At 43.2% G+C, this 59,228-nt stretch overlaps 4 protein-coding genes and 1 pseudogene across 4 annotated transcripts; 2 read left to right on the top strand and 3 right to left on the bottom strand.

The window, feature by feature from the left end:
- Positions 1-7,893: 7,893 nt before the first annotated feature.
- Positions 7,894-8,919, bottom strand: LOC122700912 (heterogeneous nuclear ribonucleoproteins A2/B1-like). Its single transcript, XM_043913944.1, has one exon. The coding sequence runs from the start codon at positions 8,917-8,919 to the stop codon at positions 7,894-7,896; it is 1,026 nt and encodes a 341-aa protein (XP_043769879.1).
- A 6,724-nt stretch (positions 8,920-15,643) lies between these two features.
- On the top strand, positions 15,644-18,819 carry LOC122700913 (annotated as a pseudogene).
- A 13,090-nt stretch (positions 18,820-31,909) lies between these two features.
- Positions 31,910-32,935, bottom strand: LOC122700910 (heterogeneous nuclear ribonucleoproteins A2/B1-like). Its single transcript, XM_043913943.1, has one exon. It carries the CDS (start codon positions 32,933-32,935, stop codon positions 31,910-31,912), a length of 1,026 nt encoding a protein of 341 aa, XP_043769878.1.
- Positions 32,936-44,261: 11,326 nt separating this feature from the next.
- Positions 44,262-45,203, bottom strand: LOC122699664 (olfactory receptor 2Z1). The gene has a single exon (XM_043911896.1). It carries the CDS (start codon positions 45,201-45,203, stop codon positions 44,262-44,264), a length of 942 nt encoding a protein of 313 aa, XP_043767831.1.
- Positions 45,204-57,385: 12,182 nt separating this feature from the next.
- ACTL9 (actin like 9) lies at positions 57,386-58,809 on the top strand. The gene has a single exon (XM_043910651.1). The coding sequence runs from the start codon at positions 57,483-57,485 to the stop codon at positions 58,731-58,733; it is 1,251 nt and encodes a 416-aa protein (XP_043766586.1). The 5' UTR covers positions 57,386-57,482; the 3' UTR covers positions 58,734-58,809.
- The last annotated feature ends 419 nt before the right edge of the window (positions 58,810-59,228 follow it).

Here is a 59,228-nt window from a genome sequence, read left to right as displayed (position 1 = left end):
AATCCACCTAAAATTTCAGCTTTTGAAATAATTCTTGAGTATCTTTCAATTTTCATCATAATACCATTTCCACAGAGTGAATTTTTCCATTTTTAAATCTTATGTATTATTATTTTGTGCATGTGTAGATTTTCTTATTAAGTTGGATACTCAATAATGAGATGAATAATGGGAACTTTAATGTTTAATACTTATTTGCTTTGCTCTTTGAAGGTGCTCAGATATCTTTTTTGAAAGAAATTCTGCAAACTCAACTTAAAAAAAAATTTCTAAAGTTTTCAAATAAATTTACCCAACTACAAGCATAAGATGACATAATCTCTTTTGTGGTAACTGTAATAAATTGTCACTAAGATTTTAAACTCTTTATGCCTATAATCCATTTTAAGACTCTATTCACAATAATCTTTTTAAACTGTAAACCTAATAAGTGCACAGTTCCTTACAAATCTCTCATTTCTTGTCCTCAGAAGATTTTTTAAGGAAAAACAAGTCTCATTTCATCCTTTTTGTCATGCCATAATTATTAATACTACCCCTTTCATAATTATTAATACTGAGTCAAAATGTCCCAGTTTGATGGGGAGATTACTGCTGCTGCCTCTGCCGCTGTTTGGTCACTAAGTCGTGTCTGACTCTTCGTGACCCATAGACTGTAACCTGCCACGCTCCTCTGTCCATGGGGTTTTCCAAGCAAGAATACTGGAGTAGGTTTCCATTTCTTATGCCAGAAGATTTTCCTGACCCAGGGATTGAACCCATGTCTGCTGCTTGACAGACGGAATCTTAACTACTGAGCCACTGGGAAGCCCAGGGAAATTACTAGATCCTCCGATTTATAGAGTACTTACTATATATATCGAGCTGTGTATTCAAACTCCTGACTCAGAATTTCAAACAATTTTACTTCTCTAGTTTATTTTAACCCTGGTAAGAGGAAAAAATTAATAGAGTAATGAGTGTTTAATGCAGTGTTGGGTATAATTTGGTGCTGTGATCAACAATAAGACCAACTTAAGGGACAGAGAGAAAAAGCAGATGGGGTGGAGGAAGAGAGGTCAGAAGGAATAAATAGAGAAAGAAATTAACTGTAGTGATGAATGATGAGATTAGAGAATTAAGGACATATTTGAGCAAAGAATTGAATTTTAAAAAAAGAAGAAAAGACCTAATACATTATGCATAAAAAATTTTCCAGAGGAGAGAACAGTTTAAACACTCTAAAGTCAAAAGGTATTTCCACTTCCTAGTGACTTTGGTCAAAAAGGAAAATACATTTTGTCTATTACTCTATGAAAACCTTATATACAAAAATATACAAAATCTTAAATATGTCTTAACAAACATTAACCCCTGGGAAATAACCTTCAAAAAATATCTTCTTGTGTTAACAATTACCATTTGCTAACTTAACGTGATTTTACAAAAGGAAAAGAAAGATACAAATGGCCACTTTTGACATCAATATGGACTTCTTACTCACCAGAAGAGGCTGGCTTGGAACACTCATTGGTGTGGCTTCTCCCATCTTCGGAATTTGTCTTCCGACCCACTACTCAGATGCAGGCAGTCTGTGATTTGCTGGAAAACTTAAGCTTCTGACCCCCCTTTTATGGAGTGAGTGAGTAATCCAATCAGTGGATAATCCAAAGAAGATATCCTATCTCACATCATTGGGATTGGAGAGATTTTTAAATCACAATACACTAAAAAGATCATACACCATTATAAACTGAGACTTATTCTGAAGATGCAAGCCATTCACAAATCATTCAATGCGATCTGCCACATTATCAAAACAAATGATAAAAAATCACATGATTCACCTCAATAGATGCAGAAAAGTATTTGATGAAATTTAACACCCATAGAGACCATTATATCAGCTCCTTAAAAAAATCTAAGCATAGAACCACCACATGACCTAGCAATCCCACTCCTGGGTGTATAACCTGAGAAAATCGTAATTCAAAAAGACACATGTATCCCAATGTTCACTGCATCACTATTTACAATAGCCAGGACATGGAAGCAGCCTAAATGTCCATCAACAGGTGAGTGGATAAAGACAATGTGGCACAATGGAATATTACTGAGACATAAAAAGGAACAAAACTGGGTCACATGTAGCAATGTAGATGGGGACGACAGAGAATGAGATGCTTAGATGGCATCACCAACTCAATGGACATGAGTTTGAGTAAACTCCGGGAGTTGGTGATGAACAGGGAGGCCTGGCATGCTGCAGTCCATGGGGTCGCAAAGTGTCGGACACGACTGAGCGACTGAACTGAACTGAACTGAGATGGACCTAGAGTGTCATACTGAGTGAAGAAAGAGAAAGACAAATGTGTCAGAAAGAGAAAAACAAATATATATTAATGAATATATGTGGAATCTAGAAAAACGTCACGGATTTGCCGTGCTCAGTCACTCAGTGTTGTCTGATTTGCAGAGCAGGAATAGAGACGCAGACAGAGAGAATGGACATGTGAACACAGTGGGAGAAGGATGAAGGGGAGAGTGAGAAGCTGGGATAGTAGAAATGACACATACACTATCGTGTGTCAAATAGATAGCGAGTAGGAAGCTGCTGTGGCTTCCCTGGTAACTCAGCTGGTAAAGAATCCGCCTGCAATGCGGTAGACCCTGGTTCGATTCCTGGGTTGGGAAGATCCCCTGGAGGAGTGCATGACAACCCACTCCAGTATTCTTGCCTGGAGAATCCCCATGGACAGAGGAGCCTGGCGGGCGGCAGAGCACGGGGTCGCAAAGGGTCGGACAACACTGAGTGATTAAGCTCGGCAGAGGAAGCTGCTGTGGAGCACGGGGAGCTCAGCTGGTGCTCTGTGGTGACTTAGATGGGGGAGGGACACGCAAGAGGGCGAGGAGATATGTATGTATATAGCTGACTCACTTCACTGTACAGAAGACATTAATTCAACATTGTAAAGCAATTATACTCCAATTTTTTTTAAGTTTGTAAAGAAAGATGTGCATGCAGGCTCAGTCGTGTCCAACTCTTTGTGACCCCACGGACTGCAGTGAACCAGGCTTCCCTGTGCATGGGATTTCCCAAGGCAAGAATACTGGAGTGGGTCGCCATTCCCTTCTCCAGGGGATCTTCCCAACCCAGGAATCGAACCTGAGTCTCTTATGTCTCCCACATTGGTCGGCAGGTTCTTTACCACTAGCGCTATCTGGGAAGCCCTTGTAAAGAAAGAGAACAAAAAAAGAAAGTATGTCCTTAAAAAAATATTTTGAGAACATTTTTGATGAAACATGGTAGGGGGAGAAAAAGATATAGGAAATGTGGGATAAAGAACAAAGTTCTTTTTCATTGTGACACATTAAAACATTTAATGCTGAGTGCTTGACACCGGAATTATAAACAAACAGAGCACAGAACATCAGGCTGAGTGCCTGCATGCTAAGCCACTTCAGTTGTGTCTGATTGTTTGCAACCCCATGGACTGTAGCCTGCCAGCCTTCTCTGTCCATGGGATTCTTCAGGCAAGAAAACTGGAGTGGGTTGCCTCCTCTCCAGGGGATCTTCTCCACCCTGGAAAGAAACATGTAAAAAAGAAAAAGACACAACATTCTAATCTAAATCACAACCTAGAGACCTTAAAAGTAGTTGTTACATGATATAGAAACTTGAAGACTTCTGTATCACAAAAAAACATAAAATATAAAGTATAGAAGAGTTATAGTGCTTTTATTTGATAAAATATAAACAATATTTAATGACTTGAATTCTTCCATCAACACTGCACAATGCCAATCATCTTAACAGTAGGATTCATTAGGTTTCCATCATTTAGCAGATAAATAAGTAGGTATGAATAAGCTAACTTTAAAAAAAAACTTCTCTTGCTCATGAACATACTGAAGGATTTGCAACATCAAAGTAGTGTTTAAAACAAGAGAGAAATAAAGAACATGGGACTTGAGAACCCACAATAAAACATACATGTGTTGTGGGTACCAAGCTTGTCTCTGAAAGGACAGAGGGAGAGAGAGTCCAGAAGCAGTTTTTGGTTCTAAGAAGAGAGAATGGATACCTGGGGAAATAAATTCACAGGATTAAGAATCCACATCCTTGGTGACATCACTGAGCCAGCCTAGACCCACCATATGCTAAAGATTCAGGCTCCAGGCTGACTGTATCTTGTCTTACCTGTAGCTGAAAGCATTCTTCCTATGTTTTGAGTACAGAGTCTTAATCGTGTACCTGAGTATTACATCATAGGCAGTCTGTCTACACAGTGACAAAGGTGATCATGTTAAAAACAGGCCAAAAATGAAGAATTTCTGAAACTAAAACACCAAGTCTTTGCTTTTTCCCCAGATGCAGAGCAGCCTAAGGCTCTGTATCCAGCGCCCAGCCTAAGAGCATCCAAACAGTGAGAGAAATCACTGCCTCCCTCCCCAAAGACTTGACCTTCCTGAGCTTTGATGATTCTCTGGGGATGTCACTGACTTGTTTATCTCCCTCCTCCTGTGCATCCTCTGCTCCTTACTCTTCATCAGTCATCCTCACACAGCCACCTGCGTCCTCCGACAGATCACATTTGGAGCTGTGTTCACTGTGGCTGTGGCCACTGTTTTGGCCAAAACCCTGGCTGTGATCCAGGCATTCAAGGCCGGGAAACCAGGAAGAACCATGAGGTGACTGCTGGTAACAGGAGCTGCTATGCCTTTCCCATGTGCTCCATGATCCAGGTGATTATCTGTGGAGTCTGGCTGGGAACCTCTCCCCCTTTCCTTGAGATGGACACACTCTGAGTCCAAGGAGCTCCTCACCATGTGCAACAAGGGCTCAGTCACTGCCTACTACTGTGTCCTGGGCCACCCGGGCTCCTTAGCCCTGGGGACCTTCTCCTTGGCTTTCCTGGCCAGGAACCTGCCTGACACCTTCAGTGAAGCCAATTTCCTGACCTTCAGCATGCTGGTGCTCCTCAGTGTCTGGGTCACCTTCCTTCCCCTCTGCCACAGCATCAAGGGCAAGGTCATGGTGGCCGTGGAGATTGTCTCCATCTTGGCCTCGGGTGCTGGGCTCCTAGGCTGCATCTTTGCCCCAAAGTGCTACATTGTTCTTATAAGAACTGATAAAAACTCTTTGAAAAGTTTAAAGAATAAGTTGAGTTCCAAGGGAAATAAACATTTTTAGGTTTTCTCTCATGAGTTTCTATCACATTTTTAGGATCTTGAACAACAAAATGTTTAAATATTATATATAATTTATAATACCTGAGTGCATTACATCAAAGTTACTATTATATCAAATGTTCATTCATATATCAAAAAACAACCAAAATTGCTTTTACCTCTATTTATCAGTGATTCTACTCTCTCTTTTTCAGAGTGTTTGTATATAACTGCACTGTCATCAAGACTCACACATAGGTTTTCTGTCTCAGACTAATAGCAAAAGCTGTTGAATCTAACCATTTCTTCCATCATTAAATATGCACAGCCTCTGCTTTTCCAGCCTCTCCTCTATCGTAGTAAAAGGTATCTCATAACTAAGAACTTTTCAGGGCAGTCTTTGTTGTATCTCCTCCTATTACTCCCTTTTTCCGGAAGAACACAGTGCCCAAAATTTCTTTCATGTACCTTGTAAGAAATATCTGTATATCTAAGGCGGAACAAACCCTCAGGCTCCTCAGGCCACCCAAATGGTGCGGGTCAAGGATGGGGGAGACAAGGATGGGGGAGAGGTTCACCACTACCTCAAGGCCTGGGCCAAGGTCAGTGGGAGGCCTTGCTGAGGGCTCTGGAGCCCTGCAGGACACAGCCCCTAGCCTGATCCCTGGGCACCCCCACCCCCAGCTCAAAAGGCTGGGTGAGCTGGAGGGCCCCTGGGAGAAGGCCAAGCTCTGCCTATTACCTCACTCCCCACCTCATCACCACCACTCCAACAGCCCTTGGCTGAATGGGCCAAGTAAGAGTCACCCACTGACTTCCGTTTGCTCGGGGGAGGGGCCCACTGCGGCGCCAACCAATGACTGAGCAGGACTACTAATGGTCCCACCTTAACCGTTGCTTGGTAACAGGGTGGGGCAAGTAATGGCAGTGAGCCGCAGCTCCAGGCTAAAGGCTGCACTCGGCGGCTCTAATACAGTCTGGAGATGCAGGGGTACCTCTCCCCATCCCCATGGCCTCTGTGACCTACTGGCGGCAGCAGTCTGCATGGGTTGCAGGCCAGGGGACATGGCCCCTACTGTGTGGGAGGACCAAGGAACCCGAGGGCCAGCTGGGTCCTGGGTGACTGGCTCCTTCAGTATGATGGCTGGGCAGCGTCTAGGGACTTGGCCCTGAGGAAGCTGCCAGCAGAGATCTTCCTCTTCAGTCTGGCCTGGGTACTGGTGGGAGGACCCATACTGGGTGCTGGACAAAGGTTCTTGGGAGGGGTAACCGGCCCCTGCAGGGAACCCCTCCTCTTAGCCAGGACGTGAACCTCGGAGGGTGAAAGCTGTGACTTGGGACCTTATCCTTTCTTGTCAGAACAGACAATAACGTTTGTTTGGTGGCGATTTACAAGAAACCCTGGAGAAGGGAATAGCTACCCACTCCAGTATTCTTACCTGGAGAATTCCATGGATAGAGGAGCCTGGTAGGCTACACTCCATGGGGTCACAAAGAGGCAGACACGACTGAGTGACTAACACTTTCACTTTACAAGAACATCATTACCTTTAATGTGACCCTGATGTTACGATCTGACACCAAGAAGTTTGCAACAACTTACCATGTCCCTCCCTCACCTTTCCTAGAAAAGGGCTTTGCTGAAAGGTTTCAGGGAGTTTGGGGGGGGGGGGGGTTTAAGGCATGAGCCACCTATCTCCTGGCATGCCCCTGCAATCAATCTTTCTCTGCTACAAACTCCCACATTTTGGTATTATTTGGCTTCATTGTGCTTAGAGCACATGGACTTGTGGTCAGTACAGTTAGCACTGCTGTTGATATCTAGGAAGGATGTTCAGAGAGTAATCTTAAGAATTTCATCACACACACAAAAATCTTTTTTTCTTTATCTTTTTAAAACTATTTGAGATGATAGATGTTAAATAATATTATTGTGGTAATCACTGCATGATCTAGATGTCTTATCATTATGCTACACACTTGCAAAATATATAGTACTGTACATCAATATCTCTTGAAAGTAGAAAAAAAATCACAAAGACAAAAATTTAAAATACAAAATGCTATAAATGAAAACAGACAAACTACAATTATTTTTCTTTTAGAATTATTTTATTTAAAAAAATCTACAATTGCTTCATACCTCTATACTCTAAAATTTAATGAATAACATTATTTCTTATTATAACATACTCCTGGCTAACAGCTTTTCAAAACTTGAGTAAAATCTTTAAAAAGTTTTCACAAGTCACCTGAAACTTGCAAATTTAACGTTATCAAAGAAAGAATGCTTCTACAATCTCACAAAGACCACTACAACAAAGAAATAGGAAGAAGCTGAGAAACTATCTCCAAGACATTTTTTTCTTGGTAGAAAACCTTCTAAGTTTAAATATAATTTCATTATATGATATAGAATTATCTTCTTTTACCCCTCCACGAAAAGGACAAGTAACTTGTCTTTTACTAAAAAAAAAAAAAAAAATCTATTTCATCAAAGTTTTCAAATTCACTTGCATAAAATTCTTCCCAAGTGTCTTTTTATACAGCCTTCTGATCCACCAAAAGAATGGCTCTCTGGACCTGTTCTACAGTCTTCTGCCACATCACTACCTATTTATTCATGACTGAGATAAGAGTTTCCTTAACGTACTTATTTCAAAACCTGAAGCTGTTCTGTTATGTCTGGGCTCTCATTCTCTGCTATTCAGACTGTGAAGCCCAGGGCAAACAGGAAGTAGCTCAATATCCACTTCTCCCTCCATAACCCCCACATTTTCCACTGCCTCCTGGGCCATCATTTCCTCCACCGTATGGGGCGACCTTGTTCCTGCCAACTCCAAAGCTTCCATTTCTCATTGGACCATAGTTAGGAGGTTGCTGGTCATAATTTCTAAAATTATTGCCATGACCACCTCCAGAGAACTCCCACTGGTTGCCATACCCAGGACCTTGACCACTGTATTCTCCACCTCCTCCTCCATAACAAGGGTAACCTACAAAATTGCCACCTCCCGGTCCTCCTCCATACCCATGATAGCCACCCCTAGATCCAGGACCATTTCCATATCCATCAGCTTCTCTTCTAAATTTAGTTCCTGGTCCTCGTCTAAAATTTCCACCCCCACTAGAAGAATCACTAAAATCAAAAGGGTCTCCTTTTCTACTTCTAGAACCGTTGACTTGCTGCATTTCCCATATTGACAAAGCTTTCCTGACTTCTGCATGATGACCATTGATGGCATGGTATTTCTGCAACACTATCTTATCCACGGGATCATAGTCATCAAAAGTCACAAATCCAAAGCCTCTTTTCTTGCCTGACTGCCTATCAGTAATGATCTCAAGGGCATCGATTTTTCCATATTTCTCAAAGTACTCTCTAAGATGATGCTCCTCAGTATCTTCCTTAATTCCACCAACGAACAGCTTCTTCACGGTCCAGTGGGCCCCCCGCTGTCCAGATGCCTCTCTTGGGACCGCACGTCTGGGTTCAAGCACTCTGCCGTCAATGGAATGGGGTCTGGCTGCCATGGCAGCATCCACCTCAGTCATGGATGAAAAGGTGACAAAACCACATCCTCTTGATCTTTGACTGGCAAAGTCCCTCAGGACCACACAGTCTGTGAGTTCTCCCCACTGCTGGTAGTACTTCCTCAGACTTTCTTCTGTGGTTTGAAAGCTCAAGCCACCAATGAAGAGTTTACGGATTTGTTCCACCTCTTTCTTTTGCCTTTTCGTAGGAACAGATTTCCAGGTTTGCTCCATCACGGACTCGGTTGTTTCAGCCTGATTTCCCATAGCAGAGGGAGATGAGAGAGATCTCAGGGATGAATGCAGACCAGATATGTCCTGGCTCTGTGGTGAGAACTTCTGCTACCCCAGGAAAAAGCCTCTAGGAGCACCTCCACGGGGACCCAGCGATGCTGCTATGGCCTCTAGGCACGTTTCCGTCTTCCTGCAAAACACCATTTCCAAGAGTAACCTTTCTAGACCCAGTCATCAAATTAACAATGCATTTTCTCTATTCGTTTCCCAATTTTGAAATGCATATTTTATCAGCTCTTCATTTTGTGTTGATTTTCTCACTAAGTTGGATACTCAATGGTTTACAATGGCATACTCACTTAGTCACTTTGCTCTTAGAAGGAACTCGAATATATTTTTTTGAAAGAAACTATTCAAACTCCCAAAAACAGCCTCTGAAGTTTTCTCAGAAAATCAACTTCAGTTGTACAGTGATATCATCTCTATTGTTATCAATCAACTTTCAGTAGGATTTCAACTCCTTTCTCTTTTAATCCATGTAAGAATCTGATCACCATAATCTACTTAAAATGTAAACCTAATCAGGGTATCCTTTCTTTTACACCTAACAGTTCTTTCCTCAGAAGATACTTTTAAAGGAGAAAATACAAATATCATTTCATTTCTGTAGGCCCACCATAATTATTAATATTACCCCTCTCAACATCTAAGATGCCACAGTTTGGAGGAAAAAAGCACTTGATCCTCCCATTTACAAAGCATCTATTATATGCCAAGTTGTGGACTAAAATTCACGATTCAGAATTTCGCTTAACAAAGTCATTGCCCCAGTTTATTTGAATCTTGATGAGAGAAAAGGGATCATAGACTAAAGAATGTTTACTACAGTGTTAGGTACAGTAAAGTGCTGTGATAATAAGGACAACACAGTAACAGAGAGAGAAAGAGGGAGATATGGAGGAAGAGAAATAAGAAAGAAAAAATATTAATGACAGTTATTAATGATGAAGAGATTGGGAAAGGTCAAACTGATGACATGTGAAGCAGAGAAGTGAAGTTTTGAAGAGAAAAAGACCAAATACCTTGTGGGTAAAACATTGTTTCAGAGAGAACTATTTAAACAGAATCTAGGTAAACACTACATCTACCTCATACAGAAAGATTTTACAAAAGACAAAAGTAGACAGACAGACACTCTCTTGCCATCACTCACCAGAAGAGGCCAACTTGAAAATCTGGTCAATGCAGGTTCCTCCAGTTCCAGGAGTTGTCCTCTGACCACTCGTGAGATGTAGTCAGGCTGTGGCTCCCTGGAAAGTCCACTGACTTCTGCCTCTGACTCTCCTTTTATGGGGGAAGAGAGTGAATAACCCAATCAGTAGACAACCCAATCAGTAGACAACCCAATCCAGAGGACACGGTCTCTCTCAAATCCAAGGTATTAGAGAGATTCCTAAATCTATACTCTCAAGCACAAGAATTTGAGACTACTGACACCATCAGATACTATTATAAATGGAAAACCTCAGGGCCCAGACAAACACCAATGCCACTTCATAGTGATCTTAGTTTTTAAAAATTAGCTTATTATCCCCAAGAAAACTTCATACACATAAATACACAAAACTTGTAATATTTCTTAATACTAACACCAAAGAGTATAACTTTCAATCAGGTGACATCTTGTCTTAAGGGCTACTGTTTGCTAAATTAAAGAGATTTTACAAAAGGCAAAAGTAGGTACACAAATACTCTCTTGCCTTCAATATGGATTCCACACTCACCAGAAGAGGCTAGCTTGGAAATCTGGTCAGTACAAGATCCTCTATCTTCTAAGAGCTGTCCTCTGACCACTCCTGAGATGCAGACATCTTGTGACTTGCTGGAATGTCCACTGACTCCTGCCTCCTGCCTCCGATTATCCTTTTACAGGGGAAGAGAGTGGACAACCCAGTCCAGAGGACACACTCTCTCTCAGAAGGCAGGCACTGGACAGATTCCTAAATCTGTACTCACAAACACAAGAATTCAAGGTTACTGTCACCGTCAGATACTACTGTAGATGAAAAAACTCAATATGTTTGGAGGGGTGGTATTTGCAGTCTCTACCAACATGAAATGTTTTTCTTTCACTCAGTAGCCAATATTTTATGTGAATAACCTTTTAAAAGGCATTTTTATATTTCCTTCACAATAAGGTGTGTGTGTGTGTGTGTGTGTGTGTGTGTGTGTGTATTCAGTTGCTCAGTCATGTCCAACTCTTTGCAACCCTATGGACCAGTGACAGACTTTATTTTCTTGGGCTCCAAAATCACTGCAGATGGTGGCTGCAGCCATGAAATTAAAAGACACTTACTCCTTAGAAGAAAAGCTATGACAAACCTAGACAGCATATTAAAAAGCAGAGACATTACTTTGCCAACAAAGGTCCATATAGTCAAAGCTATGGTTTTTTTCCAGTAGTCATGTATGGATGCAAGAGCTGGACCATAAAGAAGGCTGAATGCTGAAGAATTGATGCTTTTGAACTGTGGTATTGGAGAAGACTCTTGAGAGTCCCTAGGACTGCAAAGAGATCAAATCAGTCAATCCTAAAGGAAATCAACCCTGACTATTCATTGGAAGGACTGATGCTGAAGCTGAAGCTCCAGTACTTTGGCCACCTGATGTGAAGAGCCGAATCCTTAGAAAAGACTCTGATGCTGGGAAAGATTTGAGGCAGGAGGAGAAGGGGACAACAGAGAACAAGGTGGTTGGATGGCATCATTGACTCAGTGGACATGAATTTGAGCAAGTTCTGGGAGATGGTGATGGACAGCGAAGCCTGGCATGCTGCAGTCCATGGGGTCACAAAGAGTCAGACATGATTGAGCAACTAAACAACAACAATGGACCATAGCCTACCATGCTCCTCTGTCCATGGGATCTCCCATGCAAAATACTGGAGTGAGTTGCCATTTCCTACACCAGGGGATCTGCCTGAACCAAGGATCAAACTCGAGTCTCTGTACTGGTAGATGAATGAGTCACCTCATTCATCGAAGTCACCTGGGAAGCCCCCACAGTAAGGTAATGTTCTTAAATAAGTTGATGGATTCACAAAATGACTCTCTGCACCTGCTCTGGTGAATTAGGTAGATAGGTGTTTGTTACAAGGTATAGTAAGGAAATTTCAGGCACAGTGTTCTTTCAGGGAAAGGAAGGTCCACCCTGTTACTAAGGCAGCTTGTGAGTTGTAAAGCAGACCTGGAGCCCTGGTCCTTCTAAAGCTATTACGAAGTGCAGAAAGCAACTTCCATTCTTATTTTTGTAGAATGTATCCCAGCCAAGGGAAAGAAAACATTACAATATTGGTAGACATTGCAAATGCCTACCCAGGCACAAATGTTTGTTTTGTTTTTTTTTCCATCTACAACAGTATCTTATGGTGTTAATGGCCTCAGAATCTTGTGTTTATGGGTATAGATTTAGGAATCTCTCCAATGCCTTGGATCTGAGAGAGAGCGTGTCCTCTAGATTGTGTTGTCCACTCTCTCCCCCTATAAAAGGAGAGGCAGAGGCAGAAGTCAGTAGACTTTCCAGGGAGTCACAGGCTGTCTGCAACTCAGGCAGAGAACAGAGGACAGCTCTTGGAACTGGGGAAAACTGCATAGACGTATTTCCAAGCTGGCCTCTTCTGATGAGCTTGGAATCCATATTGATGGCAAAAGAGTGCCCATTTATCTACCCTTGTCCTATGTAAAATCTCTTTAATTTAGCAAATGGTTGCCCTTAAGACAAAAAGTTACCTTGTTGAAAGTTTTTTCTGTGGTGTTAGTATTAACAAAGATTCAAGGGTTCCTATATCTGTATGTATGAAGTTTCCTTGGGGTAAGAGGCCAGATTTTTTTTAAACAAAATCACTATGAAGTAGAAGTAGTATTTGCCCGGCCTCTGTTTAAATATTTCTCTCTGAAAAATGTTTTACCCACAAGTTTCTTGGCTTTTTTCCCGCAATTTATTTTAATTGGAGCTAATTACTTTACAATATTGTGGGGTTTGCCATACATTGACATGAATCAGCCATGGTGTTCCCCTGTCCATGTGTCCCCCCTGTCCCAAACCCCCTCCCACCGCCCTCCACATCCCATCCCTCTGGGTCGTCCCAGTGCACTGGCTTTGAGTGCCCTGTTTCATGCATCAAACTTGGACTGGTCATCTATTTCACACATGGTAATACACGTTTCAATGTTATTCTCTCAAATCATCCCGCCCTCACCTTCTCCCACAGAGTCCAGAAGTCTGTTCTTTATATCTTTGTCTCTTTTGCTGTCATGCACATAGCACTGTCGTTATCATCTTTCTACATTTCATATATATGTGTTAATATACTGTGTTGGTGTTTTTCTTTCTGACTTACTTCACTCTGTACAGTAGGCTCCAGTTTCATCCACTTGTTAGAACTGACTCAAATGCATTCTTTTTTATAGCTGAGTAATAGTCCATTGTGTGTATGTACCACAACTTCCTTATCCATTTGTCTGCCGATGGCTATCTAGGTTGCTTCCATGTCCAAGCTATTGTAAACAGTGCTGCAATGAACACAGGGGTACATGTGTCTCTTTTGACTCTGGTTTCCTCAGTGTGTATGCCCAGCAGTGGGATTTCTGGGTCATATGGCAGTTCTATTTCCAGTTTTTTTAAGGAATCTCCACTGTTCTCCACAGTGGCTGTACTAGTTTGAATTCCCACCAAAAGTGTAAGAGGGTTCCCTTTTCTCCACACCCTCTCCAACATTTGTTTGTAGACTTTTTGATGGCAGCCATTCTGACCAGCATGACATGGTACCTCATTGTGGTTTTGATTTGCATTTTTCTGATAATGAGCGATGTTGACCATCTTTTCATGTGTTTGCTAGCCATCTGTATGTCTTCTTTGGAGAAATGTCTGTTTAGTTCTTTGGCCCATTTTTTTGATCTGGTCGTTTATTTTTCTGGTATTTTCTTTCTTTTTTTCTTTCTTTTTAATTCAGCTCTCTGCTGCTCCATCCCAGGGTCTCTGATTCATCACTTCTGGGAGCAAGGCCTGAGACTCTGCATTTCTAGTAATTCCCCAGGTGCTGCTGCTGCTTATGGTCCAAGGATTCATTTTCTACCTCAGAAAACCACTGGTCTAGCCTGGTGAGGTGGGGAAGCTTTCTGAGACTTGAGGGTCCTTATTACAGATAGAGGCCTGGGTTGACCCTGTAGCAGAAATGCATAGACACTACCCCAGACTCTGCCATACTGGGTTTCAAATCTCTTTCTCTTCCTATTAATAGTGCTTACAATGTGGGCTGAGGGGGCAGTGCTCCCATGAAAGGCAGTGCTGAACTAAATGACACTACAAAGCCCAGATTATCCCATTTTTAAGCTGGAAGAAGACAGAATGTTCCCGCCATCTGCCTGGTACATCAGTACAGGGTCTGCCTCTTGTGGTTTAGTTTCCCCTATGGTGGCCCTGAGCTGCAATGAAGACAGTACAGATTGGACGTGCATGGGCCCTGGGGGTGACAAGGCGGTGAGGTGCTACGACTTGTGGTAAGGGTTTTGTCTGTGACTTGCCTATATCACTCACACCAGGGTCAAGGTGACTTTTAAGTTATTTTACAGTGTCTTTTCTTTTTTCTCACTCTTTGATTTCTCTACCTGAGATATCCTCTGAGGCGATGTCGAACTTTACCTCATTTCTCTTCCAAATTAATCCAGTACCTTTGTGTATTTTGATGTTTCTGTGAAGCTTTGTTTAATGTCTACTGCTTCCCAGGTGGCACTAGAACCTGTTCCCAGGGGGGAAAGAACCTGTTTGCCAATGCAGGAGATGAAAGAGACTCCAGTTCAATCCCTGGGTCTGGAAGATCCCCTGAAGTGGCGGAATAGTAAACCACTCCAGTGTTCTTCCCTGGAGAATCCCATGGACAGAGAAGCCTGGAGGGTTACAGTCCATAGGGTCGCAAAGAGTCGGACACAACTGAAGCAGCTTAGCACGCACGCAACGTCTACTGCATTGCAAGCAGATTTTTAGTGTCTGAGCCACCAGGGAAGCCCTCTTTGTACATTTAACATTGTCTAAAACAACCTGGGGAGAAGGCAATGGCAACCCACGCCCAGTACTCTTGCCTGGAGAATCCCATGGACGGAAGAGCCTGGTAGGCTACAGTCCATGGGGTCGCTAAGAGTCGGACACGACTGAGTGACTTCACTTTCACTTTTCACTTTCATGCATTGGAGAAGGAAATGGCGACCCACTCCAGTATTCTTGCCTGGAGAATCCCAGGGACAGAGGAGCCTGTTGGGCTGCTGTCTATGGGGTCGCACAGAGTCGGACACGACTGACGCGACTTAGCAGCAGCAGCAGCAGCAAAACAACCTGGAACCTGCTTCAATGTTGGGCTAAAATAATCTAGTATGTCACTGGCTCTTATATTTCCGGGAACATTTATCAAACAATTGAATGTTTTTAAAAATTCAGCTCTCTGATACATATGCGTCATCAGTTTGCCCTTCTCCAATCTCTCTATCATCGATAATTGTCATTAATATTTTTTTCTTTCTTCTTGCTTCTCTTCCTCCATATCTCCCTCTTTCTCTGCCTCTGTGATGGCCTTATTAATGATCACAGCACTCTATCGTACCTAACACTATAGGAAACATCTTTTAATCTATTAACCCCTTTCTCTCTTGAGGCTGAGGAGCGCGGAGGCGAGATGACTCCGTCTCCCATCCCACGCAAAGAGCGCTCTGAGGAGCAGTCCGCGGATCGCTGTAAAGATACAGGCACTACCCAGCAGTCCGGCGTGAAGGGCCCCGGCAGGGATAAAGCTCGGAAGCGGCGCAGGGCCTCGGGGGGGTAGCAACAGCTCGGAGGCTCGGTCCCGCGCGGGCTCCAGCCGCGGCTCCAGCTCGCCCTCAGCATCTGGCCGCTCGGGACGCTCCAGTGGGTCCCGCAGCTCCAGCCCCAGCAGCTCCCCCAGCTCTCCAAGGCCTTGGCGCCCCCGAGACCACAGGCGGCAGCCCAGTTCCAAACCCAAACCACCCAGACTAGACGAGAAGGAAAGCAGAAGGCGCAGCCCCCCCCCCCCCCGCAAGCCCACCAAAGTGCACGTCGCGAGGCTCACCCGGAAGATGACCAGGGAGCACATCCGGGAGCACATCAGGGAGCACTCCACCTTCAGGAGAGTTAGAGAGATCGACCTGCCCAGAGAAAGGATGTGCGCGCATCCGTCTCAAGGCCATGCCTACGTGGAGTTCAAGAATCCGGAAGAGGCGGCGAAGGCGCTCAAGCACGTGGACGGAGGGCCAATCGACGGCCGGCAGATCACGGCCACAGCCGTGCTGGCCCCCCGGCCTCAGCCACCCCGCAGGCGACTGAGCCCTCCCCGGAGAATGCTGCCACCGCTCTCCACGTGGCGCAGGCTGAGGAGGAGCAGGTCGTGTTCCCCTTGGGGCAGATCCCCCGAGCTCCGGTGAACCTGCTTCCCCTGCCGCCCCTACCACTGGAGCGGCTCCAGGTCCAGCTCCTTCCGAAGGTGAGGGCAGCAGTTGACACGTGTCCCCGAGCAGTTAGAGCTCCGGCTGCAGGGGTGTTGCCGGTTTAGGGTTGTGCTTATGAAGATGCCCTCCAGTGTTATGGCTGGAAAACTTCCCAGTTTCTATAGTTCCTGGGAGTCATGTAGCTGGCAAAGCCAGCAGGGGTGAGCCAGGGGGCTCCAGGTGGAGGGACATCCCCAGCCTGAGAACACGTTTTCCCGTATCCCAAATGAGCTGGGCTTATCTGGTGACCTAGTCCTGCCGTGATGCCATTCCTGCTATCCTAGCCCTGCTCCCCTGCTAGGGTCCTCTTGTGACCTCTAGGGTCAAATGCCCCATATTATCTGCCCCAAATAATTCTTTGCATATGTGTACACACACACACACACACACACACTCCCCTCCCTTTCTCTGAAATTGGCAAGTTGCGAGCCAGATCTGCCAGGTCATCACAGAACCAGCCCTACCGGGGGCAGTTGTATTGCTATTCATGGTCCTACAGGCTACCTTGGCAATGTGTACATTGCTTTTTTGGTTTTTATTGTACAGTCAGTACTATTTATTTTCTGTTTTGAGTTTTGTAACTTTGTGGCATTTTAGATGATGTTGTGGTGGTTCTTTGTCGTGTAGAGTTAAATAAACCCAGGATTAGAGTAAAAAAAAATCTTTTCTGTCATGAAGATTCAAATAAATTGGGGCAACGACTTTGTTCAGTGAAATTTTGAATCATGGATCTTAGTCCACAACTTGGCATGTAATAGGTGTGAACTCTGTAAACGTGAGGATCACATGATTTTCTTTCCAAGCTGGGAAATACTGGGTGTTGAAAGGAATTGTGTTAACGCCAGTCAGGATGGCTGCTATCCAAAAGTCTACAAGCAATAAATGCTGGAGAGGGTGTGGAGAAAAGGGAACCCTCTTACACTGTTGGTGGGAATGCAAACTAGTACAGCCACTATGGAAAACAGTGTGGAGATTTCTTAAAAAACTGGAAATAGAACTGCCATATGACCCAGCAATACCACTTCTGGGCATACACACCGAAGAAACCAGATCCGAAAGAGACACGTGCACCCCAATGTTCATCGCAGCACTGTTTATAATAGCCAGGACATGGAAGCAACCTAGATGTCCATCAGCAGATGATTGGATAAGGAAGCTGTGGTACATATACACCATGGAATATTACTCAGCCATTAAAAAGAATTCATTTGAATCAGTTCTAATGAGATGAATGAAACTGGAGCCCATTATACAGAGTGAAGTAAGCCAGAAAGATAAAGAACATTACAGCATCCTAACACACATATATGGAATTTAGAAAGGTGGTAATGATAACCCTATATGCAAAACAGAAAAAGAGACACAGAAGTACAGAACAGACTTTTGGACTCTGTGGGAGAAGGCAAGGGTGGGATGTTTCGAAAGAACAGCATGTATATTATCTATAGTGAAACAGATCACCAGCCCAGGTGGGATGCATGAGACAAGTGCTCGGGCCTAGGGCACTGGGAAGACCCAGAGGAATCAGGTGGAGAGGGAGGTGGGAGGGGGGATCAGGATGGGGAATACATGTAACTCCATGGCTGATTCATGTCAATGTATGACAAAACCCACTGCAATGTTGTGAAGTAATTAGCCTCCAACTAATAAAAATAAATGGAAAAAAAATAAAATAAAATCTTTTTCTTAAAAAAAAAAGGAAGAAAGGGATTGTGTTAATAATTATGGCAGGACAACAGGATTAAAATATTTTTATTTTCTCCCTCTAAAAACATCCTCTGAACACAGAAGTGATGGGTTGTAAAAGAAAGGGTGCACTAATTAGGTTTACATTTTAAGTAGATTATTATGATTAGAGTCTTAAATGGATTAAGAGAGAAAGGATGTTAAAATCATAGTGACAGTTGACTGCAGTCTCCCACCAAAGAGGTGGTATCATGGTATAACTGAGGTTGAGTGACTTTCAGAGAAAACTTTAGAAAGTGTTTCTGGAGATTGAATACTTTCTTTCAACAAAATATATCTGATCCCCTTCTAAAGGCAAAGTGAATAAGTAAGTATGAAGTATGTCAGTGTGAACCATTAAAGTCCACATTACTCTTCCCTTCATTGGGTATTCAACTAGGTGAGAAAATCAACATAAAAGGAAGAGATGATACATATGCAATTCACAATTTGAAAACTAATAGAGAAAATGGAATATTAATTTTGATGACTGAGTCTGGAAAGGTCACTCTCTTCAACTGATATGTTTTGCAGGAAGATGGAAAATCGCTCAGGATTGATTCAAGGGAGACAGGAGCTGAGAGGCCATAGCAGCATCACTGGGTCTTCGTGGAGATGCTCCTAGAGGTATTTTCCTGGAGCACCTTAGGTTCTCACCACAGAGCCAGGACAGTTCAGACCTGCATTCTTCACTGAGATCTCTCTCATCTCCTTCAGCTATGCGGAATTGAGCTGAAGCAACTGAGTCTGAAACCACAGAAGAAAGTCTGAGGAGCTACTGCCAGCAGTGGGGAAAACTTACAGACTGAAACTCTGGTCCAGGAGGCAGTGGAGGAAGTGGGGTCGGGAGGGTAAAGTTGATATTGAGCTTCTTCCTATTTGCCTTGGGCTTCCCTTGTGGCTCAGCTGGTAAAGAATCCACCTGCAATTCGGGAGACCTGGGTTCAATCCCTGGGTTGGGAAGATCCCCTGGAGAAGGGAAAGGCTACCCACTCCAGTATTCTGGCCTGGAGAATTCCATGGACTATATATTCCATGGGGTCGAAAAGAGTCAGACATGACTGAGCAACTTTCACTCACTGTCTAATAGCAGAGAGCCCAGAGGTAACAGGACAGCTTCAGGTGATGGAAACTCGTCTCAGTCATGAGTAAACATGCAGTGATGTGGCAGAAGACACCAGAGCAGCTGCAGAGAGCCATTGGTGAATGGAGTGGATTATTTTAAGAACATTACCTGCCTGCAGAGGAAAAACTATATAGAAAATGCCTTTGAGGCAGTTTCTTAGCTTAATTATTTTTTTTCTACTGGTCTTTGTCAGAGTGTAGAAGCATCCTTATTTTGATCATGTGAAAACTTTTGCAAGATTATTCTCAGATGTGGAAAAGCTGTTAGCCAAGAGTATGTTGTAATGAGGCATAACAATGGTCCTTAAATTTTAGAGTGTAGTTATGAAGCAGGTGTACATTTATGATTCAATACAACAATTCTGAAGAAAAACACAGTTGTTTGTCCTCTTTGATTTATACTTTTTTGTACTTTTAATTTTTTATAACAATTTTTTTTCTGATTTCATGAGATATCATTGACCACAATTGACATACAGTACTATATATGTTTGGGCTTCCCCCATGGCTCAGCAGTAAAGAATGTGCCTGCAATGCAGGAGTTGCAGGAGACGCTGGTTCAATCCTAAATCAGGAAGATCCCCTGGAGGATGGCAGGGCAACCCACTCCAGTATTCTTGCCTGGAGAATCCCATGAACAGAGGAGCCTGACAGGCTACAGTCCATAGGGCCACAAAGAGTCTGAAGCAACTTAGCACACACGCACACAGTATAGATGTTTAAAGGGGATATAATAGAGTAATGATATGACATCTATATCAGGAAATGATCACCACAATAGCTTTGACATCCATTATCTCACTGAGGTACAGTACTATATATGTTTAAAGTTTAAGTGTTAAAAGCTTTATTTTTTTTAATATCTGTAAACTCATGTATTAACACAATAAAATAGAGACTGTTCACATGTTTATCAGTAATTAATGCCCAAATTATATTAACAAATCTGGAATGTCTGAATCCCACAGTCATACCAGAGAAATCAGTTTTGTTCATTTGTGTTTCACCTGCATGCACACATGCTCAGTCGGTTCAGTCATGTCTGACTCTTTGCGACCCCATGGACTGTAGCCTGACAGGTTCCTCTGTCCACGGGATTCTCCAGTCAAGAATACTGGAGTGGGTTGCCATGCCCTCCTCCAGGGGATCTTCCCGACCCAAATCCAACCTGAGTCTCTTATGTCTCCTGCATTAGCAGGCTGGTTCTTTACCACTAGCACCACCTGGGAAAATTACTAATAAATACAAAATTACTTCAACCATCTGACTCTTGCCCTGCCCTTTGCCCTAAATTCTCTTTACTTCACTGACTATGACTTAACTCTTTCATTATCACACTGTTCCCTGTATAAACTTATTTTCATATACAAATATTTGTGGTTACATTAAATTATGAATTAATGAGTATTATGAATTATGATTATGATTCCTTCATTTAATATAGCCTGATACAGATAATTTAGCTTCTCTGCTGGCTCAGTGGTAAAGAATCCGCCTGTCAAGCAGGTTTAGTTCCTGGATGGGGAAGATCCCCTAGAGAAAGAAATGGCAACCCACTCCAGTATTCTTGCCTGGGAAATCCCATAAACAGAGGAGCCTGGTGGGTTACAGTCCCTGAGGTCACAAAAGAGTTGGACAAAATTTAGTGACTAAACAACAAATACAGATAATCATTTTTACCACTTTTCTCAAAGCTAGAATCTTAGAATACTTTCAATTTCATTTTAACTTTCCTGGCTTTTCTATTACTGCTGTCATGCATTTTAATTCTACATATATTTTAATCTCCATGACATATTTCTTGAACTGTTTATAAAGCAAAATTCATTGATATTTATTTTAAATTCTCTTTTATTGACTCTATTCTTTCCTGCATCCCTTGTTTTCAATTTGGAAATATTGTCCTTTGGACTTAATAGCACTGTCTAGTATTTTGTCTAATTCAAGGCTACTAACAATGAAATGCGTCACTTTAAGTTTTTCAGACATCTTTATTTGGGACCATTTTGATGCTGGGTATAGAATTTTGTCTTGACATGAGATTTATTTTAGCACTTTAAAAAGCTTCTCAGGACTTCCCTGGTGGCCCACTGGTTAAGTATCCATTTTCCAGGGACTTCCCTGGTGGCTCAGCGGTAAAGAATCCTCCTGCCAATGCAGGAGACATGGGTTTGATCCATGATCTAGGAAGATGCTACATGCCTCAGAGGAACTAAGCTGGTGCACCACATCTATTGAGCCTGTGCTCTAGAGCCTATGCTCCGAAACGAGAAGCTACCGCAGTGAGAAGCCCAAGCACCACAACTAGAGAGTAGCCCCCATTCACTGCATCTAGAGAAAAGCCTGCACAGCAATGAAGACCCAGCATAACCAAAGATAAATAAATAAAATTATGTAAGAAAAAGAATCCACCCTCCAACACAGGTTAGATCCCTGGTCAGGGAACTAAGATCCCCTATGCCACAGGTCAGCTAAGCCTTTGGGCTGCAACTACTGCTCTTGCAGTCTAGAGCCCATAATCTGTAACAAGAGAAGCCCATCGCACTTCAACAAAAAGCCGATGGACTGCAGCAAGAGAAGCCCACATGCTTCCCCTGGAGGTAAGCCCGTGTGAAGACCCAGCACAGCCAAAAATGAAAAAAGAGAGAGAGATTAAAATATTTTCTAAAATAAAAGGTTCATGTTGCTATCTATCTTAGTTTTTATTTATGTCTAGGCATCACCAATTAGCCTCTGTATTCTCTAAAATCTCTAAAATCTTTTTACATTGACTTTGGCATTGAGACCATAGTGTATCTCATTCTTGCATCTGTGTTTTTGTTTTTGTTTTGTTTTGTTTTTTGCTCAAAGAACGTTGAGTTACTTACATCTGTGGGTTGATATCTTTCATCCATTTGGAACATGCTTGTGTATATTTTCACCTGTGATATCAATTCCTCCCCACCTTCTCTCTGCTCCACTCTTCATCACTTCCCACTTATGTTTTAAATCTGTCTTGTCTATTTTTCACTCTGTGCTTTTGTTTGAATATTTGCTCTTGAACTGTCTTGCAGCTTACTAAATCAGCCTTTTCTTGGAATCAAAACCTTCTTAGTTACTTAATTCCTTAATATCAGTTATAATTTAAATGCCTTCCACAGGTTTAATTTAAAAAAGTTTTGTGATGAGGAGAATTTATTCCTTCTGATACAATAAAAGTCAAATAGATAGGAGAACATTGTAATTTGGATCATATTAAGATATAATTGGAGTCAGAATTCATCAAACTGAAACTGAAAGTGGGATCCAGACGCCCACTGCTCAAAAGCCAATAAAGAGGCAAGGTTGATGGAAAGGAAAGTTTGCTTTATTTTGGATGCCAGTGACTGGGGCCAGAGGGGAGGGCAGACTCCTGTCCAAAGGGCAACTCCCCCCTTGACAATCATGGGGCAAGAGAGTGTATAGGCAGAACAATGGGACTATATGTAGAAACAGCAGTCAGCTCTGACGGTAATCTTGAAATTGGTCACCAGTGGTCTGACCAGCATCATCTTGATTGTTTTAAGTGCAGTTAATTTTAAGTTCCAGGGTCAGTTTTTTCCCATTTCCTTAAGGCCAATGCTCACAATTGTGGCAGCTTCTGTCATGGCTCCAGTCTGGTCATCATGCAGTTAACCTGTTCCACTTGGTGGGAATTTCAGTATCTACAAGACAGATCAGGATATTGCTCAAAATCTATAGCCCTTGAGAAGAAACTAACGTTCCTTGACTATGCTTAACGACTAAACTATTACTGTTTTGTCCTATTTAACTGCTTTTCTTTGCTTCTGCATTTTCTCACTTCTATGATTAAACTTATTCTTCTGTGTTTTTTTTTTTTTCACAGATAATAGGCAGGTTGAGGACATGGGGTAGGGGGATGGGAAGGACTATAGGAACTTGCTCTATTTCAACTCCACTTCTGGGTATATATCTGAACAAAACAAAAATCATTATCCTGAAAAGTCCATGTTCATTGCAGCATTACTTACAATAGCCAAAACAATGGAAATGACCCTAAATATCTATCAAAAGATGAATGAATGAAGAAAATGTGATTTTATATTTTATGCATATATACAACACATGTTCATATATATATACATACACACATATATATACACATATAATGATAGACTGTTCAACCATAAGAAAATAAGGAAATCGTGCCATTTCCAACAACATGGATAATCTCTTGAGGGCACTATGCTAAGTGAAATAAGTCAGAGAAAGACAAAGACTATAGCATCTCATTTATATGATGAACTTAAAATTTCCTTTATAATCTCAAAGGAAAAGATACCACCAGAGGTGGGGAATTTGTGAGCAGAGAAATAGAATGAAGGATGCCAAAAGGTACAAATTTCTGGTTAAGAAGATAAATAAAGTACTAGGGCAACCAGCGGCAGTGGAAAAGCCAGGGTACAGTCAGCTCCTGGGTGGCTTATCAGCTCCACTGGTGGACAGCAGCTCCCAGGTGGCGGAATGACTCCAGGGTAACCAGCAGCATCAGTGAGGTGGGGTGCTCTCCACTCCTGGGCATCCTCCAACATCAGTTCCAGCCGTCCCCAGACCCCCTTTTCAGCCACTCCAACAGGGCCTTTGCCTCAAACCCTGGCCACATCTTGACTGACTCCTGATGGCCAGTGAAGGTTTAAATGCTCACTGAGGACCAGCAGTGGGAAAGTCAAAGCACAGGCATTTCATCCAGCTACACTGAGCAACTGAAGGGCATGTCCCCACTAAAAGTGTGGTACACTGTAGAAGGGGAAGGCAGACCACTTCAGCATTCTTGCCTTGAGAACCCCATGAACAGTTTGAAAAGGCAAAGAGATATGACACTGAAAGATGAACCCCCCCAGGCCAGTAGGTGCCCAATATTTCACTGGGGTAGAGTGGAGAAATAGCTGCAGAAAGAATGAAGAGGCTGAGCCAAAGTGAAAACGACACCCAGGTGTGATTGTGTCTGTTGGTGAAAGTAAAGTCCAATGCCATAAAGAAAAATATTGCATAGGAACCTGGAATGTTAGGTCCATGAAACAAGGTAAATTGGATGTGGTCAAACAGGAGATGGCAAGAGTGAATAATCAGTGAACTAAAATGGGTGGGAATGGGCAAATGTAATATATATGACCTATCTACTACTAAAGGGCGAGAATCCTTTAGAAGAAATGGAGTAGCCCTCATAGTCAACAAAAGCGTCCAAAATGCAGTTCTTGGGTGTAGTCTCAAAAATAACAGAATGATCTCTGTTATTTTTCAAGGCAAACCATTCAACATCACAGTAATCCAAATCTATGCCCCAACCTCTAATGCTGAAGAAGCTGAACTATTCTATGAAGACCTATAAGACCTCCTATAACTAAAACCAAAAAAGATGTCCTCTTCACCATAGGGGAGTGGAATGTAAAAGTGGGAAGTCAAGAGATACCTGGAGTAACAGGCAAGTTTGACCTTAGAGGAGTATAAAATGAAGCAGGGAAAAGGTTAACAGAGTTTTGCCAAGAGAATGCACTGGTCATAGCAAACATCCTCTTCCAACAACATAAGAGATGATGCTAAACATGGACCTCACCAGATGGTCAGTACCAAAATTATATTGATTACATTTTTTGCAGCCAAAGATGGAGAGGCTCCAAACAGTCAGCAAAAACAACACCTGAAGCTGACTGTGGCTCAGATCATTCAGCTCCTTACTGCAAAATTCAGGCTCAAATTGAAGAAAGTAGAGGAAACCACTAGGCCATTCTGTTATGACCTAAATCAAATCCCTTATGATTATATACTGGAAGTGACAAATAGATTCAAGGGATTAGATCTGATAGAGTGCCTAAAAAGCTATGGATGAGGTTCCTAACGTTGTACAGGAGGTGGTGACCAAAACCATCCCCAAGAGAAAGAAATGCAACTAGGTGAAGTGGTTGTCTGAGGAGGCCTTTCAAATAGCTGAGAAAAGAAGAAAAGCTTATTTTTGTGTATGGTGTTAGAAAGTGTTCTAGTTTCATTCTTTTACAAGTGGTTGACCCGTTTTCCCAGCACCACTTGTTAAAGAGGTTGTCTTTTTTCCATTGAATATCCTTGCCTCCTTTGTCGAAGATAAGGTGTCCATAGGTTCGTGGATTTATCTCTGGGCTTTCTATTCTGTTCCATTGATCTATATTTCTGTCTTTGTGCTAGTACCATACTGTCTTGATGACTGTGGCTTTGTAGTAGAGCCTGAAGTCAGGCAGGTTGATTCCTCCAGTTCCATTCTTCTTTCTCAAGATTGCTTTGGCTATTCGAGGTTTTTTGTATTTCCATACAAATTGTGAAATTCTTTGTTCTAGTTCTGTGAAAAATACCGTTGGTAGCTTGATAGGGATTGCATTGAATCTATAGATTGCTTTGGGTAGTATAGTCATTTTCACAATGTTGATTCTTCCAATCCATGAACACGGTATATTTCTCCATCTATTTGTGTCCGCTTTGATTTCTTTCATCAGTGTTTTATAGTTTTCTATGTATAGGTCTTTTGTTTCTTTAGGTAGATATACTCCTAAGTATTTTATTCTTTTTGTTGCAATGGTGAATGGTATTGTTTCCTTAATTTTTCTTTCTGTTTTCTCATTGTTAGTGTATAGGAATGCAAGGGATTTCTGTGTGTTAATTTTATATCCTGCACCATTACTGTATTCATTGATTAGCTCTAGTAATTTTCTGGTAGAGTCTTTAGGGTTTTCTATGTAGAGGATCATGTCATCTGCAAACAGTGAGAGTTTTACTTCTTCTTTTCCTATCTGGATTCCTTTTACTTCTTTTTCTGCTCTGATTGCTGTGGCCAACACTTCCAAAACTATGTTGAATAGTAGTGGTGAGAGTGGGCACCCTTGTCTTGTTCCTGACTTTAAGGGAAATGCTTTCAATTTTTCACCATTGAGGATAATGCTTGCTGTGGGTTTGTCATATATAGCTTTTATTATGTTGAGGTATGTTCCTTCTATGCCTGCTTTCTGGAGAGTTTTTGTCATAAATGAATGTTGAATTTTGTCAAGGGCTTTTTCTGCATCTACTGAGATAATCATATGGTTTTTATCTTTCAATTTGTTAATGTGGTGTATTACATTGATTGATTTGCGGATATTAAAGAATCCTTGCATTCCTGGGATAAAGCCCACTTGGTCATGATGTATGATCTTTTTAATATGTTGTTGGATTCTGTTTGCTAGAATTTTGTTAAGGATTTTTGCATCTATGTTCATCAGTGATATTGGCCTGTAGTTTTCTTTTTTTGTGGCACCTTTGTCTGGTTTTGGTATTAGGCTGATGGTGGCCTCATAGAATGAGTTTGGAAGTTTACCTTCATCTGCAATTTTCTGGAAAAGTTTGAGTAAGATAGGTGTTAGCTCTTCTATAAATTTTTTGTAGAATTCAGCTGTGAAGCCATCTGGTCCTGGGCTTTTGTTTGCTGGAAGATTTCTGATTACAGTTTTGATTTCTGTGCTTGTGATGGGTCTGTTAAGATCTTCTAAATCTTCCTGGTTCAGTTTTGGAAAGTTATACTTTTCTAAGAATTTGTCCATTTCTTCCAAGTTGTCCATTTTATTGGCATAGAGCTGCTGGTAGTAGTCTCTTATGATCCTTTGTATTTCAGAGTTGTCTGTTGTGATCTCTCCATTTTCATTTCTAATTATGTTGATTTGGTTCTTCTCCCTTTGTTTCTTGATGAGTCTGGTTAACGGTTTGTCAATTTTATTTACCTTTTCAGAAAACCAGCTTTTGGCTTTGTTGGTTTTTGCTATGGTCTCTTTTTTTTTTTTTTTTTTTGCATTTATTTCTGCCCTAATTTTTAAGATTTCTTTCCTCCTACTAACCCTGGGGTTCTTCATTTCTGCCTAATTTTTAAGATTTGCCTTTATTTCTTTTGCATTTATTTCTGCCCTAATTTTTAAGATTTCTTTCCTTCTACTAACCCTGGGGTTCTTCATTTCTTCCTTCTCTAGTTGCTTTAGGTGTAGAGTTAGGTTATTTGTTTGACTTTTATCTTGTTTCTTGAGGTAAGCTTGTATTGCTAAAAACCTTCCCCTTAGCACTGCTTTTACAATGTCCCATAGGTTTTGGGTTGTTGTGTTTTCATTTTCATTTGTTTCTATGCATATTTTGATTTCTTTTTTGATTTCTTCTATGATTTGTTGGTTATTCAGAAGCGTGTTATTTAGCCTCCATATGTTGGAATTTCTAATAGTTTTTTCCTGTAATTGAGATCTAATCTTACTGCGTTGTGGTCAGAAAAGATGACTGGAATGATTTCAATTTTTTTGAATTTGCCAAGGCTAGATTTATGGCCTAGGATGTGACCTATTCTGGAGAAGGTTCCGTGTGCACTTGAGAAAAAGGTGAAATTGATTGTTTTGGGGTGAAATGTCCTACAGATATCAGTTAGGTCTAGCTGGACCATTGTGTCATTTAAAGTTTGTGTTTCCTTGTTAATTTTCTGTTTAGTTGATCTGTCCATAGGTGTGAGTGGGGCATTAAAGTCTCAGAACATAGGCAAAACACTCTCCAACATAAATCACAGCAGGATCCTCTATGACCCACCTCCCAGAATATTGGAAATAAAAGCAAAAATAAACAAATGGGATCTAATTAAACTTAAAAGCTTTTGCACTACAAAGGAAACTATAAGCAAGGTGAAAAGACAGCCCTCAGATTGGGAGGAAATAATAGCAAATGAAGCAACAGACAAAGGATTAATCTCAAAAATATACAAGCAACTCCTGCAGATCAATTCCAGAAAAATAAATGACCCAATCAAAAAATGGGCCAAAGAACTAAACGGACATTTCTCCAAGGAAGACATACAGATGGCTAACAAACACATGAAAAGATGCTCAACATCACTCATTATTAGAGAAATGCAAATCAAAACCACAATAAGGTACCATTACATGCCGGTCAGGATGGCTGCTATCCAAAAGTCTACAAGCAATAAATGCTGGAGAGGATGTGGAGAAAAGGGAACCCTCTTACACTGTTGGTGGGAATGCAAACTAGTACAGCCACTATGGAGAACAGTGTGGAGATTTCTTAAAAAACTGGAAATAGAACTGCCATATGACCCAGCAATACCACTTCTGGGCATACACACCGAGGAAACCAGCTCTGAAAGAGACACATGCACCCCAGTGTTCATCGCAGCACTGTTTATAATAGCCAGGACATGGAAGCAACCTAGATGACCATCAGCAGACGAATGGATAAGGAAACTGTGGTACATATACACCATGGAATATTACTCAGCCATTAAAAAGAATTCATTTGAATCAGTTCTAATGAGATGAATGAAACTGGAGCCCATTATACAGAGTGAAGTAAGCCAGAAAGATAAAGAACATTACAGCATCCTAACACACATATATGGAATTTAGAAAGATGGTAATGATAACCCTATATGCAAAACAGAAAAAGAGACACAGATGTACAGAACAGACTTTTGGACTCTGTGGGAGAAGGCGAGGGTGGGATGTTACGAGAGAACAGCGTGTATATTATCTATAGTGAAACAGATCACCAGCCCAGGCTGGATGCATGAGACAAGTGCTTGGGCCTGGTGCACTGGGAAGACCCAGAGGAATCGGGTGGAGAGTGAGGTGGAAGAGGGGATCGGGATGGGGAATACATGTAACTCCATGGCTGATTCATGTCAATGTATGACAAAACCCACTACAATATTGTAAAGTAATTAGCCTCCAACTAATAAAAATAAATGAAAAAAAAAGAAAGCCTTCTTAAATGACCAATGCAAAGAAATAGACGAAAACAATAGAATGGGAAAGACTAGAGATCTCTAAGAAAATTGGAGATACCAAGGGAACATTTCATACAAAGATAGGCACAATAAAGGACAAAAACGACAAGGATCTAACAGAAGCAGAAGAGATTAAGAAAATGTGGCAAGAGTACACAGAAGAACTATACAAAAAAAGATCTTAATGACCCAATTAACCACGATGGTGTGATCACTCACCTAGAGCCAGACATCCTGGAGTATGAAGCATTGCATTAAACAAAGGATTAGAAAGCATTGCTATGAACAAAGCTAGTGGAGGTGATGGAATTCTAGCTGAGCTAGTTCAAATCCTAAAATATGATGCTGTGAGAGTGCTGCACTCATTATGCCAGCAAATTTGGAAAACTCAGCAGTGGCCACAGGACAGGAGAAGATCAGTTTTCATTCCAATCCCAAAGAAAAGCAGTGCTAAAAGATGTTCATATTACTGTACAATTACACTCATTTCACATGCCAACAAGGTTTTGCTCAAAATCCTTCAAGCTAGCCTTCAGCAGTATGTGAACCAAAAACTTTGAGATGTCAAATTGGATTTAGAAAAGGCAGAGGAACCAGAGATCAGATTTCCAACATACCCTGGATCATAGAAAAAAGCAAGAGAATTCCCAAAAAACATCTGCTTCTGCTTCATTGACTATGCTAAAGCATTTGACTGTGTGGATCATGACAAACTGTGTAATATTCTTAAAGAGATGGAAATAACAGACCACCTTACCTTCCTCCTGAGAAACCTGTATGCAGGACAAGAAGCAACAGTTAGAACCAGACACAGAACAATGGTCTGGTTCAAAATTGAGAAAGAAGTACATCGAGGCTGTATATTGTCACCCTGCTTATTTAACTTCAATGCAGAGTATATCATGAGAAATGCCTAGCTGGATGAAGCACAAGCTAGAATCAAGATTGCCAGGAGAAATATCAAGGACCTCAGATATGCAGATGATACCACTTTAATGTCAGAAAGTGAAGAGGAACTAAAGAGCCTCTTGAAGAAGGTGAAAGAGGAGAGGGGAAAAGCTGGCTTAACACTCAACACTCAAAAAACAAAGATCATGGCATCCGGTCCCATCACTTCATGGTGAATAGATAGGGAAACAATGGAAACAGTGAGAGACTTTATTTGAGGGGGGGCTCCAAAATCACTTCTGATGGTGACTGCAGCCACAAAATTAAAAGACACTTATTCCTTGGAAGAATAGCAGTGTCAAGCCTTGACAGTTTTTAGAAGCAGAGACATGACTTTGCCAACAAAGGTCCATCTACTCAAAGTTATGCTTTTTCTAGTAGTCATGTATGGATGTAAGAGCTGGATCATAAAGAAGCCTGAATGCTGAAGAATTGATGCTTTTGAACTGTGTTGCTGGAGAATACTCTTGAGAGTCCCTTAGACTGCAAGGAGATTAAACCAGTCAATCCTAAAGGAAATCAACCCTAAATATTCATTGGAGGGACAGATGCTAAACCTGAAGCTCCAATACTTCAGCTACCTGATGTGAAGAGCTGACTCATTGGAAAAGACCATGATGCTGGGAAAATTGAGGGCAAGAGGAGGAGGGGGCAACAGAGGATGAGATGGTTGGATGGTATCACTGACTCAATGGACATGTTATTTGAGGAAACTCAGGGAGATAGTGATAGAGAAATCTGGCATGCTGCAGTTTATAGGGTTGCAAAGAGTCAGACATGACTCAGCGAATGAACAACAAGGGATGTAATGTACAACATAATGACTATAGTTAACACTTGTTTTTTGTCCCATATACTGCAGGACAACTAAGACCACCTGTTGCAACTACTGCGCCTGTGTGCCTCAAGTAAAAAGACCATGCACCTTTGAGTCAGTGCTTTACAACAAGAGACGCATCCTCTCACAGCAATGAAGACCCAGTGCAGCCTAAATAAATGGGTGATAGTGGTCTGGTGGTTTAGTCCCTAAGTCATGTCCAACTCTTGGGACCCCATGGACTAAAGCCCCCAGGCTCCTCTGTCCATGGGATTTCCCAGTTGACAATACTGGAGTGTGTTGCCATTTCTCTCTGCAGGGGATCCTTCCCACCCAGGGATTGAATCCACATCTACTTCATTGGCAAGTGGATTCTTTACCACTATGCCACCTGGGAAGCTGCTAAAAATAAACAGTAAATTAAATAGTATATATCAATAATACCTCATAAAAGTAGAAAAAATCACTTAAAAGATAAAAATTTTAAAGTGAAAAAGTCATAAATGAAAAAGGACAAATTACAACTGCTTTTCTTTTAGAATTATTTTATTAAATCAAAAGTACAACTGCTTCTTAACTCTACAGACACAAAGTTTTAAACGAACAACATTCTGTCTATTGTGCTGATTCTGGCTAATAGCTTCAAAACTTTGAGAAAAAACCATTTAAAAGGTCTCACATGTCACCTGAAACTTACACATTTAACATTATCAAAGAAGGAATACTTCTACACTCTCACTAGAAAGAAACAATTAAGAAGCTAGGAAACTGTATCAAAGTCAGTTTTTTTTCACAATTTTTCCTCCACAGGAAGGTAATGTTCTTAAATAATCCAGTCCATTCACAAAAATGACTCTTTGAACCTGCTCTGAGTTCTTCTGACACATCGCTAAATATTTATTCTTGGCTGACATAAGAATTTTCTTAATGTCCTTATTTCAATAACCTGAAACTGTTCTGTTATGTCTGGGCTCTCATCCTCTGCTATTCAGACAGTGAAGCCCAGGGCAAAGAGGAAAACGCTCAATATCCACTTCCTCCTCCATAACCCCAACTTCCTCCACTGCCTCCTGGGCCATAATTTTCTCCACCGTATGGGGCTGCTATGTTCCTGCCAACATCAAAGATACCATTCCTCATTGGACCGTAATTAGACGGTTGCTGGTTGTAATTTCCAAAATTATTGCCATAACCACCTCCAGAGAACTTCCACTGGTTGCCATACCCAGGACCTCGACCACCATATTCTCCACCTCCTCCTCCATAACAAGGGTAACCTACAAAATTACCACCTCCAGGTCCTCCTCCATACCCGTGATAGCCATCCCTAGATCTGGGACCATTTCCATATCCATCAGCTTCTCCTCTAAATTTAGTTCCTGGCCCTCGTCCAAAATTTCCACCCCCACTAGAAGAAACACTAAAACCAAAGGGGCCTCCTTTTCTACTTCTAGAACCTTGAGTTTCCTTCATTTCCTGTTTCGATAAAGCCTTCCCGACTTCTGCACGATGACCATTGATGGTATGGTATTTCTGCAATACTATCTTATCCACAGGATCATAGTCATCAAAAGTCACAAATCCAAAGCCTCTTTTCTTGCCCGACTGCCTATCAGTAATGATCTCAATGACATCGATTTTTCCATATTTCTCAAAGTACTCTCTAAGATGATGCTCCTCGGTATCTTCCTTAATTCCACCAACGAACAGCTTCTTCACAGTGACAAGCGACCCCTGTTTTTCAGATTTCTCTCTCGCAACAGCACGTTTGGGGTCAACCACTCTCCCATCAATGGAATGAGGTCTGGCCGCCATGGCTGCATCCACCTCAGCCACGGAGGAGAAAGTAACAAAACCAAACCCTCTTGATTTTTGACTGGCAAGGCCCCTTATGACCACACAGTCTGTGAGTTCTCCCCACTGCTGGTAGTAGTTCTTCAGACTTTCTTCTGTGGTTTCAGAGCTCAAGCCACCAATGAAGAGTTTACGAATTTGTTCGTTTTCTTCCTTTTCCCTCTTCACAGGAACAGATGTCACAGTTTTCTCCATCGCGGGTTCACTCACTGCAGCCATATTTCCAGTAGCCGAGGTTAACGCGAGATCTCGCGGGATGAACAGAGACCCGGCAGGTCTCTACTGCGGGGTGAGGCCTCTACTGCCCCAGGAACGGCAGGTCTAGGAACCTTCACAGGGAGTCGGTGATGCGGCTCAGACCTCCAGAGCCACTGCCTCTTTCAATGTTCCTGCAATGTTCCTGCAAAACACCATTTAACACTGTGACTTTTCCTGATCCAGTCATTAAGATTAATATTGCACTTTCACTATTAATGTTTCCCATTTTGAATTGTATGTGTACTATCCAGACTTCCCAGGTGGTGCTAGTGGTAAAGAATCTGACTGCCAATGCAGGTTAGATGTGAGAGACACAGGTTCGATCCCTGGGTAGGGAAGATCCCCTGGATCAGGGCATGGCAATCCATTTTTTTTGCCTGGAGAATCCCATGGGCAGAGGAACCTGGCAGGCTGCAGTCCATGGGTTCATAAATAGTCAGACACGACTGAAGCAACTTAGCACGCAGGTGCATCATCTCTTTATCTTGATTTTCTCACTAAGTTGGATGCCCAATGAAGGGAAGAGTAATGTGGACTTTAGAGATTTACACTGACAGACTCATTCACTTTGCCCTTAGACTGGGCTCATATATATATTTTTTAAAAGACTGTTCAAACTCAAAAAAATACTTTCTAAACTTTTCTAATAAATTCACTCAACTCCAGTTATATACAATGATAAAAATCTCTTTTGTAGTAGACTGTCTAATTGGCACTAGGGCTTCAAATCCTTTCTCTATGTAATCCATTTAACCTCTAATCACAATAATCTGGTTAACATGTAAACCTAATCAGTACACCCTTTCATTTAAATCTACCGTTTCTGTCTTTAGAAGATATTTTTAAAGGGAGAAACTAAAATTTTTATTTTATTTCTGTTGTCCTGCTGTAATTATTAACACTATCCCTGAACATTGATCTAGAAGTCCAAGTTTGGAGGGAAAATTACTTGATCATCCCATTTACAGAGCATTTATTGGGAGGATTAATGCTGAAACTGAAGCTCCAATCCTTTGGCCACCTGATCTGAAGTAAAGATTGAAAAGACCCTGATGATGGAAAAGATTGAAGGCAGGAGAGGAAGGGGGTGACAGAGCATGAGATGGTTGGATGGCATCACCGACTCAGTGGACATGAATTAGAGCAAACTCTGGAAGATAGTAAAGGACAGGGGAGCCTGGCATGCTGCAGTCCATGGGGTGGCAAAGAGTCGGACATGACTTAGCAACTGAACAACAATTATGTGCCACATTGTACTAAAACCCTTGAGTTTAACTTAAAGTCACTGCCCCAGTTTATTTGAATCCTAATGAGTAAAAAGGGTTATAGACTAAAGAATATATACTATTGTGCTTAGTCTGTCCGTGGGGATTCTCCAGGCAAGAATGCTGGAGTGGGTTGCCATGGTCTCCTCCAGGGCATCTTCCCAAACCAGGGATCAAAACCAGGTCTCCCACATTGCAGGCAGGCTCTTTATAGTCTGAGCCACCAGGGAAGCCCAAGAATACTGGAGTGGGTAGCCTATCCCTTCACCAGGGGAGCCTCCTGACCCAGGAGTCGAACGGTGGTCTCCTGCATTACAGGCAGATTCTTTACCAGCTGAGCTACCTGAGAAGCCCATATCTACTATAGTTTCAGGCATAATTAAGTATTGTGATCATCAATAAGGCCAACAGAGAGACAGAGAAAGAAGGAGATATGGAGGAAGAGAAATAAGAAGGGAGAAAAAATTAATGACAATTGTTGATGAAGAAATTGCAGAAGGCCAAACTGACAACCTATTTGAAGCAATAGGTTCAAATAGTTCTTGAAGCAAAGAATTGAATTTTTTTAAAGAAAGGAAGGAAAACCAAACTCATAGTGTGTAAAACAACTTCTCAGAGAGAACTATTTAAAGAACACTTCCAAATACTTCTACTTCATAGTGATTTTGTTATATATGTACAACCTGGGATTTCCCTGGTGGTCCAGTAGTTAAGACTCCAAGCTTCCACTGCATGGGGTTTGATCCCTGGTCTAGGAACTAAGATCCCGCATGTCAAGAAAAAATCTGGGCTACTATCCTAAGAAAGCTTCAGACTCAAAATATACAAAATCGTCAGTATTTCTTAACACTAGCACCAAGGAAATAACTTTCAATAAGGTGACCTCTTTAACAGCTATCATCTGCCAACTTAAAAAGACTTTCCAAAAAAAAGTATATAAATGAACACTCTCTTGCAATCAAGAGAGATTCCACACTCACCAGAAGAGGCCTGCTTGGAACTCTGGTCTATGCAGGATTCCCTATCTTCCAAGTGCTGTCCTCTGACCACTCTGGAGATGCAGACAGCCTGTGACTTGCTGGAAAGTACAGGAACTTCTGCCTCTGATTCTCCTTTTATAGAGGAAGAGAGTGGACAACCCAATCAGGGGACAACCCAATCCAGAGGACACACCCCTCCCTCAGATCAAAGGCTTTGAAGAGATTTATGAAACTTTATCCACAAAGTTGAGAATTTGAGGCTATTGACACTGTCAGATACTCTTGTAAATGAAAAAATGTAATACATTTGTGTCTGGGAGTGGTGTCGGCAGTTTCAACATTTTAATGGTTACTCCCACTCAGGATACATTCTACAAAAAAAATTATTTCTATACACAGAAGTATCCATAAGCTTATGTTTTAACACAATAAAGTAGAGGCTGTTTAAATGTTTATTAGTAAAAGTCCAAATCTTTATTAAAAATCTATAAAGTCTATGCCAATAGCCATTCCAAAGAAATCAGTGTTTTGTGCATTTGCTAAGTCGCATCAGTCATGTCTGACTCTTTGGGACCCTATGGACTGCAGCCCGCCAGGCTCCTCCATCCATGGGATTCTCCAGGCAAGAACACTGGAGTGGATTGCCATGCCCTCCTCTGGGGGATTTACCCCACCCAGGGATCGAATCCGCCTCTCTTACATTTCCTGAAAGGCAGGTTCTTTCCCACTACCTGGGAAGCCCTCTAAATAGTCTGTTAACTATCTTTATTTTGCTGATTGTGATTTAACTTTTTCTTCATTCTGAGGCGGGCTACATTTTGAAATAATTTCAATTTCTTTGGTAAGTAGAAATATTATAGAAGCCAATTTCCTCTGTGTTTACTTTCTTTAATGTGTGTTTTTAAATACTTACAATTACAGACCTGTGTACACTACCATGTGTGAGATAGCTAGCCGGTGGGAAGTTGCTCCATAGCACAGGGAGCTCAGCCCGGTGCTCCGTGGTGACCTAGAGGGCTGGGATGGGAGGAGTGGGAAGGAGGCTCAGGAAGCAAGGGATACATGTCTGCTCAAGGCTGGTTCATGCTGTTGTACAGCAGAAACTAATACAAAACTGTAACGCACTTAAACACCTATAAAATTCTTGTAATTTAAAACTATATAATCAGTTATACCCCCAATGATGGGCAGAAAGTAATCATGAGTGACCATTAAGCTGCAGCCATGTATCAGTCCTTCCAAAACCATGTATTTTGTTGTTTTGTTGCTAAGCTGTGTCCGGCTCTTCTGCCACCCCATGGACTGTAGCCTGCCAGATTCCTCTGTCCATTAGGAGTTCCCAAGAAGAAAACTAGAGTAGACTGCCATTTTCTTCTCCAGAGGATCTTACCAACTCCGGGATGAAACCCAGGTCTTCTGCATTGCCGGCAGATTCTTTACTATCTGAGCCACCAGGGAGGCCCAAAAGAGTTTAAAAAATAAAATCACCTAGGTTACCTTGTTCTGTTTCTATTGGTGTTGGGTGGATAATACAACATCTGATGTTTAATTGTAGGGAGCAACATGATTGGGCTAAGGAATGCCCAGTTGGCAGGTTGTGTATTAACTCTGTGTTCCTGAAGATGTTTCTAGAAGAGATTAGCATTTGATTCCATAGACTAAGTTAAGAGACCCCACCCTCCCCAGTGTGGCGAGGGTAGTGGGGGAGGGGGGGTGTCATCCATTCTGCTGAGGGCCAAGTGGATCAAAAAAGTGAAGGAAGAGTGAATCCATTCTCTCCTCTTGAACTGGGATGTCCACATTTTCCTTCCCTTGGACTCAGAGCTCAGGCCTTCAGATTTGAACTGAATTTTACCACTGGCTTTCTGCTTCTCCAGCTTGCAGATAGTGCTGCCAAAACCTTGCCTTTCTATGCATTGATGCCAAGTGGAAAGATGAAGACAGTTATGAAGGAGAAAGAAAGAGTGGCTTTATTCCTTTGCCAGATAAAGAGGGACCAGAGTAGGCTAGCGCCTCAAGAACTGTGCCCCCCTCTATGGGGAATAGGGAGAGGTCTTATAGTCTGGGCTCTTGGTTGGGGTTAGGTGATAAGGATCAAAGCAGTGACAGGCTCGCATTCTGATGGGTTGGTGGTGAGGTAAGTAGGAGTCTGTGGTGCTCGAGAAGACTCTTCAGAGTCCTTTGGACTGCAAGAAGATCAAATCAGTCAATCCTCAAGGAAATTAACCATGAATATTCAGTGGAAGGACTGATGCTGAAGCTGAAGCTCCAATACTTTGGCTACCTGATGCGAAAAATTGACTCATTGGAAAAGACCCTGATGCTGGGAAAGATTGAAGGCAAAAGAAGGGGGCAGCAGAGGATGAGACGGTTAGACAGCATCACGGCCTCAGTGGGTATGATTGGAGCAAACTCTGGGAAATAATGGAGGACAGAGACTGGCATGCTACAGTCCATGGGGTGGCAAAGAGTCGGACACGACTTAGCCACTGAACAGCAACAAGACCTTGCTCCAAGGTTGCTCTTGACCATTTCTCCCTGGTCTTGCATTCCCACCCTTCCCTAATTAACAACTGCTTGAATCTGCCCCCTGGAGCTCAGGGAAGGTCATGGGGGCTAAATGAAGGCCATTTCCTGTAATTGAAGAAATGGGGGACATGGAAAGGCTTTGTGCCCTGGTGTCCTATAGACCCCTGCTCAGTATCAGACTCAGAAATCAGACTGCAAGGTTTCTCGCTTTCATAACTATGTGAGTGAATTCCTAAATAAATCTCCTCTTCAATATACTTTATATCCTATCGGTGGTCCGGTGGCTAAGAATCCACGCTCCCAATGCAGGGGACCTGGGTTCAATCTCTGGTCAGGGAACTAGATCCCACATGCTGCAACCAAGAACCCCCATGCCACAACTAAGACCCAGTACAGCCAAATAAATTAAAAAAAACAAGATAAAGTCCAAAAAAAGTGCACCTGGAAGAAGTTTACAATGCATAGGGGCCTCCCTCAAACCCCAGAATGAGACAATCCACTCCCCCCTAAGAGTTTATGTACATGAACACATGAAAAAACACTTAAATATGAATAAATGCTCATACTCAAACTATCTCCCTCCCTCCCTCTGTCTCTCTCTGCTTTACTGTTGATCACAGCATTTATTTCTATATGATGGGTTATGAACTCTTTGCTCTACTTATCATTCCCTCTCACTAAGGAAATGGGAGCAGTGCTGTTTAATTCTGGATCACAAGTTCTATACCAGCACTTTGCACATAGTAGGTGCTTTGCAAAAAGGGTGACCAAATTTTTTTCTCCAACTTGAGACACATTGGGGAATAAAGAAGGCAGTTATTAGGGAAGGACAACAGGATAAATATCTGCCAAAGACAAAAATGAAAAGGACCGAAAAGTTCAAGTAAATGATCAGGTTTGCATTTTAAACAGATCATTGTGATCAGAATCTCAAAATTGGATTATGTAGAGAAAGTATTTGAAATCTGAGCTGTAATTCCTAGTTTATTGCAGTATACCATTCAAAATGTGATATCTTTACCTAAGGGTATGCTGTATTATGTCTCAGCTGCTAAAGAATCCACTTGCCAATGCAGGAGACAGAGGAAACATGGGTTACATCCCTGGGTTGGGAAGATCCTCTGGAGGAGGGCATAGCAACCCACTCCAGTATTCTTGCCTGGAGAATCCCATGGACAGAGGAGCCTGGAGGACTACAGTCCAGAGGGTCACAGAGACGTGACTGAGTGACTAACATTTTCGCTTTAGGATGCTGCAGGTGGGTAATTGTATGTTCAAAACCTCAGTAGTGTCAGACTCTGTGACCTCATGGACTGTGGCCCCCCAGGCTCCTCTGTCCATGGGATTCTCTGGGTAAGAATACTGGAGTGGGTTGCCATTTCCTTCTCCAGAGGATGTTCTCAACCCAGGCATGGAATCCGAGTCTCTTATGTCTCCTGCATTGGCAGGCAGATTCTTTACCACTAGTGCCGTCTGGGAAACCTGCAATATGAAGGTCAGAGAACTGGCTGGTTTAGATCAGGATGTTCATGACAACATTTGCTATGGGGCTTGGTTAATTGCAGAGATTTTTGTCCTGTGACCTTGGTACAAAGTTCCACACCTGTGACCGTGGTATAGGGCTCCACACCAACTTCACAGAGGAAGCAACGAGACCATGAAACAGGCCAAGAAGAAAACTGGAGGAAGCTCTAGACACTCAAGAAGACTGACCAGAGCTTCCCTGGTGGTCCAGTGGTTACGAATCCGTCTGCCAATGCATAAGACATGGGTTCAATATCTGGTCCAGGAAGATCTCACATACCTTAGAGCAGCTAAGCCCATGCACCACAACTACTGAACCTGTGCTCTGGAGCCCATGCTCCACAAGAGAGACCAACTCGATGAGAAACCCAAGTACTGCAGCTAGAGAGTAGCCCCGGCTCTTTGCAACTGGAGAAAAGCCTGAGCAGCAACAAAGACCCAATACAGCCAAAAGTAAATAAGTAAAATTATTTTTTAAAAAAGAAGAATACTGATCAGCTGCATATTCCAAAGTTCAGTGACTAGAATAGCTTTCCAGGCCGACAGTGAGTTAAGGTGACAGCTAAGGGGAGGAGACCTTGGAAAACAAGAGAACGCAGGGACTCCTACTTGCAGCCATGAAGAAGGTGAAAGTCCTTTGGATTTTACAAATGCCTTAACAACAATTCCACCAAGAAGTTCAGCTGAAAGTCTGGACCAACCTAAGGATGGGTAGTCATGTGCACACCAGCCCTGACACCCCCGGTGGTGTCCATGTCAGCTATAGAGGAGTCCAGGAACCGGCTGGGATCTCTCACAGACTGTCTGCAAGAAACAGGTAGCCTCTGGAGATAGCAAGAGTCAGATGCATATGGTGAAGAAGTAAGAGGAGAGACTGACTCTGGCCTTGAGGGCCAATAGGATTGCCAGGGAGGCAGAGAGAGGAACCAAGAAAGAGCCCTGAAAACACAGTGAGACAGGCTACATTGGTGCCAAAGAAAAGGAGAGTGGGGTGGTACTTGAGAAAGACAGACTTAACTTTCACCCACATCTATTTGCAACATCTATCATGATCTTTCCTTTTCATGGTAAATCTCAATATTTATTTATCATAATATTTCTTCATTTTCTATTGAAGTCTACAGGATAATTCGGCTCAGGAATTACTTAGTTTTTTTGAACTTACATTCTAAATGTCTTATCAATAAGCAAATGGAGGGAGGATGAGAGGGAGGCTCAAGAGGGAGGGGGTATATGTATGCTTATGGCTGTTGTTCAAGCTGGTTTTAGAAAAGGCAGAGGAACCAGAGATCAAATTGCCAACATCTGCTGGATCATCAAAAAAGCAAGAGAGTTCCAGAAAAACATCTATTTCTGCTTTATTGACTATGCCAAAGCCTTTGACTGTGTGGATCACAATAAACTGTGGAAAATTCTGAAAGAGATGGGAATACCAGACGACCTGACCTGCCTCTTGAGAAACCTGTATGCAGGTCAAGAATCAACAGTTAGAACTGGACATGGAACAACAGACTGGTTCCAGATAGGAAAAGGAGTATGTCAAGGCTGTATATTGTCACCCTGCTTATTTAACTTATACGCAGAGTACATCATGAGAAATGCTGGGCTGGAGGAAGCACAGGCTGGAATCAAGATTGCCAGGAGAAATATCAATAACCTCAGATATGCAGTTGACAGCACCCTATGGCAAAAAGTGAAGAAGAACTAAAGAGGCTGTTGATGAAAGTGAAAGAGGAGAGTGAAAAAGGTGGCTTAAAACTCAACATTCAGAAAACTAAAATCATGGCATCTGGTCCCATCACTTCATGACAAATAGATGGGAAAACAGTGGAAACAGTGGCTGACTTTATTTTTCTGGGCTCCAAAATCACTGCAGATGGTGATTGCAGCCATGAAATTAAACGACACTTACTCCTTGGAAGGAAAGTTATGACCAACCTAGGCAGCATATTAAAAAGCAGAGATATTAGTTTGCCAACAAAGGTCCATCTAGTCAAGGCTATGGTTTTTCCAGTGGTCACATATGGATGTGAGAGTTGGACTATAAAGAAAGCTGAGAGCTGAAGAATTGATGTTTTTGAACTGTGGTGTTGGGGAAGACTCTTGAGAGTCCCTTGAACTGCAAGGAGATCCAACCAGTCCATCCTAAAGGAGATCAGTCCTGGGTGTTCACTGGAAGGACTGATGCTGAAGCTGAAACTTCAATACTTTGGCCACCTGATGCGAAGAGCTGACTCATTTGAAAAGACCCTGATGCTGGGAAAGATTGAGGGCAGGAGGAGAAGGGGATGACAGAGGATGAGATGGTTGGATGGCATCACCGACTCAATGGACATGGGTTTGGGTGGACTGCGGGAGTTGGTGATGGACAGGGAGGCCTGGTGTGCTGTGGTTCACGGGGTCACAAAGAGTTGGACACGACTGAGCGACTGAACTGAACTGAACCGAACTGAGGCTGTTGTATAGCATGCTGTTGTATGGCAGAAACCAACACAACATTGTAAAGCAATTATACTCCAATTAAAAGTCTAAAAATATTTTTTAAATAGATGAATGGATAAAGAGGATGTGGTATGTACATAAAATGGAATATTACTCAGCAACAAAAAGAAATGAAATCTTGCCATTTGCAACAATGCAGATGAATCAGGAGAGTATTATGCTAAGTGAAATAAGTCAGACAGAGAAAGACAAATACTGTATAATCTGACTGATATGTGGAATCTAGAAACAAAACAAACAAAACAGAAACACAGCAAACTGGTGGTTGCCAGAGGTTGGGGGTTGGGCAAACTAGGTGAAGGGGATTAAGAAATACAAACTTCTATTTATAAAACAAATAGGTCATGAGGATATAATAAGCAGCACAAGAGATACAGTCAAAACACTAATAATTTTTTAGACAGAGAACTTACTGAACTTCTCACAGTGATCATTTTGCAGTGTATTTGATTGTTGGATCACTATATTGTACACCTAAAACTAACATAATATTATACATGACCTATAGTTCAAATTTAAAAGTATGCATATATATGGAATCTAGAAAGATGGTATTGATGAATCCATTTTCAGGGCAGCAATGGAGACGCAGACATAGAGAACAGGCTTGTGAACACAGTGGGGGAAGGAGAGGATGGGAAAATTTGAGAGAGGAGCATGGAAACGTATGCATTGCCATTTGTAAAATAGATAGCCAGTGGGAATTTTCTATGTGCTGCAGGGAGTTCAAGCCAGTGCTCTGTGACTACCTAGAGGGGTGGGATGGGGTAGGAGATGGGAGGGACCTCCCAAAGGGAGAGGACATGTTTATACCTATGACTGATTCATGTTGATGTAGGGCAGAAACCAGTACAGTATTGTAAAGCAATTATCCTCCAATTGAAAGTAATTTTTTTAAAAAAAATACATCAATGGACTTCCCTGGCAGTCCAGTGGTTAAGACTTTGCTTTCCAATGCAGGGGCTCAGATTCGATCCCTGGCTGGAAAGCTAAGATCCCACATGCCGCATGGCCTGAAAAAGCAAAACATAAAACAGAAGCGGTATTGTAACAAATTCAGTAAAGACTTTAAAGATGGTCCACATCAAACAAATAAATAAAGTATATTAAAACAAGAAACCAGTTTTCACCAACAAGTCTTTTAATGCTTCTTAAACACTCTGAAAAAAATAGCCCCCCAAATCCATAGAATTATCATATCGAAATCACTGGAAAATACATAATACATTAATTGAGAAGGAATATTTCACCGAAAACATTTTTTAACTCATGAAAAGTATTTAACTTAATTTTTAAAATGAAGAAACTTTTTAAAAGAACAAAAGAATATCAAGGAAAGCAGGAAGGAATAAAGAGAAAAGCAAATATTATTTCTTTAGGAAATACATAGTTTTAAATCTATTTTTAAAAATCAAGCACTTATTTTAGTTATATAACCAAGGACAAAATAAAGTTTGAATGTCTAATGAACATGAAGCAGACAATGATTTATGTTCAATATTTACACTTTGGCTTTTTGTGTTGCAGTTGCTCTTGTTTACAACTGTTTTCAAGACTGGGCTTAAGAGAAAAAATGGAGTTTCTTTTTAAACTTCCAAATGAAACCTCTATATTTCATTTTTTAAGGAGATATGCATGGTTTTCCATCTTTATACAAACACACACACACATGCACACACACCTATGGCAGGTAACAGATCACAGCTTAGCAGTCAAATAGCACAATAGTTTGGCATCAGAACATCATGGGTTCAAGCCCCAGCTGTGCCACTTTCTGGAAGTGTGACCACTGATGACTTATTTTCCCTTTTTCAGTCTTTTTTCTTACACATAACACATGATAGTCACTACATCTCAAAAGCTGTCATGAGGACAAAATAACATTTACTCAGTGGACCAATTGGTCAAAAGTGTTAATTATTACTAGTATAATTATCAATTCAATAACAAGGAAATCTCAAGTTTACAAAGTAGTGTCTTCCATTCATGCATGTGTGTTAGTCACTCAGTCATGTCAGACTCTTTGTGACCCCATGAACTGTAGCCTGCCAGGCTTCTCTGTCCATGGAAGTCTGCAGGCAAGAATACTGGAGTATGTAACCATTCTCTTCTCCAAGGGGTCTTCCAAACCCAGGGATGGGACCTGAGTCTCCTGCATTGCAGGCAATTTCTTTACCATCTGAGCCACCAGGGAAGTCCCCCTTCCATTCATGTAAATAGTGCTAAAAAGACGGCAAGAATACACTAAAAGTATATTTCTTTTTAGTACAGGACTGCTACTATTGCTTTCCACAAGTCCATGGGAGAAAACATGAACCCAACTCCTCAAGGGATGGGAAGAAGCTGGGCAGACACTTAGCCTTGGATCTAAGGCCTTAGCAGCTGCACCATGAATTAGTTCTTCAGTGAGATGAGTGGAATGGGGGACCACTAAGATCACACCCGCAGCTCCCTCCGTGATTATCACTTTGCCTTGCGCCCAGCTCTGCGGAGAACTTTGACCAAAGCCATCCACACTTCCCGGTTCCTCAGGCTGTATATGAGGGGGTTGAGTGTAGGGGTGATAAGGCTGTAGAACAGGGAGACCATGTTGTCCTGGCGTGGGCTGTGGTAGGCACCCGGGACCATGTACATGAACACGGCTGCGCCATAGAAGAGTCCCACTGCTGTGATGTGTGAGGAGCAGGTGGTGAAGGCCTTGTGGCGAGCCTCCTCTGAGCGCATACGTAGAACAGCCCCCAACACGTGGCCATAGGAGGTGGCAATGAGAGAAAGGGGAAGCACCAGGATCAGCACTCCCGAGGCGGACAGCGCCAGTTCATAGGCGGACGTGTCCGCGCAGGAGAGCTTCAGCAGCGCCGGCACCTCACAAAAGAAGTGGTCCACGGTGTGCGAGGCACAGTAGGGGAAGTGCAGAGTGATGGAGGTCTGGATGCAGGCATTGAGCACACCCGCCAGCCAGGAGGAGATCACCATGAGCAGGCACACCGGGCGCCTCATGAGCAGAGAATACTGCAGCGGGTGGCACACAGCCACATAACGGTCATAGGACATGAGGGCCAACAGGACGCCCTCAGCCACACCCATCAGCGTGAGGAAGAATATCTGAGCTGCACAACCCCCAAAGGAGATGGAACCTTCTCCCTGCAGAAAGTCTGAGGCCATCTTGGGGATGGTGACCAGGGGGAAGCCAACATCAAACAGGGAGAGCTGACCGAGCAGAAAATACATCGGTGTGTGGAGCCGAGAGTCCACGCAGATCAGGAAGAGCAGAGTGGTGTTGCCCAGAAGCCCCATGATAAACATGACAGCCACCAGGAAGAACAGTAGCTGAGGTGACCCTGAGCGGCTGAAGAGGCCCACCAGAATGAAGTCAGAGGCCACTGACTGATTCACATCTGTCATGTTTTACACAACATACCTTTGCTGCAAGAAGAACTGGAGAACCGTGGCAAGAAGCCTGAGTGGGGACTGGTATATATGTCTCATCCCACATGCCAACGGCTACTGATTGGTAATGGCTGCCTGGAATGCCATATGGAGAAGAGCTATGAGGTCACAGCTAAGATTAGTAGGTGGAAAAAGCCATGATTGATTAGTGATGTCTGTCACAGGCATGGGATGGGAAAACCGTAACTGGCACCTCTGAATGAGATACTTGGCCACACGCTGGTCAAGAGCTACCCACTTACTCTTTTTTTTTTTATAATAGCAATATTTAGCTTTTTAAAAAAAAACATTAATTTTTACTGGACTATAGTTGTTTTCAGCAGTAAAAGAATCTGCCTGCCTCACAGGAGACATGTAGAAGACCTGGGTTCAACTCCTGGGTTGGGAAGATTCCCTAGAGAAGGAAATGGCAACTCTCTCCAGTATTCTAGCCTGGAGCATTCATGGACTGAGGAGCCTGGTGGGCTATGGTCCATGGGATCAAAAAGAGTCGGACATGACTGAGTGACTAAACACACACACACATAGTTGCTTTACAAAGTTGTGTTCCCACTGACCCTTGCAGTCCCAGTTTCACGGTCCAAGTCAAAGACAGGAACACAACCCCAGTAGAACGTTTCAATACCCCTCATCCCAGGGGAGTTGGGGCCAAAGCAGAAGTGATATTCCAAAAGGACTGGTAAATAGATGGAGTTGAATCAACAAACCAAGCAAGAAAATAGAGAAAGATCTGGGTCCAGTGACCTGGATGAGAATCTGGATCAAAGAGAAATCTGATGAGCAAGCACTGGCATCAAATTGATGGTCTGGGGACTTCCCTGGTAGTCCAGTCTAAGATTGTATTAAATAAATCCTTGGAATATCTCACTATTTCCACGGCTTCATAAAGAAAAACTTAAACACTAATCCTTAAGAACTTTCTGCCAATGTGGAACCAATCAATTACCTCAGTCACCAAGTTTCCCAGCTGGTAAAATAGCTTTTACTGCACACTCGTGTCAAGGGCTATTTAAGGATGAAAATGAACCTACTCTTGCTCTGTTCACTCACTATGCTCATCTTGAGAGGAGCTGACACCAGCTGAGCACTGACTGTATAGTGGGTATCTGGCTATTTCACAGTTAACACTTCAATACTCCAATATTTTGGCCAGCTGATTCAAAGAGCTGACTCATTGGAAAAGACTCTGATGCTGGGAAAGATCAAAGGCAAAAGGAGAAGGGGGTGGCAGAGGATGAGATGAGATGGTTAGATAGCATTACCGACTCAATGGACGTGAATCTGATCAAATTCCAGGAGACAGTGAAGGACAGGGGAGCCTGGAGTGCTGCAGCCCATGGGGTCTCAAAGAGTCAGACATGGCTTCAGTTCAGCTCGGTTCAGTCGCTCAGTCATTTCCGACTCTTTGTGACCCCATGAACCACAGCATGCCAGGCCTCCCTGTCCATCACCAACTCCCGCAGTCCACCCAAACCCATGTCCATCGAGTCGGTGGTGCCATCCAACCATCTCATCCTCTGTCATCCCCTTCTCCTCTTGCCCTCAATCTTTCACAGCATCAGGGTCTTTTCAAATGAGTCAGCTCTTTGCATCAGGTGGCCAAAGTATTGGAGTTTCAGCTTCAACATCAGTCCTTCCAATGAACACCCAGGACTGATCTCCTTTAGGATGGACTGGTTGGATCTCCTTGCAGTCCAAGGGACTCTCAAGAGTCTTCTCCAACACCACAGTTCAAAAGCATCAATTCTTCAGCTCTCAGCTTTCTTTGTAGTCCAACTCTCACATCCATACATGACCACTGGAAAAACCATAGCCTTGACTAGATGGACCTTTGTCGGCAAAGTAATGTCCCTGCTTTTTAATATGCTGCCTAGGTTGGTCATAACTTTCCTTCCAAGGAGTAAGCAACTTTTAATTTCATGGCTGCAATCACCATCTGCAGTGATTTTGGAGCCCAGAAAAATAAAGTCAGCCACTGTTTCCACTGTTTCCCCATCTATTTGCCATGAAGTGATGGGATCTGATGCCATGATCTTAGTTTTCTGAATGTTGAGCTTTAAGCCACCTTTTTCACTCTCCTCTTTCACTTTCATCAAGAGGCTCTTTAGTTCTTCTTCACTTTCTGCCATAAGGGTGGTATCATCTGCATATCTGAGGTTATTGATATTTCTCCTGGCAATCTTGATTCCAGCCTGTGCTTCTTCCAGCCCAGCGTTTCTCATGATGTACTCTGCATATAAGTTAAATAAGCAGGGTGACAATATACAGCTTTGATGTACTCCTTTTCCTATTTGGAACCAGTCCATTGTTCCATGTCCAGTTCTAACTGTTGCTTCCTGACCTGCATACAGATTTCTCAAGAGGCAGGTCAGGTGGTCTGGTATTCCCATCTCTTTCAGAATTTTCCACAGTTTATTGTGATCCACACAGTCAAAGGCTTTGGCATAGTCAATAAAGCAGAAATAGATGTTTTTCTGGAACTCTCTTGCTTTTTTGATGATCCAGCGGATGTTGGCAATTTGATCTCTGGTTCCTCTGCCTTTTCTAAAACCGGCTTGAACATCTGGAAGTTCACAGTTCACGTATTGCTGAAGCCTGGCTTGGAGAATTTTGAGCATTACTTTGCCAGGTGTGAGATGAGTGCAACTGTGCGGTAGTTTGAGAATTCTTTGGCATTGCCTTTCTTTGGGATTGGAATGAAAACTGACATTTTCCAGTCCTGTGGCCACTGATGAGTTTTTCAAATTTGCTGACATATTGAATGCAGCACTTTCACAGCATCATCTTTCAGGATTTGAAATAGCTCAACAGGAATTCCATCACCTCCACTAGCTTTGTTCATAGTGATGCTTCCTAAGGCCCACTTGACTTCACATTCCAGGATGTCTGGCTCTAGGTGAGTGATCACCCATCGTGATTATCTGGGTCATTAAGATCTTTTTTGTACAGTTCTTCCATGTATTCTTGCCACCTCTTCTTAATATCTTCTACTTATGTTAGGTCCATACCATTTCTGTCCTTTATTGAGCCCATCTTTGCATAAAATGTTCCCTTGGTATCTCTAATTTTCTTGTGCTTTGCTGGAGCAGCCATGAAGAGATAGCCCACATCCAAGGTAAGAGAAACCCAAGTAAGATGGTAGGTGCTGAGAGAGGGCATCAGAGAGCAGACAGACTGAAACCACAATCACAGACAACTAGCCAATCTGATCACACAAACCACAGACTTGTCTAATTCAATGAAACTAAGCCATACCATGTGGGTCGGGTCATGGGGGAGAGGTCTGACAGAATGTGGTCCACTGGAGAAGGGAATGGCAAACCACTTCAGTATTCTTGCTTTGAGAACCCCATGAACATTATGAAAAGGCAAAAAGATAGGACACTGAAAGATGAACTCCCCAGGTTGGTAGGTGCCCAATATGCTACTGGAGATCAGTGGAGAAATAACTCCAGAAAGAGGGAAGGGATGGAGCCAAAGCAAAAACAACACCCAGCTGTGGATGGGACTGGTGATAGAAGCAAGGTTTGATGCTGTAAAGAGCAATATTGCATAAGAACCTGGAATGTTAGGTCCATGAATCAAGGTAAATTGGAAGTGGTCAAACAGGAGATGGCAAGAGTGAACATCAACATTCTAGGAATCATCAAACTAAGATGGACTGGAAAGGGTGAATTTAACTCAGATGACCATTATATCTACTATTGTGAGCAGGAATCCCTTAGAAGAAATAGAGTAGCCATCATAGTCAACAAAAGAGCCCCAAATGCAGTACTTGGATGCAATCTCAAAAATGACAGAATGATCTCTGTTCGTTTCTAAGGCAAACCATTCAATATCATGGTAATCCAAGTCTATGCCCCAGCCAGTAATGCTGAAGAAGCTGAAGTTGAATGGTTCTATGAAGGCCTACAAGACCTTATAGAACTAACACCCAAAAAAGATTTCCTTTTCATTATAGGGGACTAGAATGCAAAAGTAGGAAGTCAAGGAACACCTGGAGTAACAGGTAAATCTGGCCTTGGAGTACAGAATGAAGCAGGGCAAAAGCTGATAGAGTTCTGCCAAGAGAATGCACTGGTCATAGAAAACACCCTCTTCCAACAACCCAAGAGACTCTACACATGGACAGCACCAGATGGTCAACACCAAAATCAGATTGATTATATTCTTTGCAGCCAAAGATGGAGAAGCTCTGTACAGTCAGCAAAAACAAGACCAGGAGCTGACTGTGGCTCAGATCATGAATTCCTTATTGCCAAATTCAGACTGAAATTGAAGAAAGTGGGGAAAACCACTAGACCATTCAGGTATGAAATCAAATCCCTTTTGACTATACAGTGGAAGTGAGAAATAGATTTAAGGGACTAGATCTGATAGACAGAATGCCTGATGAACTATGGACGGAAGTTTGTGACATTGTATAGGAGACAGGAATCAAGACCATCCCCAAGAAAAAGAAATGCAAAAAAGCAAGATGGCTGTCTGAGGAGGCCTTACAAATAGCTGTGAAAAGAAGAGAAGTGAAAAGTAAAGGAGAAAAGGAAAGATATACCCATTTGAATGCAGAGTTCCAAAGAATAGCAAGGAGAGATAAGGAAGCTTTCCTCGGTGATCAATGCAAAGAAATAGAGGAAAGCAATAGACATGGTTTAGCAACTGAACAAAAACAACGCTTCAACCCTCAAGTCCTGGTGAGGGATAGTGTGGGTGGTTACACAAAAAGTTGAATATACTTAATGCTATTAACAGTACACTACAGTGGTCTAAATGGTAATTTTTATGTATTAAAATTATGTATTGGAAAAACCCTGATGCTGAGAAAGATTAAAGGCAGGAGAAGGAGGGGACAACAGCGGATGAGATGGTTAGATAGCATCACAGACTCAGTGGGTATGAATTGGAGCTAATTCCAGAAGATTGTGAAAGACAGGGAAGGAAGCCTGGTGTGCTGCAGTCCATAGGGCCTCAAAGAATCAGACACAATTGAGCAACTGAACAACAACAATATATATTTTATAACAATAAAAAAAGAAACACTGACTAAAGGTCTTGCTGTTTTTCTGTATTTTTTGGATGAGAAGCAGATATTCAGAGAAGTCTGGTGACTTGTCCAGCAAGAAGTAACCAAATCAAGATTTGAACAAAGTAGGAATCCGATTCCAAAGTTCCCATTTTCCCCCTTGCATTCTACACACTCCTCCCAAGCGCTGTAGTTATACATTTTGGATTTGTTATACACACTCACACACTCAGTCCTGTGTGCCTATAAACTTACCTTTCATTCCGGGATTCCCAGGTGGTCCCACTGTTGATGCATCTTTAAAGGGATGGGTTCTAAACCTCTGGGTTTTTGGAATCTCTAGCCTGAAGTTCTTTGGTGGCTAGAGACTCTGATTGTGATTCCCTTGTGTCCTAAGCTTTTGATAAACTTGTTCTCCTGCAAAATCTCTCTTGAAAAAAAAATTTCCAACCTCCTCCAAGAGTTGGGCACAGCTAGCCAGGATTCACTCAAATCTGGGCTGGATTATCTCACTGTGACTCACAACATAGCTTCTCATTTGGGGCGAAAAGGATCTCCTTTGGCAAATTTCCAAATTGTATATTACCTCTTCTTTTCCCCATTTTCCTGCATGATGCCAAAATTTGGATCTGGGGGGCCCTCTGCTGATGCTGAGTGACCTGGGGAAAGGGGCTGGCATTATTCACTTTCTGGTTGCCCTTAAAACACTCACATCTCTCCACCATGACCAGATAAGATCTGGACTCTTCATCCTCTTAATAATCAGAACCCTGTCACTGACATTGTTGATTTAATCCTCACATTCAATTACCCCTGCTCAACGATCCACAGCAGATCTTGTTCAATAAACAGTAGGTGAATGAACACATTCTGGGAGGGAAACACTATTGTGTCGGAACTAATGTTATTGACAAATGGTTTGAGAGAGGGTGAGTGACTTAACTAATGTCACACAGCTGTTAAGAAAGCAGTCTAGGATTTGGAATCTGTCTAAAGGAGTCTAAATTCTGAGCACTCTCGACTCTGCATGCTGCCTCTTTCTTAGAGAAAAGGCTCTACTCTTCTGCCCAGGAGCTCAGAACTGAGAATTCCTCAGAGGAAGCACCCTTGTGGATGGCCAGTCCTCAGAAAGTGCGCTAAATGTGCCCCCAACCCATGCCAGACAAGTTGTTCTGGTACTAGCTCCGAGACCACGGTCAGGTACCAGTGCTTGGCAGCTTCCAAGAGCCTCTCTAGAAGGTCAGCATGGATCGACATTCAACATGGGTTGCACATCAAGAAAGATGACTTTCTGCTGTCTGGAGGACTGACCTTATAGGGTTCATAACAACAAAGACAGACAGGGAATTAATAAGTATTCAATATAATAAGATAGCTGCCTTCCAGTTGGCGAATATCAAAGAAATAGACAAGAACCCATCTTTCCATTCAAATACCTGTATTGACTCAAGCCAGCATATCCATGAAAAACTTCATCAGTTCTTTGGCTCCATCCCACCACTAATGCCTAACTTCTAAATCAAGCCTGCATCCCCAAGACCCCCAAAAGGCTGACTGAGTTCCAAGTCCTCTGCCTCACTTACCAAGGCCTGTGTGTAGACTGAAGAACCTTTCTCAACACCCCAGTTGCATGTCAACACCCTTATTCCAGGATTGTCCCTGATAAAACCTCTCTGGATTCCAGTGCCATGGGTTTCACCAGGGCTTCCTCTGTCTCTGCAGACTTAGATGTCATCATCTAGGAGCAGAGGCTCCAGAGAGCACTGTTGCATCAGCAATCCCTCTGGGTCTTTCTGCTAGAGGGAAAATGAGTTGCAGTGGAAGCCAGGAACCCTGGCTATTTGGATTGTCCCTGGAGGATAATGGAAAAACATTCATTCATCTCAACCAAAGGCAGGATGGGCATCACTGACGTGAATCTTTGCATATGACAGATATCCAAGCCCTTCTTTGGGCATCTAATTAGGAGGAGGGGATGTGGCAATGCATTACTGCCAATGGACCCCATGCTCAAAGGAAAAAAAAAATTCTGAAGTCCAGGATATTTCCTCTGCATTAAATAATGAGACAATGATGGTAGGGGAACAGTCAGGAGACAGTTTTCCTAGGTCAGGAAATTCCTTCCTCTAAACGCCATTCTTTTTTTTTTTTTTTTCCATTTATTTTTATTAGTTGGAGGCTAATTACTTTACAATATTGTAGTGGGTTTTGCCATACATTGACATGAATCAGCCATGGATTTACATGTATTCCCCATCCCGATCCCCCCTCCCACCTCCCTCTCCACCCGATCCCTCTGGGTCTTCCCAGTGCACCAGCCACTCTAAACTCCATTCTTGAGGGGCCTTTAAGACTCAGGAGATACAATGGCCTAGAGACAGATGGTTCTAGTGTTGAGAGTTTATTGTGTGCCCATGGCCAGAGCTTAGGGTAAGGACAGAGATCAGAGAGCCAGGCTACCACAATCACGGATGCTCACTGCAAGAATTCACAGGAGCGGCCAAGACAGAGTGAGTTACTATTAGGGGATGCACACTGACTGAAAGCGCCCTCCCTGGCCAGGCACCGTAGTAACCATTTGCATGAGTTGTTTTACGACAGGAGGTCCTGGTAAGGAACACGGAACTAATAAGCCACCACCAATTGGAAGAGTTCATGAAATGTCAAAAGGAGACACCACATGTCCAACCACCTCCCAGAATCCTTCTCCTTGGCATCCATCTTGGCTGAACAAGGCGTGCACCACCAGGAAGGACCCTGAGTCAGAATGATTGGCTGAAGACAACCTGGAAACTAATCCCATCACCATAAAGCCCAAGACTGCGAGCCACATGGCAAAACAGTTCTCCTGGGTTCCCTTACCTACTGCTCTCCACCCGGATGCTCTTTCCCAATAAAATCTCTAGCTTTGTCAGCACGTGTGTCTCCTCGGACAATTCATTTCCAAGTGTTAGACAAGAGCCCAGTTTCGGGCCCTGGAAGGGGTCCCCCTTCCTGCAACATTACCAAGAGTCCTGCTCGAAACAAAGCTGAAAGGGATCAGAAGGTTCATTCTTCCAGTAATAAAATAAACACGTCAGGGGGGTGCAATGTACAGAGTGGTGACTATGGTTAATAATATTGTATTGCATATTTGAAAGTTGCTTACAGAGTAGATCTTTTAATTTTTTTTAATTTATTTGGCTGTGCTGGGTCTTACTTGCAGCAAGTGGGATCCAGCTCCCTGACCAGGGATCTATCTGCCCTGCATTGGGAGCACAGTCTTAGCCACTAGACCACCAGGGAAGTCCCTAAGAGAGTGTATCTTAAAAGTTCTCATCATGAGGGGAAAAAAAATGTGTAAGTATGTATGGGGACAGTTGTGAATTAGATTCATTGTGGTGAGCATTTTGCAATATATACAAATAATGAATCATTATATTGAACCTGAAGCAGTGTCTTGCCGAAAGTTTTCACTTTTGTCTCAGGTTCAAAGGATCTGTTAACAAAATAAGTCACTCGTTATATACAAATAAATAATACAGGTATTTATTAGCGAATTATCTAGCTTACTTTCAACATACTAACATTAAAAGAAAAGATAAATAGAAAGCAGAGAATACATCACCAGATTGGGTTTTGACCAACATCCAGACTTAAATAATGTTGAGAAGTTCTGTGTCACAGCACATCTGGAGTCCCAGTTGGGAAAGGATCCCAGGCAGCGTGTCTGCTCCGTGGATGAAACTTGAAAGATTGTAGTTCGGGGTTCCCACTTAATCACCCCAGGATGGAAGCAAGCTGATAGCATCATCAATCTGTGACCAAACTTCGAGCCTGGTTTCCTGTCAATGCTGTTTGTTTTGTTGTGTAAAACTCTTGGTTGGCCAGGCCCCCTCCAGGGTCTCAACAATCGCAAGATTCCTCCCGCATCTTATCTATGATGCTGCCAGCCTTGTACTCAGAGCAGGCAGTCACAGTCACTCCGGGCAGGTTAGAAGGAAGGTCGGAGGCCTTCTCTGCTTTGTCTCTGAAGCCTAAACCAGACTATTCATTTAATTTCCCTAACAAGTTAGTATAATGATGTATGTTGATTATACCTCAATATAATTAAGTAATTTTTTTTAATCATGTGTCAGACAGGTGGCAACAAGATGCAACCAGACCATGGTGACCTAAATGGGAAGGAAATCCAAAAAAGAGGGGATATACATACATGTGTAGCTGATACTCTTTGCTGATACACAGCAGAAAATACAACCTTGTACAGTGACTATACTCCAATATACATTAAAAAAAAAAAAAAAAAAACCAAGATGGAACCAGAATGGAAGCAAGAATAAGTGGCGTTTGTTAAGAGCTTGATACATAGTTGGTTAACTATCAGCAAATTTCTTGTACCCTGCACCACCTCACATGCGTGCATGCTAAATCGCTTCAGTCATGTCTGACTCTTTGCGACCCTCTGGACTGTAGCCTTCCAAGCTTTGTCTGTAAGGATTCTCCAAGCAAGAATACTGGAGTGGGTTGCCATGCCCTCCTCCAGGGGATCTTCCCAACCCAGGGACCGAACCCAGGTCTCCTGCAACTCCTGAACTGCAGGCATATTTCTTTACTGCTGAGCCATCAGGGAAGCCCATACCGCCTTATTCCCTGGCATACTTTAGCAATTGATCTCTTTGCTTTCTACCTAAGTCTGGATAAAGCTTCACAATTCAGCACAAGGTACAACAAAATCTTACGAACTGGATTTGACATTCATCATGAAACGATCTTTTCAAACTCTAGACCAGTACTCAAAGCAGTGGTGACAGTCCACATGGAGATAAAGAGCTTGCACCAGAAAGTTATATAATACATTGCTTCCTTCATTGAGAAATGCTTGCTGTGGAAGAAATATCAGTTGAATGAAAGCTTAGTGATATTGATTTATGGTTTCTTCCAAAGTTCCTTTCTCCTCAAGAAACGGTAACAGTTCATGGGCCACAATTTGAGTAACACTGTCATAGACCACAGACACATGCTGGCAAGGTACCTGCTATTAGCCATTTCTGTGTAGCTGGTACCCAAGCACATGGACATGTCAATATTAATTGATGCAGACAGGAGGTTGGAAAGAGAAAATGAGATATGGAGAAGTGGCTGGTGGGTCTCGGATTCTCAACACCTATCACACTGATTTGCATCAAAGATGGATGGATGGGGGAGTGACCAAGATGACAGAATAGGAAGGCCTGAGTTTGCCTCTTCCCAAAGGCGTGCTAAAATTGCAACTATTTACAGAGCAGCTATAGATGGGGAAGGCCTGAAGACCAACAGAGAAGATCTTCTACATCTAAAGATATAAAGAAGGAACCACAGGGGAATTCCCTGGTGGTCCAGTGGTTAAGATTCCACACTTTTGACACAGGGGATGGGGATTCCGTCCCTGGTCAGGGAACTAAGATCCCATGCACCGTGTGGCCAAAAAAAAAAAAAGTATGCCGATATCATCATCATAATTTTTTTTTTTAAAGGAAGGAACTACAATGAAATGAGTAGGAAGGGCAAAGATGTGGTATAGTCAAGACCCATACCCCTGGATAGATGACCCACAAACGGGAGAATAAACACAATTGCAGAGGTTCTCCCCCAAGAAGCAATGGGTTTGAAATCCACATCGCAGGTGGGGGGGTGGGGAGATGGGAGGTGTTTTTTTCCCCCAGCTTTATTGAGATATAATTGACATAGTAACACTGTCAGTTTAAGTGTATATATTGATTTGATACAATTACATATTGCAAAATGCTTACCACCATCTACTATCTTGCATAATTATCATTTCTTTTATGAGGTGAAATACCAGCATGAGTGCTAAGTCACTTCAGTCATGTTTGACTCTATGCAACCCTGTGGACTGCAGCCAGCCAGGCTCCTCTGTCCATGGGGGTTCTCCAGGTAAGGATACTGTAGCGGGTTGCCATGCCCTCCTCTAGGGAATCTTCTCAACCCAGAGATTGAATGTACATCTCCTGTGTCTCCTGCATTGATAGGCAAATTCTTTACCACTGAGCCACCTGGATCTATTTTATTGTTGATGTTTTTCACTTGTTTAGCTGTGTCTAACTCTTTGTGACCCCATGGACTGTAGCCTGCCAGGCTCCTCTGTCCATAGGATTATCCAGGGAAGAATACTAAAGTGGGTTGCCATTTCCTACTCCAGGGGATCTTCCTGACCCAGGGATCGAACTCACAGTCCTGCATTGGCAGGTGGATTCTTTACTATTGTGCCACCTGGGAAGCCCTATCTATCCTGAAAGCTCCCTTCTGTATCCCCCAGACACTCCCTTCCACCAAGAGAAAGCAGATAAAGTCCCTGCAGTGAAGGCAGACAGCTCCTACCATCACCAGGCAGTAGAGAGAGGGAGAGGAAATCAAGGAAGACTTACAGGAGGAGGTGTTTTCCTGCTGTGATTTGAAGAGCAAATTCCTGCCCTGCAGGAATGGAAAGGGAGGCTGTTTCAGGCAGCAGGAAGAGCAGAAATGTCAACAAAGAATCCAGTATAGGGGGTGTCTGTGTCTATCTTTACCTCCCATCCCAGGCCGGTTTCTGTTTCCCCTGGGAAAACAAAAAGCTGGGACTTCCCTGGTGGTCCAGTGGCTAAAGCATTGGTCCAGTTCCCAATGCCCAGGGCCCAGGTTCAATCCCTGGTCCAGGAACTAGATCCCACATGCTGCAACAAAAGACCCTACACAGCTAAATAAATAGCTATGTATTTTAAAGTACTTAAATCAAAAAGTCACCCCATCACCAACCACTTTCTGATTAATATTCTAAGGATTGATATTTTAATATTCTAAGGAGAACTGTGACCAGCTCTTAGAGATCACACTATAATAACTTCAAGACAAGGCACCAAGAGAAGTATTCCTGGGTCTTACTGAATCAGGGTGCTGGGTCAGAGGTCCCTCTTTGGACGCTTTCTAGCCTATTCTCCAAATTTGGCACTGGGGTGGGTGGGTGAGGGTGGGGAGAATTCAGAATAGATGAATACTCTGGGGGTTTTCCGCAGAAAGGAAGGGTCCACCCTACCCCCACCCCTCCCCCCACTTCTGCATTGTGAGCAGCAGAATGATGTCACAGACCCCCGGCCCAGCCCCTTCTCCCTCTCTCCACCTGTGCTTGCCCCACACCCACACCCCAGAGGAAAGTAGTCAGCTTTGCCAAGCAGCCCAGGCAACTACTCAGAGCCATGGATCCAAATCAGGGCAACCCTTCGAAGCCCCAAGCCTCCCTGGAGATCCCCAAGCCTAGCCTGAACCTCACCTCAACCCTGGCAAATAGCACCCTCCCTCAGGAACCCCCCAGCATGGTGGGCGACAGACTGCCCCCAAAGACCGGGGCGGTGGTCATCGACATGGGCACGGGCACGTGTAAGGTGGGCTTCGCCGGGCAGGCCCGGCCCACCTATACCGTGGCCACCATCGTCGGCTGCCAGCCCCAGAAACCGGCCACCTCAGGGCAGCCGGCAACGGAAACCTTCATCGGCGAAGCCGCCCGCAAACGCCCGGAGCTGACGCTGGTGCAGCCGGTGCACAGCGGCATCGTGGTGGACTGGGATGCGGCCGAGCTCATCTGGCGCCACCTGCTGGAGCATGACCTCCGCGTGGCCACCCGCGACCACCCGCTGCTCTTCTCCGACCCGCCCTTCAGCCCCCCCACCAACCGCGAGAAGCTGGTGGAGGTGGTCTTTGAGTCGCTGAGCTCCCCGGCCATGTACGTGGCTTCACAGTCCGTGCTGTCGGTCTATGCACACGGGCGGGTCAGCGGGCTGGTGGTGGACACGGGCCACGGAGTCACCTACACCGTGCCCGTCTTCCAAGGCTACAACCTGCCCCACGCCACACAGCGCCTGGACCTGGCGGGCACCCACCTGACCGCCTTCCTGGCGGAGATGCTGCTCGGCTCCGGGCTACCCCTGGGGCAGCAGGACCTGGACACGGTGGAGAACATCAAGCACAGATACTGCTACGTGGCCCCGGACTTCCTGAAGGAACAGGCCCGGCCAGAGCTGGAATGCCGCCAGACCCTGAAGCTGCCGGACGGACGGACGGTCACGCTGGGCAAAGAGCTGTTCCAGTGCCCCGAGTTGCTCTTCAGCCCCCCGGAGATCCCAGGGCTGTCCCCCGTGGGCGTCCCCACCATGGCCCAGCAGAGCCTCTGCAAGGTGGCCGCGGAGCTGCGGACCGACTTGGCCCAGAACGTGCTGCTGTGCGGGGGCTCTTCGCTCTTCACCGGCTTCCAGGCGCGCTTCCAAAGGGAACTGCTCCGCAATCTGCCGCCAGAGGCACACGTGGTGGTGATGGCCCAGCCCACCAGGAATTTCTCCGTGTGGATCGGGGGCTCCATCCTGGCCTCCCTGCGCACCTTCCAGTCCTGCTGGGTCCTGCGGGAGCAATACGAGGAGCAGGGGCCCCACATCGTGTACCGCAAATGCTACTGACCGGGGGCGGGGGTGGCTGTGGGCGAGGTGGGGTGGCGGGGAGGCAGTCCTGAGCAGTAAAGTTTCTGCTACCCAAGCTGGTTCTGTCCTGCCTTCGCCCAGGCCCACTGCTGGACCCATTCCACAGACCCACCTTCCCCTACCCCGGGTGGTCTGCCTCCCAAGATATCTCTGGTTCTGCCCTGCCTGCACTCACCTCCCATGAAAGTGAAAGTTTCTAATCGGTCAGTCGTGTCCAATTCTTTGCGACCCTATGGACTGTATCTTTCCACGCTCTTCTCTGTCCGTGGGATTCTCCAGGTAAGAATACTGGAGTGAGTAACCATTCCCTTCTCCAGGGGATCTTCCTGACCCAGGGATCAAACCCGTGTCTCCTGCATTGCAGGCTGAGATTCTGGTCTCAGCCACCAGGGAAGCCCCACAAGACACCCCAATTTTGACTCCCAGAACCCCCCTGCCCCACAATCAATCCACACTGCACACACACATACCATC

Source organism: Cervus elaphus, chromosome 9 (assembly GCF_910594005.1).
Source record: "Cervus elaphus chromosome 9, mCerEla1.1, whole genome shotgun sequence".
Taxonomy (NCBI): Eukaryota; Metazoa; Chordata; class Mammalia; order Artiodactyla; family Cervidae; genus Cervus; species Cervus elaphus.
This window is presented reverse-complemented; position numbering and strand designations above follow the sequence as displayed.

Bases quoted from the DNA above. Each gene is read 5' to 3' on its own strand.
- LOC122700912 (XM_043913944.1), bottom strand. From the start codon at position 8,919: ATGGAGCAAACCTGGAAATCTGTTCCTACGAAAAGGCAAAAGAAAGAG.
- LOC122700910 (XM_043913943.1), bottom strand. From the start codon at position 32,935: ATGGAGAAAACTGTGACATCTGTTCCTGTGAAGAGGGAAAAGGAAGAA.
- LOC122699664 (XM_043911896.1), bottom strand. From the start codon at position 45,203: ATGACAGATGTGAATCAGTCAGTGGCCTCTGACTTCATTCTGGTGGGC.
- ACTL9 (XM_043910651.1), top strand. From the start codon at position 57,483: ATGGATCCAAATCAGGGCAACCCTTCGAAGCCCCAAGCCTCCCTGGAG.